Here is a 52,206-nt window from a genome sequence, read left to right as displayed (position 1 = left end):
ATTGCCATGAGCTGGTGGAAATGACACCACCAGTGGAGTTCTGCTCACTGGAAGTGTCCCTTTCTCTGACTTCACTCACTTAATGACTGGCAAATCTCACAAGACCTGTCAAGGCCATGATTTGGGGGATCATTGGTCCTCACAATCATACATTTTGCATCAAGAAAATGAGGTCTGTTCATGCCATTACGTTTTTCATTGTTACAGTTTTTTTTTTTATGAATATAAAAAATAAATTAGCACATTTCACTGATATTCTTATTACCATAATGAAAAAAATTGTGTTTTTGAATATACATTAAAATGAAATATTTAATTTTGTCCTTATTTGGGCAATATGAGCTATTAATAACAGCTATTATTGAGAATTACAGAACAACTCAAAAGTAAAATGGTTGGTTGCATTACCTAGTGTGAACTGAAGGAGTTAAATCTGACGAAATATCAGTAGAAATATCAGGCTTTATTTTCTGTATGCTAAAGCCCCCCGTCCCACCTCCTTCCTGATTTTGGAGTGATATATGGCTGAGATATGTTTTTGTGAGATTCATTATAGAGTATTGACTACACCGTTAATGCATCTACATGGTAAATGACACAATGAAAATGTCCAAAAGCCTCACAATTTCATGTACAGATTTATATGTGCAACATATAAGATCTTGTGGCCTTAGGATGTTAATATGTATTTTTTTTGTACTTTGTTTGTTTTTACACAATTATTTACATATTATTTTACTGAAATATTGACATGAGGACTGTTGTTTTCTTTTCAAAGACATTTTTTGACATTATATTGCTTTGTGTTCGAGCACAGCTGTGTTGAAATATCTATTGATATAGATTTGTTGTTTTGTTGTAAGACTCCGTTGTAATATCTGAGATGGAAGTTTTAAAGTCGAGGTTTCGAGTGTCATATAGCAGTGTTGTCTTATGCATTGGTTTACTCTAATGTGAATCTGCATATACAATGCCTTCAGTACATGTGGGCCACTAACAGATGACAAGGGCAGAGATCTGATGTTATTGTTGCACCAAATGATATTGTATCTGTCAGTTTATTAACTTCTCACTCTATTGTTAACATGATATCTACTGTTTGACAAGAGTCTCGAGCTGATGGACAACTAGGGATCGAATTGGGCATTTCCTTGCATCAGAATGCTTTCTGGTGATAGTATCTGGCAACTACAAAGAGTGTATATCTTTAGAGGGATGTCTGCTGTTTATTGACAAAAGATTGCTGCATTTCTATGTAATGACTGAATATTTTTCTTTGTAATGTTACGTTTATATACTGTAACTGAATTGGTTAAAACTTTTAGTTCTATAGTAACAAACTTTGTGTATTTTAAGGACCTTTTTATGCTAATATAATTTTAAAACACTGGAGAGGAATGTGTGAAATGATCATCTATATACGTATACAGTTGAATATTGCATACACACACACACACACACACACACATTAGTCTGTAGTTACTAATCAAAGCATTTCTCCAAAGTGTTGGGAACAATACTGCAGTTTTCATACTTGGATAAAAAGAAATAAGCAATAGAAGTCATATTGCATATTGCAGACACTTGATTCAACAACTTCATTGAATTCTTTATTTTCAGCTGAGGGTGTTTTCCAAAAAACTTCTGATAGCAAAATCTTTTTCAGACACTTACTGTAAGTAACTCTTAATAGTTTTTGTGAGGATATTAATTTATGCATAAATAAAATACTAAATAAAATGTGTGGTTTTCACTAGGGATGGGTCACGATTTTCAAATATTAGATTAGTTGATTTAATCAAACAAAATCCAACACGATCAACTATCATAACACAAAAAAACACCCCCATGTTTTCCGTGCTGATGCGGTGGTGACGCGTTCATGCAGGCAGAGGGTGGCGCTGCCAGTAACGCACAATAAGTCAACAGAAGTCTCACGCGCACACTGTAGACTTGCATGGCATATAATGGTTACAGTAACTTGGGACAATGTCATATAAGAGTTCTGTGTGGACCACAAACACCCCCGACTGGGTTAGAGGTATGGCTGAATCCTTATTCAGAAAGACACGGAAAACAAATAACGCATTCTACAGAGCCACTAAAGGGACATGGTTAGCCGCTTACTAGCGGTAGCCTGTTACATTACAGTACATAACATTTCACTTACCACATAAACAGAGTAAAGAGAGATGACTGATAGGACGAATGATAATCAGATCAACCCGAGCAGCACTGACAAACATCTTATCTTGTAAAATGTGTGGTAGGTACTGCAGAGTGCTGCTCTGTACATGTGATCGAATCTCAAGAGTGAAAGTAAAAAAACAAGCGTGCATTCAAAAGCGATTTCAATGCCCTGCATATTTATTGTTTATTATATATTAAATGTCCAGCGATATAATTGCGACAGAAGATATTGAAGTAACGTATATTTTTTCTTCCATCTTGTATCTATTCCCTTTAGGGGTTCCATTTTTTTGAAACTGAAATATCTTTGCTTTATGAGCAGTTGATTTATGCTAATCAATGGACTGTTATGTTAATAAGTGTCGTCGTTCGGTTATGTTTATTATATTAATGTTATTATATTAATATTCTAAATTAAACAGTTTATCATACAGATTGAAAGCGTGAATACCGCCTCCCTCTTTGTTTATGGTTGTTTGTGCGTGCATGGGGGTTGAGGTGTGCGATTTTCGAATAATAATCGAATAATACCCAGTGATTTTCGAATATTGTTTTTGCTTGGAATGCCCATCCCTAGTTTTCACATGATAATTTAATTTTAATTCAGGATTGTTTTTAGAAATAGCACTGGAATTAAATTAAAATCTGAAAAGATTAATAATAAATAAATAAAAAAAAATTACAATTATTCAATCACAAGCACCATAAGCTTAAGAACATGAAAATCAGATTAACCTTAACTGTACAAATACAAATATTTTTTTTTTTTTTTGTTTTTTGTTTGTTTGTTTTTTTCAGCAAGGTCTATTTTGGCTTTTTAATTATTGTTAGGGCTGACGAACAAATTGTTACAGCAACATACTCATGTCAAAATGGGCAACTGACTTCCAAAGGGAATCACTCCCACTTACTGTTTGACTGAAACAAACATTAAACTAAACAACATTACATTTGTATGAACTGCATGTTAGGATGTCATCGGTCAATTTCAAATGACAGCGATTTAAAATGTAACAAAATGCCTGCAGCCATCAGGCCACACACCTCACTGTAGTAACAAAACACAGACTGACTCCAATTAAACAAATACAATTTTGTTGTTCCTAAACTATGACAATAAAGTTTGTATTTTATTCTGTTCTATTCTAAAGCACATTTATACTGGCGGCCAGCACTATTACCCTAAGGGGAGGGACAAATTCACAACATTTAACATTTTTCCACAAACATAAAGTCTTAGAGAAATATTTGATCCTAACATTCAAAGTAAATGATCTACTCTCTTTCGCAATAAAATAATTTACAGTACATTGAACAGGAAAATATACGAGGGGAGCAACTCGGCCACATTGTCCCTAAAAAACCTTTCTATATCTATTATTGGTACATTCCCAAACTTAGCAGAACAAAGAATTCCCACTATAGTTCCCCATCTGGGTTTATAGGCCAAGGAACAGACAACACTGCACAAGGACCACCAGTATTTCATTAATTTTGCTGTACAACTAACAAATCATAATAAACAAATTACACCTCCAAACTCTTGTCAGTAAAACATTGTTTATGTGTGTGTGTGTGTGTGTGTGTGTCCTTAAAAACTCAAGTCCAAGTTAAATTTGCAGTCCTTTCATGACCGTCACACTCCTCCCCACCTCTTTTTCAGCCGGCAGGTGAGAAAGTAAGTCTGCAATGGCATTACTCTTGCTTGTTACATGTTGAATATTAAACCAATAAGGATGCATAGATAAGTACCATCAAGCAATTTGTGTATTAGAGTCCTTCATATGCTCGTTCATTGCAGTGGCCGATGATCTGTTTCTTTTTTTTTTTTTTTTTTGCCTTTTTATTTTGATAGGGCAGTGTTTAGACAGGAAGCGAAGTGGGAGAGAGAGAGGGGGGACGGGATCGGGAAAGGTCCAAAAGCTGGGACTCGAACTTGGGATGCCCGAAGCGCAACTGCGCTATATGTCAAGAAGACAGTACCTGAACGTGTCCAGGCCCCAATATATGGCCAAGCACTTGGTCTCAGCTGTGGAGCATTTCACCTCTCTGGGATAGAGTTGTCAGTTATCAGTCGGTACTGAAATTTTCAAAATGTGGCAATACCAGCATTTTCCACAAGCATTTTAAGTGCTTTTGAGCAGATTCCTAAACACCTGTGATTGGCCATTGTGTTCATGTGCTTAACAGATATATCTGTGATTGGCTACAATGATCATGTTCTTCATGTTCATGTTCTTCACCAAGTGTTTACACAGATACACACAGGAGTGTTTGAAAGCCATGTCTATCAGCAGATCCGTCTATGAGCAAATATATTATGGATCTGCTGAAAGATCTGCTAATAGACGTGGCTTTCAAACGCTCCCATGTGTATCTGTTTAAGCGCTCAGTGAAGAGTATGAAGCAATGATCATTATAGCTACAAACGTCAAAAATGTCTGTTGAGCATGTGAACACAATAGCCAATCAGAGGTGTTTAAGAATCCTCTCAACATTGCTCAAAATGCTTGTCGAGGCTAGCTGAGTCATGCTCTTCAACTTATCCCTCATCTGGAGAACATATGAAAGAATGTGTTGAGTTTCTGAGTTCTCCTGACCTCCCATCCAGCTCTCCTTTAATAGGGACAATGGACCTCGTACCTGATGGCCATATAACAATTCAAAAGGTAAAAAACATGTAGAAGACTGTGGGACCTCCCTATAGGCAAATAAGAGGTAAGGAATCCATTGATTCCAGTCGGATTTTACATACAAATTTACATACTTCCGCAACATTTGTTTAAACGCAGGTCTTTGATGGAGAACTACAGCCTTTGACCAAAGATGTACCTGGGTGCCACAGTCCGACCGTGGTCAGCCGGTCTTTTGATGCACCTGTCAGACTGGACCTTAGTGGTCGTCATCCATGTACGACGGCAGCGCTGGATAAACGCCTGGACTGAGGGGTCAGCAGTTTAAGCACACTTGGATAGGAAAAATGGGTATTGATATAATTTACAACACATGAATGGGGCCAGCTTGGTTAATAAACACCAGCAAGGATTTTTTGAGCATATCCCACCCAAGTAAGTTGCTTACTCTAGGCGCAAGGGTTGTGGGAGACCAAACATCAGAGCATCCACTCAAGAACCTGTTTGGCACATATGGTCTGACAGTTCATCTGTGGATGGAATTCTGATGACAGGCTGGCAGACAGACTGGAGAATTCCCTCCAAATGTGGGTAACAAACTGGGGCATCTGTCAGAGACCACATCCTCCAGAAGACCGTTGATCCGGAAGACATCGTCATTGACCACCTGGGCCATCTCCCTAGCCGAGATTAAACATGGGGACAAAGTGGTCCACCTTAGAAAACTGATCCACCATGGCAAGGGTTACAGCATTTCCACTGGATGAAGGGGGAGACCATTAAAAAATCCAGGTCAATAAGTGACCAAAGAAGGGAATGTAACAGACCAATGGGAGGTTGATTAGATGACTTGTTTTGAGTGCACACATTGCACACACCAACAAACTAACAAATTGCCATGGCCTGCCACCAAAAACACCACAAGCCAGCAACCTACTTACCCCAGAACAATACATTAGCTTGAAGGCGTGACCCCACTAAAGAGTTGCTTTTGTGGACCACAGCAGGCATGAATAGCAGAGCCACCAGGAATTCCCCAGGCACCTGGTTAGGGTCAGGTGACAGCCCCAATCACATGCCCTGAAGGCAAATGGCATCTGGTGGAACACCTAAAAGAACAAAGCCCAACAAGCCTACCTGGAATTCAGCCATTTGGTAGACTAAATATATTTCTGATTTCTGTGATCGGACGGCACTCTCCAAAAGCGACTGATGTAACTTATTATCATAAGGGTACTCTCAGGAAAAAACCACTCTGACACCCATTCCTAATGTGTCCATCCCCACCACAAACTGTCATTTTGGATCAAAACCAAACCGTCTGCGTAATCGAAAGAGTAGTGTCGTAAATAACAAAATTTGATATGAGATACTGGAGACAGTGCAGATGCAAGACAAGTAACATGACAAGAAAGTCTCCTAGACAGGATACTGTTGTTTGTCCAGTGACTGTGAGGGTTATGTGAGGAAAGTCAGGGGTGAAAACAATAGGGATAAAGAGGGAGTTAAATAAATAGAAGTTTAGGTCTTCACTGTGAATCCCTGAAGTGACCAGACTCACTTGGCAGGTGATTTGTGAAACTATCACTCTAACTGGTGACCACTGAAGGAATGAGCTGTGAGGGAATGAGAAAGATCTTGAATGGATTAGAACCCTATGACAAGCCCAGTTAGCATTATGATATTCCCCTCCACCCCTGAGTCAATGAGTGGAACATTTGACAGAAGATTACATCTACATTTAGTCATTTTGCAGATGCTTTTATCCAAAGTGACTTACAATTGGGGGATACATAAAGCGATTCTTCTTAAAGAGGGAAACAGACACAGGAAGTGCTTGTAAGCAGCACTGTCAAGATCCACTGATAAGGAATGAAAAAGGAAAGAGGGTGCAAGAACCCACCGAGGGGGATATAGAGGTGCTTCCCACCAGCATTCCCCACATTACTGACAGGCGGTGGCTTTGACTGAGCATACAGAAGGGATGTGAGCTTGACTGCTGCTGTAAAGTAAGAGACTCTTTGTTGCTCAACTTTGCTTTTCTTCAGCTGAGAAGTGCATCCTCTCGACCTACATGGGTTCTGGCTCATCAGCTGGATCAGGCACCTGGGAAGTGACAGGGAAAGGGTGAGAATAGCTAGCTCAATGATGTCCAGGAGGTTGGGGACATACATCCATGACCTTAGTGAGCCAAGCTGCCAGTGCCACTGGATTCCATTCACCCGTCATCTGCTACCAATGGCATAATCCGCCCCCAACCTTCTGTTTTGATAAAGCACTGTCAGTTGTCAAGAAGTCTCCTAACCGAAGACTGAGTAACCAAAGACAATGATCATTTTAGGCATGTGCTTATGTAATCCTCACAGCATGGCGCCTATGGCACCTCAGTTGCAAGCTCATCCGGCTTGGTTTGAGATAACAAAAGGAATTCTTGATCGGTTGTGTGGGTGAGAACACCACCTCATACTGTATAATGAAAGAGCGACAATTATTAGGTTCAACAGCATATACAGGCTGATTATTGATGCATGGCTTGAGAATATCTGGCAGATGGCTACTAGTCCGGGCACTGGCAGAATGGCATCCTGGTTTAAGTCAAACTGACTTAATTGACCAAAGAGCTTGGTGACCCACGCAACCACAGTGAGACAGGCATTGGAGAAACTCTGAGAAACTCCTCATGATGACATAGCATAGTTCCCTAAAGCTCAACAGCATTGTGAAGCATGAAGCAGGGATCCCTGTGCTAAGTCCATAGCTGGCCAGTGTGCAGAACTTTATTTATTTATTTATTTATTTATCCTTTATTTTTCCAGGAAGGTCACATTTAGATAAAATAAATCTCTTCTTCTAGAGAGTCCTGGCCAAGATGACCATACAAAAATTTCGCATTAAATTACACAAACATACACCTCAAAAGATAAAATTATATAAAACCAAAAAAATAAATAAAAAATAAATAATCATAAATCAGTAAATTAATTAAAAAAACAACATGGTTCATTTGCTAAACACTGAACTTATTTTTTTTTTTTAAATATTCAAAGAAGGAATTGTTTCTAATGGAGTTACAGTTTAAAATTAATTCCACAACCACAGAGCATTGTAAGAGAAAGCTGATTTTCCATGCTCTGAATGTACCCCGGGTATTTCTAATTGAATCCCATTTGATTATCTGGTGATATAATTCTTTCTATGTAGGCATAAAAGACTTGGAGATGTAATTTGGAAACATGCCCAACAATGCCTTTACAGTATACACTAACATATGTGATTTCCTTCTTTAATATAAAGAGGACCATCCTACCTTATTATACAGCAAACAATTATGAGTACGTGAGCAAGCATTTGTTATAAGTCGCAATGCAGCATGATGAAAACTATCCAGCCTTTTCAATAAATATGTAGAAGCATGCATGTAAATAACATCTCCATAATCTAGAATGGGTAAAAATGGACTCTGTATAATTTGCTTTCTAGCTCCAAAGGAAAACCTTCTCGTCAAGCCACACTCCTAAATACTTTTAAGCTGTTACTCTTTCTATGTGCAGGCCATCAATAGTAAGAATGGACAGAAAATAATATATTTAGTTTTATTTATATTTAGAACTAATTTCAGTTGTAGTAAGGTATGTTGAAAAGTATAAAAATAGTCCTGAAGAATTTCAGTGGCTTGCGACAAAGAAGATACAGCTGAATAATTAACCATCATCAGCATAAAAATGTAACTCCACAAAGTTTGACATAAATCATGATGGACAGTAGTTAAGTACATTTACTTGAGTATTGTACTTTTATTTATTTTTTTCTGGAAACTTATGACTTTAACTTCTCTACATCTAAAAGACAATTATCGTACTTTTCACTCCACTACATTTCTATCAAGGTCCTCAAAGTAGAAAGTCGAAAGTACTATGTAGCAGCTTTGCAAGTCAGTGAGTGATTTTTTTATTGGCAGAGGCTATTTGCACTAAGTGTAAATAGCAATTAATAGCACTAAGTGCAAATAGTGATGGATGCAATTTACACTAAGTGCAAATAGCAGGATTTTTTAGTGATATGTTATTTACACTAAGTACAAATAGCTATAGATTATGTTTACACTTTGTTAAAATAGCAGGATTTTCTGCTATTTATACTACTTATTGTATAAATAAGTGCAATTACCTGCACCTCAGTATTGTAGTACATTATAAAACAGTATGCAATAACTTATTGAGTGTTTTGTTTTGTTAATGTGCACATTTTAGTTTTAATTCAAATTATTAAATGGATGCCACCTTATTGCTAAATAAAGCCCTCCCTACACCTACCTTTATTTTCAACTTTTTGATGATTTCCTTTATTGTCATTGAAAATAAATGCTTTTCTGATGTGATTTGAAATTTGAAAAGAGAGAAAAAAAGTTCATCAAAAGGCAGATTCGAACCTGGGTCAATTAAATGAGTACAGCACACGTTTTGACTAGTGTTGACTAGCCGAATCACGCCTTTGCCAACAAGGCAGACTATTTGTGTAAATAGACACTCTGTTTATTATTATTATTATTATTATTAATTTTTTTTTTAATATATTTATTTATTTATTTATTTATTTTATTTTTTATCGAAAATGTGATTTTTATATTTACAGCATTTTCACAGTCCACTCGGTTCAAATGTGGATGAATGGCTACACACAGAAGTGTGGACACACTGCCAGAGCTGTGTGAGATCACTACCATGCTGCTTTTGTGGGGGTGGGTAGGGGTGTTAATTAATTTATTTATTTTTTTCATCTTAATGTAAGCGTAAACAAGATTATTTGTTGTTTCCCCCACCTCCACCCGTCAAACACCAGACACAGTCAAAGTGACGAAAATGGCATGTCCTTTTATACTGTAGATGAGGAGGCTGTATTAATTTTTAGGGAGTTTTACGGTGGCCAAGAAGTGCAAAACAGATTACAATTCTGAAAACACAATAACAAATTACAAACACAAATGCAAACTTAAAAACAAAAACAAAATAACAATTCAGAAAACATTATAACAAGTCAGAAAACACAATGACAAATTCAAAAACAAAATAACAAGTCAGAAAACGCAACGACAAATCAGACAAACCAGAAGAGGTAGGTATAGTTTGAGACAGTGCCATTGGTTTGGGATTACTCACCGCTGACAGGACGAGACATCTGTCAATCAACGTATATAGAAAGAACCAGCTTAAGAACTGCATAGTCATGGTGGAAAGTTCAAAGATGGTCTTAAAGTAGCTCAGTTTAAATGTTTTGTATGAATTGCGCTTACTATGGAATAAAACATACAGAGTGTCTATTTACACTTTGTGCAAATAACCTGCCTTATTGGCAGTAACGCCGCTCTCCAACGTGTGTCAACACTTTAATAGCAGCTGAACTTAATCAGCTCTATAGTGGCACAGGCAGTTAAGTGTTTGGCCTTGGCTTTTTGATGCAATTGACCTGAGTTCGATCCCCCCTTTTGCCAAACTTTTTTTTTCTCCCTTTTCAAATCTTGTATCACATCGTAAAGGCATTTATTTTCAATAAAAAATAAGGAAATAATCAAAAAGGTGAAAATAAAGTGTAGGGTTAGGGTAGGTGAAGGGAGGGCTTTATTATACCAATAAGGTGACATCCATTTAATAATTTGAATTAAAATTATAATTTACACTTAATACGTTATTATTGCATACTGTTTTGTAATGTACTTCAATACTGAAGTGCAGATAATTGCCACTATTTGCAACCAGTAGTAAACATAGCAGAAAATCCTGCTATTAACATAGTGTAAATAGGTATTTGCACTTAGTGTAAATAGCATATTACTAAAAAATACTGCTATTTTCATTTAGTGTAAATAGAATCGATTGCTAATACGAGATTTGAAAAGGGAGTTTGTAATTTATTTTGTTTTCAGAATTGTAATCTGTTTTGCACTTCTTGGCCACTGTAGAGTTTATTTGTTTATCAAATTTGAGTGCCAGGTCTCATTATATAAATGGCAAATGGAAGGAGATACTTGTAAGTAAGGCCAATCAAAGAATGTAATTCCTGCTGAGGCTAAGGAAATTTGGCATGTCATCACAGATTCTCCATAACTTCTACAGATACACTGTGGAGAGTGTGTTAACTTGCTGCATTGCTGTGTGGTTTGGCAACAGCACAACACATGAGAGAAAGGCTTTACAGAGGGTGATTAATCTGGCCCAAAAAATCACAGGGACTGACCACCCAAACTACAGGACATATACAAAAAAAGGATCTGCAAATGGGCTTGCAACATCATCAAGGACACCACCCATCCCATCCACAATTTCTTCACCCTCATGAAGTCTGGCAAGCGGTACTGGAACACTGCGGCCAGAAAATCCAAACTCCAGAACAGTTTATACCCCCAGGCCATTAGTCTAAATTTAAAACCCACTGCCACTTCCACCTGTATCATCAGGATAAATTCAGCATGTTTAATGGCACTCTGCACTTTACCTGCTGGACCTTCATACACTCATAACGCATCTGACTGACGATTTAAACACTAGTCTTTACACTTAAACTTTATCACCCCTTGACACTTTACAATTTGTCACTTTATTGCTACTTGCAATACACATTTTTACTGTGATTAATTTTTTTATTGACAGTTGTTTTTTCTAATTAGCATACGGGTTCTCTTTTTCTTTCTCTTTCATCACTTTCTTTTTTAAGCTATTATTATTTATATGTTTACTGACTTAAGTGTATATTCCATATTTTTAACGTACTTTGTATTGCCCGTATAAGTTATATTTGTTTCCATTCTACCCTGTCATTCTCGAGAGGAGTGAACAAAGTAAGAATTTCATTGTACTCTTGTACATATGACAAAGTTCTTGAATCTTGAATAGAGGGAGAACAAAACAAGGCCTAAGATGTAACCCTGCGGCACGCGGCACAGTGGAGGTGAAGTTTTCAAATGGTAAATTTAAAGCTGATCCCTTAATGCCAACATACTGCTCAAGACATTTCAATAAAATTGAGCGATCAGTAGTGTCAAAGGCTGCACTTAGATACAAAAGAACAATAGATTTTTGAGTTGACAGCTAGTAACAGATCATTTAATAATTTCAAAAGATTCTGCAATGTACTGAGATCTAAACCAAGACTCAAACTTTTCAAACAATTTTTATTGTTCTTTAAAAAGGAGGAGAGCTGAGTTCGGGGGAGGCAAGAAGAAGAAACAGACAGGCAAAGGTCAATACCGGGAAATTTGTGCATCATCCAAATCCAAATGGAGATGAGAGAAGAGGTGAAATGACATGGAGGTCAGGACCAAGCGAGCAGCTGTTCACCTGGGCAGATCGAGATCATAGTCAGTGATAGGCAATGATTGAAAATCAGGGATGTTAGTTTCACTGGTTCCAGAGAACCAAAACACAAATTGCCTTATTATAGCACCACCTAGTGTTGGACAGATGTGTGTCTGGATATTTTTGGGACCATCCTGTCAAGTTTGATGTCTCTGTGATTTACAGTGTATAATATACATTCACTTTTAGGGAACAAGAAGAAGAAATTCAGTACAAATGTAAGGTTTCCAGCACCTTTTCAAGAACCATTTTCAAAGAACCACTTAAAATTGTCTATTTTCATTAGGTACACGTTTTTATTTTTGTTTTTACAGATTAACTAATATCTGATAATGACGCCAATATTTATTATGCAAGCTATAATTGTAAAACTGGGTGAAAAAAAATAAATAAATCAAAGGCATAGAAAAAGTCACTGGAACATGCATCAGAATAAAATGAGGGAAGTGACCGGCCTCAGAGGGGAGGAGGTAATTGTAATGACAATGACAATTGACACAGAAATTAAACCTCTCTTCACACCTCCGTGTTTGCCTATCTTTATGCTGCACTATTTTTTATGGCTGTATCAGAACCAGTGTACCGCTTTGGTGTCCTTTCAGCACCAAGGGCATCATTCACCTCAAAGAGGCCCAACAGCAAATCATAATATGCCAATAAATATCCCTGTCAGAGCTCAACCAGTAGGCGGTGAGCATTAGATCACGCATATCATGCTGGTTGCCAATGGCATGGCAAAGGCAATATATCTAAAGCAGAGCCTCTTAAATGGCTGCTGCATTGCTGCTGGGAATCTGGGGTAAACATTCATAAAGCAGTAAAAAAAAAAAAAAAAAAAAGTTTGGCTTGATTTTATTTATTTTTTTTTTCTCTCTCTCTAGTAGTTTGAGCAACATGTTTAGAGGGTTTAGGATAGGTTATCCATACAAAAAATGAGATCCAATGTGTGGTTAATAACAACAAAGTTAGGATTAGGAAACAACAGCCACAGAAACAAAGACAAAAACTGAAGTTTTTAGCCAAACAAAAGAAAGTCGTCTGTAATGTTGTCTTTGTCATGTGACCTACAGCAACATTCGTGTCATTTCCCTGCCATTCACAACTGCTAGTTGTCCATCAGATGCACACTTAAGAATCTATGCAGAAGAAGTAGGTTGTCTGGGTATGTTTCACTTACTGTTTCATGAATGCTGCCAGTTAGGATAAATACTTGATTTACAGTTGATTATTTACACAATATAATAAATCTAATAACTGGTTGTGCCACCCTTTGCAGCAACAACTGCAATCAAGCATTTGGGATCACTGGCAATGAGTCTTTCACATCGCTGTGGAGGAATTTTGGCCCACTCTTCTTTGCAGAATTGTTTTAATTCACCCACACTGGAGGGTATTTTGAGCATGAATGGACTGTTAAAGGTCATGCCACAGCATCTCAATCGGATATAAGTCAGGACTTTCACTTCCCCTCCAAAAAACCAAAATTTTTTTTCTCTAGACACACACAGATGTACACTCTCTTGTGTTTTTGATAATATTCCTCCTGAATAATAAAACAATTCTTCATCATCATGATGTCACAAACTGACGGCCGGACATTCTCCTTCAGGATTTTCTGATAGAGTGCAGAATTCATGATTCCATCAAATATGGCAAGTTGTCCAGGTTCAGAAGCTGCAAAACAGCCTCATCACACTACCACCACCATGTTTGACTGTTGGTCACTTTTTATGAAATGCTGTGTTGGTTTTACACCAGATGTAACAGGACACACACACCTTCCAAAAAATTCAGCTTTTGTCACATCAGTCCATAGAATATTTGCCCAAAAGTCTTGGGGATAATCAAGATATTTTTTGGCAAATGTGAAACGAGCCTTCGTGTTCTTTTTGGTCAGCAGTGGATTTTGCCTTGGAACTCTCCCATGGATGCTGTTTTTTGCCAGTCTCTCTCTTATTGTTTAATCATGAACACTGACCTAAATTGAGGCAATGAGGCCTGCGGTTCTTTAGATGTTGTTCTGGGTTCTGACCTCCTGGATGAGTTGTTGTGCTCTTGGAGTAATTTTTGTAGCCCATCACTCCTGGGAAGGTTCACCACTGTTCCAAGTTTACTCCATTTGTGGATAATAGCTCTGACTGTGGTTTTCTGGAGTCCCAAAGCCTTAGAAATGGCTTTATAACCCTTTCCGGACTGATATATGTCAACTATTTTGTTTCTCATCTGTTCTTGAATTTCTTTAGATCGTGGCATGATGTGTTGCTCTTTAAGCATGCTTCACTTTGTCAGACAGTTTCTATTTAAGTGATTTCTTAATTCAACAGGTCTGGCAGTAATCAGGCCTGGGTTTAGCTACTGACATTTAACTCAGCTTTATAAAATAATGTGGTTAGTCAAGGTTCTTTCATGATTTAACAGGAGGGGCAATTCATTTTTCACGTAGGGACAGGTAGGTTTGGACAGCTTTTTCTCTTAATAAATGTAATCATCGTTTAAAAACTGCATTTGTATTTACTTCCATTATGTTTGTGTAATATTAAACTTTATTTGATAATCTGAATCTTTTAAGTGTGACAAAAATGCTAAAATAAAAAAACAGGAAGGGGGCAGAAACCTTTTCACTGCACTGTAGTCTGTCTCAGTTTGTTCTGTGTCTTCCTGTCATTCCAGACAGACTGGATAATGATGAGATCAGATCTCTGTGTGGAGACTGAATTAATACAATTAATGGCAAAATGAATGTTTGGAAATGTAAACTGATATTTCCTACTGACACACTAAAGCATAAGATAGAAATAACTGACTTAAAACCATGGCTCAAGACTTTTGCACAGTACTATATTAATAGCTGACAAATTAGCAAAAAAAAAAAAAAATAAATAAATAAAACCGTGTTGAATCATAATGACAAAATATAGATTGCCCTTGGAAAAAAGAAAGATAAATAATAATTAAAAGTGACTGCTAAATATTGGCAAAAGATTTGGGATGCATACATTAAAGGCAGAGGATATTAGAAGATTCATTGAGAAAATTAATTATGGCTATAGTATTTAGAAGTAAAAATAGAAGGTTATGGTTAGTGTGCACAAGACACAATAACACAACACATTTCTAATGAATGCGTTAATGCAAATTAATGTGATGCATGCAAAGGAAATGTAGAACATACTAATAAATTAGGAAATTTAGGGAAGAAAAGATTTTCATGCATATATTAACAAAACAGTAAGGGAAGTGGCTAATAAATAATCAGTTTGAAGTTGTTAGGGCATCAAAGGTTTTTTTTATTATTATTATTAATTTATTATTAATTTATTTGCATTATACTGGCGTTATTATGAGAATTTAAGAAGAATCCATTAAACCAATAAGTTTAAACACTCTAACACAATAGGTGGCGGTATGCACCTGGCACGCTGGTCTTTAACCCGCGATGAAAACAGAAGAAGAACGCGTCGCGCTGCTAGCGGTTGCGCAGAGTCGCTGCGAGTTTGTGCGAGGTCTGCTGTCAGTCACCGGGAGTGCGCCATGTCCAAAGAGGTAAAAACCCTCAAAAATATTGTGGTTTTGCCATATAGATTGCGTTATAACTGTTATGTATTTTGTGATAGCTATGAAGTCAAATGTAAAAGAGTGAAATAATTTAATTATAGAAATTATTTTTGGGTAAAAGCGCCAGTTTCCTCGCGGCTTCGTCTAATTTCTTTGTTCGCAGCCGAGGATCGTGTAGATACATGATTTAAAACGCAATTCCTTTTTTTATTTATTGTTTCAACCCTTCATTTTGCTTTCATTTGTGCTTTCCTAAATCAGTGTTTCTTTGCGTAAATGTGTTTTTCCATTGGATTTTTTAAAAAAATATATACATTTTATTGGTTGTGACGCTGTAGGCCGCAGTATTGCAGATGCGCTCCTGCATCACAGATCGATTTTATCGACACAACATGGGAAGTGCTTGATAGCATTGGCAGTTTTGATATTGATAAATTCACGAGGTAGTTCAGTTTGCATCCTTTGCTTTAAAGAAACTTGTTTTTCAGTGCTCCTTTGGTTTGTGTTTTTGCAATGGGGTGCAGGGAAAACCGCCTAACGTTAGAGAACTCATTTTAAAAAAGCTGTTTCTGTTTGAATAGGTAGGCTGTTTGTGTAATGTTGTCATTTAATGTATTTTATTTTAATTCCCACAGCAACAGACCCCCCGTGAGCCTGAGCAGCTCCGAAAGCTCTTTATCGGGGGCCTCAGTTTCGAGACAACAGATGAGAGTCTAAGGGCCCACTTCGAGCAATGGGGAACTCTTACAGACTGTGTGGTGAGTACATCTGCGTGCATTCACATGCTAATGAATGAGAGCGGGCTCTGAAACTACTCCTGTCTGCTCGCAGGTGATGAGGGACCCCAACACAAAGAGGTCGAGGGGTTTTGGGTTTGTGACCTATAGTTCGGTAAATGAGGTGGATGCGGCGATGGATGCTCGTCCCCACAAAGTGGATGGAAGAGCTGTTGAACCCAAGAGGGCAGTGTCTAGAGAAGTAGGTGTTCATTCTGAGAAACCTTACAGTCTGTGAAACCTTACATTTTGAAAATCAAATTCAATACATTTATTTGTTATTCTGATATTTGTGGAATATATATATATATATATATATATATATATATATATATATATATATACACATACATACAGTACAGACCAAAAGTTTACATTACTATTTTTAATGTTTTTGAAAGAAGTTTCATCAAAACATCAATACATCAAAAATAATATCAAAAATAATTTTAAAAATGCAATTTATTCCTATGATTGCAAAGCAGAATTTTCAGCATCATTAAATTTATTATACTTTACATTATCATTTATTTCTGTGATGCAAAGCTGAATTTTAGGATCATTATCACATGATCCTTTAGAAATCATTCTAATATGATGATTCACTATCAAAGTTGGAAACAGTTCTGCTGCTTAATATTTTTTTCAGAACGTAATACTTTTTTAGGATACTTTGATGAATAAAAAGTAAAAAAAAAAAAAAAGAAGCTATGTTTTTAAAATATAAATATTTTGTAATAAAAATATACACTACTGGTCAGTAATTTGGGGTCAGTAATTTTTTAAAGTAAAATCAATAACTTTTATTCAGCAAGGATGTGTTAAATTGATAAAAAGTTATAGTAAAGAAAATATATTATTAGAATTTTTTTTTTATTTTGAATAAATGCAGTTCTTTTTAACCTTTTATTCATCAAATATATTAGACAGCAGAACTGTTTCCAACACTCATAATAAATCAGAATATTAGAATGATTTCTAAATGATCATGTGATAGACTGGATGTTACATGTGACACTGAAGGCTGGAGTAATGCTGAAAATTCAGCTTTGCATCACAGGAATAAATTATTTTTTTTAAAGTATATTCAAATAGAAAACTATTATTTTAAGTTGTAATAATATTTCACAATATTACTGTTTTTTCTGTATTTTTGATCAAATAAATGCAGGCTTGATGAGCAGAAGATTCTTCTTTTAAAAACATTAAAAATAGTAATGTTTCCAAACTTTTGACCTGTACTGTATGTATGTATGTATATATGTATATATATATATATATATATATATATATATATATATATATATATATATATATAATATATTTATAAGTAGATATATATAATATATTGCAATAATTGATCATATGCTGCTTTCAGGACTCAAGCAAACCAGGTGCTCACTCCACTGTTAAAAAAATGTTTGTGGGCGGAATCAAAGAAGACACAGATGAGGAACATCTGCGCGAGTATTTTGGCCAGTTCGGTAAAATTGACGAGGTGAACATCATGACTGAGAAGAACAGTGATAAGAGGAGGGGCTTCGCCTTCATAACATTTGATGACCATGATGCTGTTGACAGGATTGTCAGTAAGTGACTGCCACTCATTTGTGTCCACTATCTATAGCAGTTTTAGCCCCCAATTACAAGTTGGCACTTGTATCACAATGCATCTTTTCTAACATATTTGTATCGGTAAAAAAAAAAATTTATGTAAGGAATAATTGGCTCCGGGCCGTTGAATTATTAGAAAAATAATGCACACCCAAGGTGGTGATGCGGCCACAACGCACAAGTGGATTCGTCCGTTTTTTTTACTTAAATCGCTTTTGTGATGTGTATTTACTTTCAGAAAATTGTCTGTCATGTTGTTTTTGTTAGTCCTGTAATTTCCGTTATTACAGCTTTACTATATGCGAAGTGATATGGAACTGTAATGTGGTCAGGAGAGCTGCCTGGAACTACGTTCGCCTTGCGTTTCCCAGAAAATAATTGCACACCTCAGAACGTTCGACAACCAATCAGATTCAAGCACACACAACACACATACAAAAATAAAAAGTAATTATTAGGCCTGAGAATCGAACCCACAACCTTAGGGGTAGGAGTCAAACTCTCTAACCACTAGGCCACGACTTCACATCTTCCCTTTTAAGTGCATTCGCTTATCACTGCTGCAACTTGAATATGACGCATCACAACAGAGGCGTTAGAAGTTAGTTAGAATTGCTGTCTGACTGAACCAAAGAAATAAAAGCAAATATCTGTACCATATTAAATCATATATATATATATATATATATGTGTGTATTATTTTTTTTCCCCCCAGTGCATCATATTGCAATTAATCGCATTTTGTTGAATCGAATCGAAATCAGATCGCACTGCATCGTAATGGGGTGAATCACATCACATAGCTGCTTCATATATATCTTTAATGTATCATATCGTTTGCTGTGCATCGAGATGTGTATCGCATTGGCCTCAGTTATGGAGATGCACATCCCTAATATATATGTATGTGTGTGTGTCTCCTTTAACACAGTCTTCATTTGTTCCATTTAACCCACAGTACAGAAATACCACACAGTGAATGGACACAACTGTGAAGTCAGGAAAGCTCTCTCCAGAGAGGAAATGAACAGGGTGTCCGTGAATCAACGAGGTAAGAATTAGAGCCCGACCGATATTGATTTTTTGGGGGCCGATACCGATATTAGGGAGTACTAAAGGACAGATACCGATATATCGGCCAATATTCTTTAAGTGTAGCTGATATTATAGTACAGTATAGTCAAACGTTTGGACCCACTTCCCATTCGTGTCCAAACTTTTGACTGGTATTGTGTATAGAATACAGTACATAGTGTACATATACAGATAGAATGTGTGTGTATGTGTGTGTGTATATATATATATATATATATATATATATATATATATATATATATATATATATATATATATATATATATATATATATATATATATATATATATATATATATATATATAATGATAACTCAAATGTGGTGATCAAACACTTATAATGATGTGACAAACACAGGCCTGTGTAGTGGAGGCAGGGTATTTAACAATTTAACAAACTTTATTATTCAAAATGAGTGACATCAGTGCACTTAACCGTAAACTTCACTTATTATAAATAACTTTAAACACAAATAGAATATATATTTATATATTTATACAAATATATATATATATATATATATATATATATATTACTTGAATTAAGAAATTAAACAAGGTAACTGTGTAGGACAAGCAAGCTACTGCCAAACCAACAGGGGCAGGTTTATGCAGGAAGAACAGATTTTTCAAATGTAGACATCTAAAATAAATAAATAATACTATTTTTTTTTTTTTTTTTGTTCACAAACTATGTGTTGTGTATTTTCTGGTAATCAAATGAATATGCAGAATATCATAGGGCCCTACTAATGTATCAAATGAATATGATAAGCTCATTGTGAGAGTGAAAGATGGGGACTTTGTTGATTATTTACTTGGCATTGAGTCTCTGCAACTAGGTGACAACGTAGCGTTAAATCACCATTCAACAGACTCAAGCCACCGCTGCACTGTCGTCTGTTGGACTGCAGAAAGATACTAACTTTTCAATCTGCTACGTTACTGAATGTACTGACAAACTATGCTTGTCATAAATAGAACGAGGCATCAGTTTACTGCATCCAGTGTAGACAACATCACTATTATAATAGGTTTTATTCTATACAGGACGCGATTGGCGTGGAGCGACAAAATACAATAGAATTCTATTGTATTTTGTCACGCCGTGCGATGACAAAGCATGAGTTCTGGGCCGTGGCAAGGCCAGTATGAACACCTGCACTGACTGAGTGGCCGCAACACAGGCTTTAATGCACTGCAGACGCGTGCCGTGATGCGCAGATCAGCTCTAGTCTCTAGCATCACTGAATCTGCTGTTAAAAATGAGCCATCCATCCATCATATCATCATGCAAAACTATGAATTAGAATCAATGTAATGCCATCTCTACACTACAGTGACCTGGCTTGCCAGTAGCAAACAATGGAGCGCGCTCTGCTGGTCAAGCAAATTACACCATTCAGAAGCATTTAATCTGCGTTATATGTTCTGTAAGAAAAAAAAAATTCATAACGGCCACATATTTGCTGATATCGCATATATCGGCGACAGGTTCATATCGGCCAATAATATCGGCTAAACGATATATCGGTCGGGCTCCAGTAACACTTACACACTGGAAAAGGAATGTAATAACACAGACCTCAGGGAGAATAAAATGTGCCACAGCAACATTTTTATTTTAGCTGTCTTGATTTGTTGCATAGCTCTTTGATTTATCCAAAAGACCTGAACTAAATTAACTTTTTCATTAAACTCATCTTATAGGCGGACGAGGAGGAGGAGGAGGTGGTGGTGGTGGTGGTGGAAACTTTGGCAGAGGTGGAGGATATGGAGGTACAGTTTTGCATATGTTCTTATTTCTGTTTTATAGTTTGTAGTGCTCTATCGCAGAGATTCTCAAAGTCTGTACCTTACTAAACACAAAATTTACGAATTATGCAGATATCCTCAAATGTGCGTAATTGTATCAAACCCAAAGTGGTTAGATTAATCCTACTTCATTTCACTTTGTACTGTGCATGTTTCATCATGGAATAATTGGAAATGATTATTTGGGATGTAAGGAAAAATTCGATAACACACAGATCCACCTTTTTGAGAACTACTGGTCCACAGTGTTTCTTGTGAGTTATTAATTTTGAAATTTCTTTCCTTTTGTAGGTGGATATGGAGGAGGAAGAGGTGGTTACGGTGGAGGCGATGGATATAATGGCTACGGAGGGAATGGTATATAAAGATTTTAAGAATATGATTCTCATTGCATTTGACTGTTAAACAGTGTTTCCATGATAATGTTTATCTCTAATCTCTTTATCAGGTGGTTATGGTGGAGGTGGACCTAATTATGGTGGCAACCGTGGTTATGGAGGAGGCAGCGGAGGTGGTGGCGGCGGCTATGGAAACCAGGGTGGAGGCTATGGTGGTGGCGGCGGTGGCTATGATAACTACAACAATGGTGGTGGAGGCAACTTCGGAGGAGGTCAGTTATCTTGTGAACCATTTTGTCATTTTTGTTCTCCTAGGTTTGCTTTTTTTTTTTTTTTTTTTTTTTTTTTTTTTTTTTTTGTTCAGTTATAAGATGTGCGAGTAAAGTTCTTCTGCTGCGCTGCCTCTGTAGCAGATAAGATTTTAAAGAATCGCTGTATTTTTGCAGGCAACTTTGGAGGTGGCGGAGGCTACAACGACTTTGGCAACTACAACAATCAATCTCCCTCTAACTACGGCCCAATGAAGGGAGGAAACTACGGAAGTGGTGGAAGGAGCGGTGGTGGTGGTGGTGGCCCATATGGCGGTGAGTGAACATTGCAGTGTTATTGAATAAGTACATTTGAATTCAAACCATTTCCATTCCACGCTGAAATGTTCTGAGATGTCAGATGTCTCAATCACGGTTCTTTTATAGGTGGTTATGGAGGAGGCTCTGGTGGGGGTTATGGAGGAGGCTCTGGTGGGAGAAGGTTTTAGATTCAAGGGTAAGAATTGCCCCACGTATGGAAGAGGCCTATGATGTTAGCCATTAGTTTGTTTTTAGCTCATCCATGTCCAAACATCTCATAAGATGCGTAACCTATGCAAATGTTAGCCCGTAATCACTCTTCAACTGGTCGGTAAATAAGTAAAACTATTGAGTTTTCAGTGCAGGGGATCCAGCAGCAAACCTTCAAATCTAATAAAGCTAAGATCCAGTATCACAAGACGAATGTTGATTTTGAGTTGCTCTCCAAACCTGGCTGCAGCACATGCAAACTCATCCCCATTGTCCTAACCATGCAGTCTTAGCTGACCTGAAGGTTTGCTTCTGTGCTACTACTACTCATTCCCCTCCAGTTCAGCTCTTGATAAAGACAAAGCAAGGTTGCAAAGTGTAACTGAATTTATGTTCCGTATTGTCCAACAGGCCACAGTACTTAGAGGAGAGCCAGAGAGAGATGACAGGGAAAGGAGAGAAGCAAGCAGGTTTACACCTAGATCTGCCCAGCCAAGCAGTGTGGTGGCGATATTAACGTCTGCCATACGAAGAGAACTTGTTCAATAGGGGAGGAAAATCATGTGGGAATGGGGGTGGGGGGGTCTGAAGGTGTTTAAAAAAAAAAAGGAACGTTTCAAAAGTACTCTTGTCCTGGAAGACATTTACTAGTTTGTAGTTTTCCCTTTTTTGTCTGTGAAGTGCAAAGCATTCCAATGAGATTTTATGCAGGGTTTAATTGTTGTGTTGGCTTTTCTCTTGAACCAGTAGGGTGTCTGTCTTTTTTCTTTTACATTTCTTTTCCTTTTTTTTTAATGTGAACAGTCACCAATCAAGATTAAATAAACCGCTCCAGTTTTTTTATTTAATTGTATTCGTCAGTGTTTTGATTTGGGAAATTGTGAATAATCGCCCAGATGCATGAATGATTGATTGTGTTTTACGCAACAGACCCGCAGCATGCTCTGATGCTGTTGGGTATTTGTCTTTTGTGATGTAGATTTAAAGCTTTACCCTAAAGTCACTTTGACCTTTGGTTAAAGCATTCATAAGCCTGGGTTACTGGATAATTAAAGTAACGCTGGTTTGTTTCAACTTTCATGTGAAATACCTGTAAAGAAATCAGAGATCTATGAATTGAACTTCAGCAAAACTTTAATTAGTTTGTTCATTTATATTTATAATTGGGCCTAGCACACATCCTGGTTCATGTTTTGGACGAACGATGTTTCTTTGAGTTCAGTTGGGGAATGAAATCCATAAGAGGATATTTAGCAACTCTGAAATGCCTCCTGAAGGCAATCTTGCGAATAAGCGGTCAGACTATCTGATGAAGTGCCAGCAAAGATTCTAGCCATCGGGAGGAGCCAGCTTAAAGGCTAGCCAAAGAGAAGAGACTTTTCAGAAGCGGTCCATCGAAGAGAGGCTAGCCATTGGGATGAGCCAGCTGAGAGGCTAGCTTATTGGAATCGCCAGCAGTCTTATTGAGAACAGATGATTGCTGTTGTAAGACTAGCGAGAAACAGCTACCAAAGTAAGGTATTTAACATACCAGACTGGTAGGTAAGAGGAGAATTTTAGTTTGTTTTTTTATGTGAATTATTTGTGCTCATCAAAATTAGGTAACAGTGTAAAGATTTTGTTGCTTGGTTGTTTTCGTGTTTGTGGTGAAAACGAGTGCCGAACTATCACAGTGAGCAAGTTTTCCACTGTGTTTTAAGTAAGGTTCGGTATCTAATTTTATGTTGTAAAAGTAGTCTTTTGTGTCAGTGGTGCATGAGACACTTATGACTATACACTTTCTGTGCTTGGCTACATGTCTTTGTTTCTCTCCTTATTTTGGTTTTAAGTCGATTCATTCTTTTTCCAGGGATATAAACTTGTGGATTTTATACCTGCGACACGGTTACCGGCAGTTCAAATGGCTGGAGATCTCGAAGGTGAGTGCATGTCGTTAGATTTATTTATATTTTTAAATACTGTATCCTTTTTCAAGTTCCCCAATTATTATTTTCTTTACATCTAGGGTAGCTAAAGACTGACGCCTACCCCAAAACAGCAACTGCACAAACATTTTAACATTGTATTCTTTTGCTGTTTTATCCTCGTTGGCAGATGGCCAGAATATTTGAATTGGTAAGCTGTTTTAAATCAACAGGAAATGTCTGTTTTAAATGAAGTTGTCTTCTGTATGGTCAGGCAATTTTGTATTGTTAACCTTTTTTTAAACCCTTTGCACAATTTTTTTTTCTCTTTGTTTCCACCATAGGTTGTGAGAGCACCGAGTCAAACACCAAACAATAGCTGCTGGACAGCATTTTTTTAGTGTTTTAATAAAATTTTAAAACATTTAAGTATGGGATCGAATGCTTTATTTACCAAAGCAGTGATTTTACACCTATTTATATTTCATGATTTCTTCTATCAGCTGGGGTTAAAAGCATTCATAACAGCCAGGCTATAGAAAATGAATCAGCAGGTTCAACAGATCAAGTAATAAAGGGTCTGTTGCATCATGCCAACATAGTTGAGTTGTCTGAGAAATGTGAGCAATAAAATATATTTTGAATGTAGTTGCATGAATATTTGGATTCAAAGCTCATTATCACTAATCACTGGCATAACTTACTCTGAAGCATTTGACAAGTACCACATGAGTGAGGTTTTTTTCAAAAGCCAATCTTGGCCAAATATTTTAGTTGTGTGTGTGTGTGTGTGTATATATATATATATATATATATATATATATATATATATATATATATATATATATATATATATATATATATATATATATATATATATATATATATATATATATATATATATATATATTATATATAAGACATAAATATTCAAGTAATTAATTTTACTTGCCATGTTACACAATAATGTACATGTATCATTAGCACTATTTTACAGTCTCGTTCTGCATGAAATAATTGCCGTAACTGGGTAATAACTAGTTACAGCACCTGAAACTGCCCCTCAACCTAACTTTAGCCCATGAAGTTACCTTATATTACTCATTACTTTGTTGGATAAGTGCCCTGTAAGTGCATGAACTCTAAAATAAAGTGCAACCCATTTATCATTTGTAGTTTTTGCTGCATACAAATATGCAGTGTTCTAGATTAAACAGGTGACACGTTTTACTCTCCTTCTAACAAGCATAAAGTTTAAAAAGATCAAATGCTTCTTTTTGCGGCGTGACTTTCTGTAATCTTAAAATTATGGATTAGCCTTCTTTTATTAAAGGGGGATAATGATGATAACAGGATAGTAAAAGCCTTGAAAAAAGACTGCTTTTTTAATTTATTTTTTATGAATGTTTTAATCAAAACATTCGTATTTGTTTATACGTGACAGAATTTAAAAGGGTTTCTGCAGGTGTTAAAAAGGTCTTTAAAAGTCTTCACCCTTCCACAAATTAAGGCCTTAAAAAAGGTATTAAATCAGAGCAGAAAGTCATGGCATTAAATTTGCATGAGTTGCAAAAAAATGAATATATTAGTATATTTGTTTTCCAATACAAATATTTGTTTTGTTAAAGGTGCCATATAATGCAAAAATCACTTTTATAAGGTGTTTGAACACAGTTGTGTGGCCACAGTGTGTGAAAACAACCAGCCTATAATGGTAAAAATCCACCCACTCATTGTTTTATAATCCCAATAAATCATAAACAGTCTCTCCACACTAGCAGTTCCAGATTTCTCACTACTATGAGGTTATACTCAGGGAAAGTCCTTCCCATTTGTGATGCTCTCTGCCCTATTAGCATATACACAGCCCTGAGTGAGAAGCAGTGGTCCGCCATTACTGTTTTCTTACTGTAGCTGCTGGAGGTACAATGTCGGTGAGCGTGATTTCACCAAGTACAACATGTTCCTGGATCAACATCCTTGTTTACTATTGTCATTTTGCATTATTGGCACACTATTTTCCTAATTAATATTGTTCAGTTGCTTTGACACAGTCTGTATTGTTAAAAGCGCTGTATAAATAAAGGTGACTTGACTTGATCCTGGAATAATATTCCAATCAACCAATCAGAACTGAGATATAACTTTTCAGGAAATATATGTTTTAGGGTTAGGTGCTTCTACACCCTTGTTAATCAGATATATTTTCTACATTGATTTTGGGAATACATTTTGGGTAGGGTTAGGTTTAGGGGTAGGGATTGGGTTAAGTCTATATTTTTGGACAATAATGTTGATCTACGATTATAAAAAGATGTTGATCCAGGAGCATGTCTCACTTGGCAAAATCACGGCGACCGTACAATGTCAGCGCCAAAGAGCCAATAAAAGTGTCATGTGTTGGGATGCACCAACGAACGTAGGAGTCTCCATAGACCACTGAGGACACGGTGGTTTATTTTCATTTTTCTAAAAGTCTTATACGTTTGTGCTAACATTTTACGCCGAACTGCCTCAAAAACGAGGGTCAGTTTAGTGCTGGAGTTGTGCAAAGATTGCTTCTGGAAGAGGGATCGATATCAGCGCTTTGTGTGCAAACGTCCAGACTCCAGACAAAGAAAACTTCACGCCTCATATTTTGTTTTCCAAAAGAGCTTCTGTAAGGCTAATGTTGCTAAAGCTACCATTGTCTCTGCCTGTTTTCACTAATGCTGCCTTCACGTTCTACCAGAATGATCATAAATAGGAATGTGGTAGTTAAAATTTGCATTTGGAAGCAATGTGAGGTCAGTAACACGGTCACCACCAGTTAAATGGTAACACCAATATGCCTGCGAGCATGAGCTCTTGAAGCTCCGCACTCTTCTGAAAAGGGAGGCGGGAACACCAGCTAATTTTTTTTAAAGGGGACAAACACAAAAAACTGTTTTGACTCAACCCTAAAATGGCAATTTCAACAAAGCTATAACAAATTATCTGTGGGGTATTTTGAGATAAAATTTTACATACAAGCTCTGGGGACATCAGAGAACAATTTTAAAATATTGTATCAATGCATTCTCTGGCATCTTTAATAACATTAGAATAGAGAGTGCTAGAGTTAAAGGGTCAAATAGTGGTAGAGCATTGCGTTAACAAGCGCAAGGTTGGGGGTTCGATTCCCCGGGAACACATGATAGGTAAAAGTTGATAGCCTGAATGCAATGTAAGTCGCTTTGGATAAAAGCGTCTGCTAAATGCATAAACTTAAACTTAAACTTAAACTTAAGAGATTTTTTCAGCCGATTCTTGAAGATGGCTAAGGACTCAGCTGCTCGGATTGAGTTGGGCAGGTCATTGTACCAGGAGACAGGGCCAGCCCAAGCCTTTATGGGGTCCTAAGCAGAATTTTATTTGGGGGCTTCTTGGTGCTGCCAATACAAATGCTTATTGTCAATGCTTTATTATTCGCACACTATAAATCTAACACACCCATTATCAGTTTTATTTGTTGTAGCTGTGTTGCTAACATCATACCAATGTTTTTACCCTTCCATGATTTTTAATCGCAACAGTAGCAAACCCACAGGAGTGGTCAGGTGTTAATTTGCACTTTAACATTCAAAGTCAGTATGAAGTGGCATACTTAATGTGGTGTACTGAAACGTAGCTAAATAAACCAGCAGACAATGCATTTACAGAACACAATGTTATTTTAACAACAGAAGTTATTATACACAGCAGCAAGCCATCTAACAACAACTCTTAATCTATGACTAGCTAACTGAGGCATTGTGATATTGTAATATAATAGCAAATACCCTAAAGGTAGACTAAGGTAAACAATGTTAAGCTGTTGTCAGTACCAACTTTATGAAACACAAATGTTTTATTACAAACATATATACCCAGGAAAGTTATGTTTACACAGAAGACAAAAACTTTCATCTAAAACTAGCTATTAAAATGTTATATTATATCAGGGTTGCCAATATTGGTTACCTGGCATGCATTTTTACTTTTACTGTACTAAAGTATGAATAAATAAGTTAATTATTAATGGAATAATAATTGAATAATAATGCAATTTAAAGATTTAAAGTAATTTATCTTTAACTGGTAGAAGCTGCTAAATATATTCAGCCAACACAGACTTGTCACTGCTGTATTGTTACTCTGAATTTACTCAGCATTACTTAATGCACAGCTCTATTTATCATTATCAAAAGTGTCAGTCATAGCAATGACTCGCGGAACAATTAGCTGATTCACTAACTAATTTTTTACACTCACGTTTGTCATTCCTGAAACAGTATACAGAATCAGAAAGAGCTTTATTGCCACGAGGAATTTGTTTTCGTGACAGAAGCTCCGCAGTACAACCGAATGATGGCGACAGAACAAAAAACACATAATAAAAGAATAAAAAATAGGCTACAAATAAGTAGGTAAGGAATAACAATATACAAACTGACAATTGTATGTGCAGGTATATTACAATAGGCAGTTTTGTATGTACAGGTATATTATGTGCAAAAATTGAAGTGTACACTGAGTATGTGTGTTAGATAAAATAAGTGTATGTGTAAATAAATATAAATAGTGTTGTGTGTTCCACAGTTATTATCAAGTGTTCTTTAGATGGATTGCCTGGGGGAAGAAACTGTTCCTGTGTCTGGCCGTTCTGGTGCTCAGTGCTCTGTAGCGTCGACCAGATGACAACAGTTCAAAGAGGGAATGTGCTGGATGTTAGGGGTCCAGAGTGATTTTGCCAGCCCTTTTGCTCACTCTGGATAAGTACAGTTCTTAAATAGAAGGGAGGGTTGTACCGATGATTCGCTCAGCAGTCCGGACTACCCTCTGTAGTCTTCTGAGGTCAGATTTGGTAGCTGAGCTGAACCAGACAGTTACTGAAGTGCAGAGGACAGATTCAATGATGGCGGAGTAGAACTGTTTCAGCAGCTCCTGTGGCAGGTTAAACTTCCTCAGCTGGCGAAGGAAGTACAACCTCTGCTGGGTCTTTTTCACAATAGAGTCAATGTCAATGTCCCACTTCAGGTCCTGAGAGATAGTGGTGCCCAGAAACCTGAATGACTCCACTGCAGTCACTGTGCTGTTCATGATGGTGAGTGGGGGGAGAGCAGGGGGTTTCTCCTAAAGTCCATGATCATCTCCACTGTTTTGAGCGTGTTCAGCTCCAGGTTGTTGAGACTGAACCAGACAGCCAGCCCTTTAACCTCCTGTCTGTAAGCAGACTTGTCACCGTCCTGAATGAGGCCGATGAGTGTGGTGTCGTCTGCAAACTTCAGGAGCTTGACAGAGGGGTCCTTAGATGTGCAATCGTTGGTGTACAGGGAGAAGAAAAGTGGGGAGAGAACGCAGCCCTGGGGAGCTCCAGTGCTGATTGTACGGGGGCTGTATGTGTATTTTCCCAGCCTCACTAGCTGCTGCCTGTCTGTCAGGAAGCTGGCGATCCACCGACAGACGGAGGTGGGCACGGAGAGCTGAGTTAGTTTGGGCAGGAAGAGGTTTGGAATGATAGTGTTAAAGGCCGAGCTGAAGTCCACAAACAGGATCCTCACATAAGTCCCTGGTCTGTCTAGATGTTGGAGAACATAATGCAGTCCAATGTTTACTGCATCGTCCACAGACATGTTTCCTCTGTAGGCAAACTGAAGAGGATCCAGCAAGGGTCCAGTAATGTCCTTCAGGTGGGCCAGCACCAGTTTTTCAAATGACTTCATGACCACAGATGTTAGGGCCACTGTAGTCATTTAGTCCTGTAATTTTGGAGTTCTTTGGGATGGGGATGATGGTGGAGTGTTTGAAGCATGAAGGGACTTCGCACAGCTCCAGTGATCTTTTGAAGATCTGTGTGAAGATGGGGGCCAGATGATCAGCACAGAATTTCAGACAGGATTTGTGGTGTAACAATCTGGGCCTGGTGCTTTTTCCTTTTCTGTTTCCAGAAGACCTGGCGCACCTCATCCTCGCTGATCTGAATTGCAGGTGTGGAGGAGAGGGGGGTTGACAAACAAAACTTTTCTTCCAGTTTTAAATGGATTATGAGAAAACGTATTTCTTGTTATAATGGGAAGATCTGCAAGTGCGTGAAAACAATTAGTTTAGATTCTGACTAACCTACAGTAAACACCTGATTCTGACCTGATTTGTGCATGACGTATGTCGCTAAGGAAATAATAAGATGATACATATAGATTATTTAATATTGCGCTTTTGTATAATTGCCATTGACCATTGACACTATATATATATATATATATATATATATATATATATATATATATATATATATATATATATATATATATATATATATATATATCAAGCTGTCATTTCCGAATGGCAACCTCCCGCTCTCTCTCGTGTAGTGCATAGACTCCCCCCAGTTAAAATGCCCAACTTTACAGCAGAAAAAAAAAGAAAAAAAAAAAAAACGTTTACAGCCTGGTTCAAAAAATTAGTTTGGTCTATATAGCTAATTTTGTCCTTCATGACAACTGTGAGGGGGGTGATTTTTTTTAATAACCCTTCCGTTTAAATTATATTAAGCCTTAAAGTTCTGCATAATTAAGGGAGTGATCACTTGAGTGACAGGAGGATTGCTGCTGCTGACACTGCCGTTGAGCTTGGTGGGCGTGGCTTCAGCAACCAGCTCCCGCCTTTTTGCCCATTTCCGATTATCCGGAAGTGATGCACGGTGATGCGCTGCCAAGATGGCGACGGCCCGCTTGGCCCACTTTGCGCATCAAAAACGTTCTTCAGGAATCTACGGGTGATGTCACGGACACTACATTCATATTTTTATACAGTCTATGGTCATTTCATGTACTCCTGGGTGCCCCCTGGTGGCCATGGGTGCCCTACGCAGCCGCTTAGTTTGCTTATATTTACATTTAGTCATTTTGCAGATGCTTTTATCCAAAGCGACTTACAATTGGGGGATACATAAAGCGATTCTTCTTAAAGATGCATGCAGACACAGGAAGTGCTTGTAATACCAAGTTTTAGACATTGTTCAAATAAGTACAAGCTAGAAAGAGAAGGAATAAATAAAGAGAAAGACAATTTATTTATTTATTTTTTACAATGAAGTCAAGTAGCTTCGAAAGAGATTTGTTTCCAGCTGTCACTTGAAAATTGTCAGGGATTCAGCATTCTGGATAGGGGTGGGAAGATCATTCCACCAGCCAGGAATGGTGAATGAAGATGTTCTAGAAAAGTGATTTTGAGCCTCTCTGTGGTGGTACCACAAGGCATCGCTCACTAGTGGATCTCAGACTTCTAGATGGGATGTAGATTTGTAGTAGTGAGTGGAAGTAGGCAGGTGCTAAGCCTGTGGCTATTCTATATGCAAGCATCAATGTCTTGAACTTGATGCGAGCTGCTACCGGTAGCCAGTGCAAGACGATAAAGAGAGGTGTGATATGGGCTCTTTTGGGTTGTTGAAGACCAGAAGAGGTTGTAGAGGTTTAATTGTGCTTGATGGAAGTCCAGCCAGATGAGCATTGCAGTAGTCCAGCCTAGAAATGACAAGGGCTTGGACAAGAAGTTGTGCAGCATGCACCGTTAGAAAGGGTTAATGTTGTCAAGTCAAGTCAAGTCACCTGGACTATTTATATAGCACTTTTAACAACAGATTGTGTCAAAGCAACTGTACAGCATTAATTAGGAAAATAGTGTGTCAATAATGCAAAATGACAATAGTAAACAAGGCAGTTCATCATTGAATTCAGTGATGTCATCATCCAACTCAGTTCAGTTTAAATAGTATCTGTGCAATAAAGTTAACGATATTGCTGGAAATGAAGTGTCCCCAACTAAGCAAGCCAGAGGCAAAAGCGGCAAGGAACCAAAACTCCATCGGTGACAGCATGGAGAAAAAACCTTGGGAGAAATCAGGCTCAGTCAGGGGGGCCAGTTCTCCTCTGGCCAGACGAAACCAGCAGTTCAATTCCAGGCTGCAGCAAAGTCACATTGTGCAGAGGACTTAACTGGTTCCTTTGGTCTTGTCCCGGTGGCCATCTGAGACAAGGTCTTTACAGGGGATCTGGAGCTCATCTAGTTGTCCTGGTCTCCACTGACTTTCAGGGCTGTAGAGGTCCTCTCTAGGTGCTGATCCACCATCTGGTCTGGATAAGTACTGGATCCAATTGACTGCAATGACCATCTGATCTGGATACAGACTGATCTGGGGGCTACGGTGACCTCGGAATAAGAGAAAAACAGACTAATATTAGCATAGATGCCATTCTTCTAACCATGTAGCAAGTTCCAGTTGACCTAATTAATGGCAGCCTAAAAATCCTTAAACAGATTTGAATATTAGAACTGAGTTAGTGTGTTATGTGTAAGCCAAGTCAAAGAGATGGGTCTTTAATCTAGATTTAATCTGACAGAGTGTGTCTGCCTCCCGAACAATATTAAATACTTAGGTACAGTTTGGGCACTAAATAGGAAAAGGATCTGCCATCCGCAGTTGATTTTGATGTTCTAGGTATTATCAAATTGCCAGACTTTTGAGAATGCAGCAGATGTGGAGGACTATAATGTAACAAGAGCTCGTTCAAATACTGAGGTGCTAAACCATTCAGGGCTTTTTAAATAATAAGCAAGATTTTAAAATCTATATGATGTTTAATAAGTAGCCAGTGCAGTGCTGACAGAACCAGGCTAATATGGTCATACTTCCTGGTTCTAGTAAGAACTCTAGCTGCTGCATTTTGGACCAGCTGGAGTTTGTTTATTAAGTGCAGAACAACCACCCAATAGAGCATTACAATACTCTAACCTGAGGTCATAAACGCATGGATTAACATTTCTGGATTTGACATTGAGAGCATAGGTCATAATTTAGATATATTTTTGAGATGGCAAAATGCAGTTTTACAAATGCTAGAAACGTGGCTTTTTTAAGGAGAGATTGCTATCAAATAGTACATTTAGGTTCCTAACTGATGACGATGAATTGACAGAGCAGTCATCAAGTCTTAGACAACGTTCTAGGTTATTACATGCAGAGTTTTTAGGTCCTATAATTAACACCTTTCGTTTTTTTTTCAGAATTTAGCAGTAAGAAATTACTCGTCAACGAGTTTTTTATATCGACTATGTATTCCACTAGTTTTTCAAATTGGTATGTTTTGCCGGGCCTCGAAGAAATATAGAGCTGAGTATCATCAGTATAACTGAAAGCTAACACCTTGTTTCCTGATGATATCTCCCAAGGGTAACAGGTAAAGTGTGAAGAGTAACAGCCCTAGTACTGAGCCTTGAGATACTCCATACTGCACTTGTGATCGATATGATACCTCTTCATTCACTGCTACGAACTGATGGCAGTCATATAAGTATGATTTGAACCATGCTATTGCACTTTTTTTTATTAATGCCAACAAAGTTTTCTAGTCTATTCAAAAGAATGTTGTGGTCGATAGTGTCGAACACAGCGCTAAGATCCAAAAGCACTAATAGTGAAATACAACCATAATCAGATGATAAGAGCAGGTCATTTGTACCTCTAATTAGGAAAAAATGTGCTATTAACTGTGCCTAAAATGCATAATTGCAGAAAAAATATATATACGTTTGCATTGAAAATTAATGGAGCAACAGATTTTATGTGAAAATAAATCATTCAAGTTGTTTATTTTGTTTAAAAATCTTATGAGGTGGCAAGAGGGGCATTTTACCCCACACAAGGAGTAAAAGGCACACATTATTGATACAAATACTTCAGCTAAAATAATGTTTTTTTGTTGTTGTTTATATATATATATAATGTCTAAGTTAATACTTGTTCAAAACAATCAGTTTAGCAAAGTTTGTAATTTTTTTCTGCTTATTATTATTTGAAAATAAAATAATTAATTTTTGTTCAATAAATATACTGTCATTAAAGTATGTTAATATAAAATATATATTTTAAAATACAGAAACAAAATAAAGATTCTGAAAGCACTGAGGAGATCCAATAATAATTTAATATATATTTACAGTAGTAACAACAAATTATATTTTATTATATGATATAATTAATATAATGTTTTTAAATATGATGGTTTCATTCTAAATATGGTGATTATTTCTTATATATATATGGACACCCAACATTATATATTTGCCATCTGAATCTAACCATGTCATATGTCAACAAATGGGAAAATTAGACCTCTATTAATTATAATGATAATTACTGTGCCTTTTAGCCCCAACAGCAGGGGCGCTTTTTACCTCAAATACCCTACTTTTACATATTCTTTCGTTATTTAAAAACTGTTGCTTTACTTATCTTAAACAAAACTGAAAATTGTTAAAAAGACCTTTGTCTCAAAATATATGCATTCATTTTAGCGATTCTAATTTGCTACTTAAATCTACAACATTTTAAAAACATAAAATATTACATCAATGAAGCACAGAATCAACTTTGCGCTGCTGCGTGATGGCATCAAGAATCAGACAAATATACACGTGGATCTTGAAAACCAAATGTTAATGAAAGTGCAACGGCAAGTTTTTGTGCCATCTAGTGGTTTAGGTGAAAATAATATCAAAGGCGCCTTTTACCCCAGGCCCTTAAGCCCTATTGTACCCCACTGTTAAACTAAACATTCATTATTTAGTTTTGATATAACCATAACTTTTTATTTGTATTTCTTTGCCAATAAATAAATAAAAAAAAAAAAAAACGAAAAAAAAAAAATAGATCTTTGCTTGATGTTCATTTAACATGTGTTAGGACTGTAAATGAGTCGATTACCTGTAGACATAATAGTCCAATAACAGTCTCTTCACTCTTCTCTGCATAAAACCAACAGATAATTACCACGTTAGGATTAGAGTAATAATTAATAATTAGAATTACTATTTAAAAGAGACACTTTTGAAACTCTTGTTATTACCTCGATTATTACCGCCAATTCTTTAAACCAAGATAATGAATGTGTTGTGTCCAGCTTAATGAGGGAAATGGTTATTTTATGTGTAAATGCACAGAAGATGCATGGGAAAGCATCGCTTGCACCAAACAGCCGGTCCATCTGTTTTCTGTTTGAAGTGGACAGAATCAGCAGGACACAGTGAGAGACAGGAAAAGACCCTGTCACCCCAGGCAGTGGTGCAACCATATTAAAAGAAAAGGATGGAGTGAGGGATGTGCCCAGGACAATGAGAAAAGGCTGAAAGAATCTGGGTAAAGGACCAAGAAGGTAAAGACAGATTTATATGTGACTTCAGAGAAAGAACAGAATTTGGGCAGACAGAGATGATGTATTGTTATTAATATGGGCATATATGATTTGGCATATTTATGCTGTTATGCTGTTGCTATGGATATAAACCGACTGAATATTTATAATAATTATATTGATTGTATTCCGGCCCGTAGCCAGCTATGAGGTCACCGAGGTCCGGACCTTGGTAAAATATTTTATGTTCAAATTCAAAAATAAAATTTGTTCTCTGAATGACTAATTTGCTAGTTAAACTCGTCATATGAATGCCTGCATTGCATGTATAATTCAGTTTAGACCGTTTGCAATCATGTTTAGCGTCTGTGGTATGAAAATGATCGCTGCGAGACGCTGGCGGAGTGAACGAATCTCGAGAGAGTTGTGAGCGCAGCCTCCGTGTTGCCAGCTCCAGCTATTATAAGCGTATTTGGACTTGTCTTTTTCACTTAATTTGACACTTTAGAAAGTTCATAAAATAAGACGTTGCAGTTTAGGGTGAGCAAAAGTTTTTTTTTTTGTTTGTTTGTTTTTTAGTTATTTAGTTTATTTATTTTTATTTTTTGGTTTTTGTATGATTTAGTAGCAATATCTGGCAACACTGCTTCGCCGACACTTAAACTGACAGAAATAATAATAATAAAAAAGCCCACAGACAGGTTGTTGCTGACAGGACACAACATTCAGTAAGGGAAACGCAAAAAATATGATTTTATTTGTCGTTATCAACGCTGTCAAAAACAGTGACATTTAAAACTAGTACACAGATATGTAGAACAAGTAGGGTACAGAATGAAATGACATAAAACACTAGCCAAGAAGAAGTCTATGCTATGTAATTCAGTATAGTAGTTAAATATTCACAAGAGGACTAGACAATGTTATCAGCTTTTGCAATGGTCATTAATATAAACTATAACAGTAATATATGTTGTTGCATGAATAATAAACGGCTGATAAAATTATCCACCCCTAACTATATTCAAGTATTAACAAATTTTGATGCAATAAATAGGGTATATTAAGTTAAAGTTAACTTACAGTTTCCAGGAAGCAACACTGAGCTAGTCACATATTGTTAACGCTTCTAAACACATTAGCAATTTCACTAGAAGTAATAGCGTCTCCCAAAATATTAAAATCATTCCGCATTGCTTCCATGCGGTGGCGCCAGAGATCAATAAAAAGCTAATCGAAAATAGAAAGTAATTAAGACATACATGCAAACGATAAGCACTGTTTATTTACGGTATTACAAATCTAGAATTTATTTATTTATTTATTTTAATTCTACACAGTTATTTGGTTGCGTGTGATAGAGTAGGCCTAGACCTGTATTTAATTTAGCCTACAGTTTTGTCATATGACTTAAATCATGAAAAAGCCCATTTGACACACAATGACATTTCCAAAAGGAAAGCAGATATGATCTTGTAAATATTCTCACTAGCTTGTAACATACAAATGTCAAGAGCAGAAGCTAAACTATTTCTGAAGATGTCAGTAATAAATTATATTAATTACTTCACCTGCTAGTTTTAATAATAAGCAAAATAATAAGTTCACAGTTATCATTGGAAATTTGTTTGTGTTTGTGTGTGTGTGTGTACCTGTGGTAGTAGTAACATCCACAACCTGAGGGTGACAGAAATTAAGTCAGTATGTAATCACACATCTGTGACGTTAGTCATTTAACACACCTCTTCAAAAGGCCCATCACCACAAACCATGTTCACTCAGCACTGCTCAGGAATAAATCAGAAAATACAGGCTGCGGCGAGCAGTAGCTCCTCTTCCTGCAGGCCACTGTTGTAACTTATAAAATACAGGTAACAGAATCTGTTACCTGAGCTAACATCTGTTCTCTGATTAAGTTGCTACAGGGCTCATTTAAAATGTTAACACATGCAGCAGAAATCTCAAATGTAGTATAAAATGTGAACAGTGAGATTGGGTAAAAAAACAAACAAACAAAAAAAAACCTTTTGTTATATATTTATTTTCTCTTTAACTTTCATTTCCTTTATTATTTTGCATGAAAATTGTGAAATTGCAATTGATTTGAAATTATTATATTAATTTAATTTATGTCACTTTGATCAATAGTGTGCAAAATGAATTAATGTAAATGTAGATTTTTACTAGTGCTGTCAAACAAATTTCTACAAAACACATCCAAAATAAAAGTTTATATTTACAATATATATATAAATATAAATACAAAAATTATAACGTATATATAAATACAAACACATACAGTATATATTTTGTAAATATCTACGTTTATATATTAATATTCTTATATTTGATATTATATATAAATATATTTAATAGAAACAAATATTTTTAATAAATGTAATATTTTTCTTAAATCTATACATGCATGTGTTTGTATGTATATATACATTATAAATAGACACAGTATACACATATATTATGTAAACAAAATCTTTTATTTTGGATGTGATTAATCATTTGACAGCACTAATATTTAAATGTCTGTGCATATGGTAAGGTCTTTATTACAAGCCATTACTCATTGGCATCCTTCTGTCTTGAAAGACAATGGAGTATCTGCGCCTGGGTCAGTCTGTTGTGGATTTGCAGTGCCTGCTGTGGCTAAACAGTCCAATACGAGAGTGGCAGACTCTGTTGCAGTTTCTACAAATGAAGCCTGAGACTGCTTCTGTGGGCACTGACTATGCTCTCTGCTGTCTGCGCTGCCTTTTTTCGTCCCACTGGTCCTCTCTCTTTCCCTTGCTCAGCTTTGTGCTGGTCCTTACGGCGAGCTGCCAGCCGACACGGTCTGCAGTAGCAGCTTCCAAGTCTGCAGGATTCAGGCTCCCAGCTTTCAGGTCACGCTTGCAGATGTCTTTGTAGATTGCCATATATGATGTCCATAGGAATCCGGTCATCATGCATCATGCAGACATGGCTGAGCCAGCGTAGACGTGTGCTTGTGGAAGGAGTGCGTGCATGCTGAATGTTTTTGCCTGGGCCAGTACTTCAGTGTTTGGGACACGGTCCTGCCAGGTGATGCCCAGGGTCCTCCTCAGGCAGTGCAGATGGAAAGGGTTAAGTCTGCTTTCTTGCAAGGTGTACATAGACCACGTGTCACTGCCGTAGAGAAGAGTGCAGAGGACACTGGCCTGGTACACTTTCATCTTGGTGTTGGTGGTGAGCATGCTATTGTTCCACACTCTCTTGGTCAGGCGGGCCATCGCTATTGATGCCTTGCCGATTCTGGAGTTCAGCTTGTTGTCCAAAGAGAGGTTGCTCGAGATGGTGGCGCCAAGATATGTAAAGTCCTCCACTACCTCGAGGGTGTGATCTCCGATGAAGATGCAGGGAGCGCTGCTGACATCCTGGCCCATGACGTTTGTTTTCTTTAGGCTGATGGTCAGCCCAAACTCATCAGAAGCGCAAACAAAGCTACTGATGAGATGCTGTAGTGCTTTCTCGGTATGGGCAGTCAGGGCGACATCATCAGCAAATAGCAGCTCTCTAATTAGGACCCTGCGCACCTTGGTCTTTGCATGCAGACATGCAAGGTTAAAAAGGTTGCCATCGCTTCTAGTGTAAATGAAGACACCATCTTCTGACTGACTGAAGGCATGGTGCAGCAGCAGGGAGAAGAATATGCTGAAGAATGTCGGGGCGAGGATACGGCCTTGCTTCACGCTGCTTCGGATCAGGAAAAGTTTGGAACGGTACCTTTCATTTCATCGTGAAAGGACGTGACCATCTTCAGAAGCTCTGGGGGACATCCAATCCTGTGCAGTAGGGTGAAGAAGCCTTTCCTGCTGACCAAGTCAAAGGCCTTGGTCAGGTTGATAAAGGCAATTTAGATTGGCTGTCTCTGCTCCCAGCACTTCTCCTGTTGCTGTCTCAGTAAGAAGATCATGTTGATCACTTAGAGTCTGTTCAGCACCACGCGGGCGAAGACCTTCCCCACCATGCTCAGCAAGGAGATGCCGTGGTAGTTGTTACAGTCACTGCGGTCTCCTTTGTTCTTGTAGAGCATGAGGATGTTGTCATCTCGCATGTCCTGAGGAACTGTTCCTTCCTCCCAACACTGAAGTAAGAGTTCATGAAGGTGGTCGAGGAGGACACTCTTCTTGTCAGCCTTGATGACCTCTAGGGGAATGCTGTCACTGCCTGGAGCTTTGCTACATGTCATTGGCCCTGCTGAGCTTGTCTACAGTGGGCAGAGCATCAAGTTCCTCCATCTCGGGCAAGGGGGTGGTGCTCCCCATTGTAGTATCAGTGACGACGTTCTCCCCCGAGTATAGCTGCTGATAGTGCTTTGCCCATCTCTCTATCTGCTTACCACGGTCTGTGATGACGTCGCCAGCAAACACAGCAGAGTGTAGGAGCATAGATGCTCAGGATGTTGACTGGACCTGAAGAGGTAGAGAGACGGAGAGAGAGGATTCTGGGTGTACCTCCAGAAGGCAGCTCAATTGAGGACAGCATGGAGTTCCTCACTGCAAATCCAATACCATTTATTCGAGGCTCCTCAGGCACCTTTCCCTGCCAGAAGAACGTGTAGTCCTGTTCTCTGAGACTGCCATTGGAAGGGAGTCTGGTCTCCTGTAGAGCAGCAATGTCAATGTCCAGTCGTTTCTTCTCACGGTTGATGATGGCTGTCTTCCTGGCATCGTCAACTTCTTGTAGTTTGTCAGAGTGGCCAGGGCACATGGTTTTGACATTCCAGCTTGCCAGTTTCAAACATCCTGTTTGTTTTCTTTTTTCCTTCTTATTTTGCCTGGTGCAGGTATTGCAGTCTGCTTTTCAGTCGTTTCCCTAAGCTCCGAGAACCCGTTGAAGCAGACAGACTGTGGCAGGTCAGCACCTTTCTAACTGGGGGCTGCCCAGCTTAAGGCGGGCGTTAGCTGACCAGTGGGATTCAATGATTCCTCCCACCATCAGAGACAACCCATAACGCCCGAGCTTACATCAATCCGTTCTGGGGTTATAACTCGTAACTGCCGTCTCCCGTCCAGGAGTTGCTGGAACAGTGCATGAATACAGGCATCTGTCCGCATTTGGGACTCCACTCCTGATTTGGGGGTTTACTCCCCTACACTCGGCTGTTGGATCAGTCCAGGATCTCCTCTGCCCTTTAGCTTTTGGCTGCCAGAAGCAGCTCATCCACCTAGTGGTGCAATGTGAACACCACCCCCTCATGTGGTTTAGTCCGTCAGCTGAGGTGGTTTGCTGGGGTTTGGCACATGGAGCCAGCACATGAGAGATTTAGGAGATGGATGAATACCAGTGTTGCCCATCCACCCTACCAGGTAGGGTGCAGCTGCTGGAGAGCAAAGGTACTACCTCTATCCAGACCCCTACACCCCAACAAGCCATTACTATTTGGTTGCTTATATATGCTCTTTAACAGCATCTGATATTTTGGTTTTTGTAGCTTGGGATTTTTTTTTTCACTTCACCAATTGTATTGTTTTAGGCATAAATCAAATTTATAAGCCATTGTTTGCAGTGACCCATTTTCTTTGTACTACAGAACACTTACTGTAAACTGTATATATAACCACAAGAGCTTTGCATATTCTGACAGATTTATGACAGCATACTCACACAGACCCTTTTATGACACCATAGATAGTTGCTTGCATTTATGTGTCAGGGTTCTGCAAGAAATGGGACCCAGATGCAAATGAGCAGGCAAGGGGTTTTATTAACAAGACAGTAGACTAGAGACAGCAATGACAGTGAGGCGTGAAACAGACCAAACACTGGGGCAGGGCAAACAACAGGCAGGAGTGATGACCGTCCACAGTCCACAGATGACAGTCCACTTTGGCAATGGACTTGAGCACAAGAGCTGCAGCACCAGAGAAAAGACTAGGCAGGAACACAGGAAGCCCATCGCCTGATGTAGATCTCAGATGTAGCACCAGTCTTGCTGCCAGGTGGTGGCTCACAGAACCAAAGGCTAGGTACTTGAGTTATGGCAAGTTCACACTATAGGATTTTTGGCTGGATTTTGCTGTCGCAGACATATTTCAACAATCTCCTACAATACCCCCAGATCGTGACCAAATCGGTGCTCATTGCGGCCACCGAAGCTCGTTAAATATGAGCAGGTCAGCAACATGATCCGAACCTGTCTCGAGCTATCACAGACTCTATGACATTTTCAAACCGGTTTGATATTACCACGTGATCTCGTAATGTGAGCGACACAATGACAAGTGGAACTAATCCAGCAAATCACAGTGCAGATGGTATAAACACTCTTATCACACACCTTTATGAACACAAATGAAAAGCCACAAATTAAACAAATCAACTAACTAGAAATCAATTTAACAAGTGCATAGATTGTGTATAAAAAATGCAGTCATTTGGCTAGTCTTTCAATCATGTAGTGTGAGCTTGCCATTAGAGAGCCGCTGCCAGGCAGTAGGGTCATTGGCCAGGAAACTCTGGATACAGGACAGGACCAGACAAAACATGAAGACGAGACTCAAGACAACACAACAAGACAGACAAAATGCAAAAACAAATAAGAGAACAAAACAGAAAAGAGCAATTGCCAAAGAGACCAAAACTAGCCAAAGAATAATTGAAAAGTAAAAACAAAAGAGCTAAGGTTCAATAAGGAAACTGGAACTGCAAAAACAGAATGAAAATGAAATTCTAAATCGAATAAGAAACTAAACTAGACTAGAATGCACAAAATCAAAAACTACAGCAAACAAAATAGAAACAAGGATACAATATTACTGGATACAAGATTAAAAATCACTAGAACAAGATCAACAGATAATTTCCAGACAAAGAACAGGAAAACACCTCAATGAACCAGCAGAGACACACGTTAAAGGAACACAATATAGAGGAGCAGAGCACATGAGGATCAGGTGAACATATTAATCAAGCAAACAAGGACTAAACAAGGGGGTGTGACCAGGGGAAACAAGGAGGTGGGACAAGAGGAGCACATGACAAGCACAAACAGAGACAGAGCCATGTGCTCAGACACAAAACAAACAAAGAAACATTGAACGGAGACAAGACAGACACAACTCTCAGGGCAGGATCCTGACAATATGTTTTCATTTATATTAATGTAAATGTTCTGATATACTGCACTTTTCTTTTGTACATTCATCATTTTTGAATTCTTGTGTTGTATTGGTATATTTACGTTAGAAGACAATTTAGCAAACTAGATGACAATGAATAAACAAATATTATATCTGAGAATTGTTATACTGAAAATGAATGAGGGAAAACAAAATAATTACAGATATAATCAGTATATTTGGCAACACATTTGGCTAGGCCACAACTGCCCACTTGACATCTCCTGATTCTGACAATCATTTGTTAATGAGCGAGTAGTTCATGATATGCTCAATTTCCTCAACAGCCAGTAGCCATATTAGTAGCATACTGGTACTTTTTTCATGGAAGGAGTCTAAACAAATATAAAGAAGAGGAGGCACTAAATTGATTGCATGTTTTACATTAAATTATTCAGTGAATTCACTATAAATGAATCTGCTGAAATTATTCTCTGTAACCACCTCTGGTAACGGTATCTAGAAATCCTAGAAATGTAACAAAAGTGCCAGTAAGTAAAACAGAATTACCCCATTTTATCTATAAATTCATATTGAGGCCAGTTTTCCCCAGCTGCAGACAGAAATAAACCAGCAGGTAAACCTACACTCAACATGTGAAGATTACTTTCCAGCGTTAAAGTATCTCTAAGCCAGAAAAAAGAGTTATACAAACTTCCATATCTACCACTGCACATGTATCATATGTTGTACAATATTTGATTATGCTGTGTACGAATAACTATGACCTTTGTTGGGTTTCTAATTTATCCTAATTGTTTGAAGTTACTGTAATCCACTGTGTGTGTGATTACTTTTTTAATATTATTAAAGGGGTATTTTTAAAAAATACCAATGTAAATCTTGTTGTAAATGTAATGCATCATCATTATATATTTCTAATTTAATATTAATTGCATTATAATTATTCATATCCATTGGCCTTATGTCAGTGTAATGTAACTGAATTAGTTATTATAAATGAGATGACTCTTCTTGTTTTTGTCTTTGTTCTTAATGAGTGAAGTCAGTTTGGCTTCACGTTTAACCTAATGATTAAAACAAAAGTTCACTATCAACCATAAGGTGACGCTAATGAGCTACTTGTTCTTCTACTCACTCTATATACCTCATGTTGTTTTTTTCATCATCATAAAGGTCATGTTGCACCTGTAGGTTTTTATTTTTTATTTTTTTGGCCTTATTGCCTAATGCATCTCTCTTATCTGCATAAAAGAGAATATAAAGACCAAGAACAAAACAGTAACAGATTGATGTCTGTTATTCAACCTTTCAGCATCAGGACAAACAACTTTATTAGATTAAAATAGTCTTGATGGATTTTTAACTTTCCTTTTTCCTTTTGAATTCTCCTTTTCTGTCTTTAAGGTTTGAAAGAGGATCCCCACCTCTTACCACAAATATAAATGATGTATAATCTTAAAATTGCTGATATTATTTGACAATTGATCATCCCAGTAAAAATCCATGAGCATTTTATTTTCATAAAAAAAAGATCTTTGAACATACAGCAATAACACTGCTTTTAATAAAATAAATACATGCCAGTCCTTTTGAAAGTCAAAATGACCCAATAAAGCAGGGTTTTTTTTTTTTTTTTAGAATATTATATAATTCCTATTTTTAAAGGATATTAAATAATTCTGTAAAATAAATATGATTAAAAATAAAAAAGAACATGAAGTCTTTACATGTTTATATGTCTATTTTCATACAGAAAAGGAACAACTAGCCATGAATAATGTCTTGCACTGTTGCACAAACAAATTACAGCTGAACATTAGATTATTCCTCACATTTGAACATTTTGTCTATTTCTCAGGCTGACACACTGATTGCGGCTGCTGTCGCTTTTAAACAATTTTTGGACAGATTTATTGGCATGTGTGAATCATTTAGTGGCAGCTGCAAATTCCATTAAGGGGCTTGATTACTTGTCTTTTGCCTTATGTAGATGTAATTTTAGTCAAGAAAATGGTGCAAACAATATAAAACTGACAATAAATAAATAAATAAATAAATAAAATAAAAATCTTTTACAGAACACTGAATTGTGAATCCCTGTGCCTTTACGTCCCCATTGTAACGCTTGAGTGGATCTAGATTAGGCAGATTAGGCAACAGACTATTGATTCCTGACAATTCCCTTGCTTCTCTTCTAACACAGCATAATAATCAGAATTTGTGTGTGCTTATTTACATTGAAAATGTGGCATTTAAAATAATTAGGCAAGTTTATTTATTTGCCAAATCAGATTGAGAGGCAATTCAACTCAATAACGGACGTTATGAAGTGGCAACATGGGACTTTAGAGTGTCACATTGATTTTAAAGGGAGCACATGACAGATGCTTTAAAACAGCTGGAAACATGTATTGTAAACTTAAGCACTAATAAGAATTTATATCCTCTAAACACATTAAAGGAGTAGTTCACTTTCAGAATGAAAATTCTGTCATCATTTACTTACCCCTCACTTGTTCCAAACCAGAGTTTCTTTCTTCTGTTGAACACTAAAGAATATATTTTTAAAAATGTTGGGATCTGAACAGCTGACGAGCACCACTGATTCCATAGTACCCGGCAGAAGAAAGAAACTCATACAGGTTTGGAACAAGTGTGGGGTGAGTAAATGATGACAGCATTTTCATTCTGAAAGTGAACTACTCCTTTAAACTATTCTGTTACACAGTGGGTTTCAGTCCTGACGCTCTAGTAAGCATCTTGTGCATCTTCTGTGTACTGCAGCTGTAGCCTATATGCAATGTCTGTCTTCCAAATAATAGTGCAAGGTATTATAAACTTAAGAGCCAAAAGGGGTATGCAAACGAATCAACTCAGCAGTGCATTCATACGCAAAAGCATACACCAAGTAAAGTAAGCTTACAGGGATGTCAGGCTGTGGTGGCTTGCAGCTTGGTCTGATGAATGAGCTCTTACTGCAAGCCTTGTATTACAACCGGAGTTCACATAGAGGGGGAGGCCATTCATCAGAGAGAAAAGGAGAAGAGGAATGGGGTGGAGGATATGAGAGTTTGTTTGGATTGACATGCTAACAGTGTTTAAACAGCTCTGGAGGGAGTTTTCTGACCTGTCTTTCGGCATTGCACCAGATACTACTGGAACCTGAGATATCTGACACCTGTGATACTAGACATCTGCTGCATCTGTAATACAGAGAAAGGGAGCCTTTTGGGGTTCCATGTGTTTGATTTATGAGTTTAGTGTGTAATGCAACAAATTTAATAATTTTTATTTCCCCCTTTCATTACCAGTACATTTTTAAATGTTATAGAAAACAGTTATATAGGAATTGGCCACTGAATGAATAATCTATGATGAAAATGAAAAATGTATAGCATACAAATGTATCTGCTCATGCATGTCATATTGTGGTTGGTATACAGCTAGACTTGTGGGTGATTTATTTTGTGCACATAATGTTGCAGGCCATTGGACTAATGTTCAGGCACAATGCTGTAAAATAAGTACTAAACAATGTCATCAACATCGTGCTTTCATTTAACCCCCTTTCTGCTATTCCTTTTTGAAAGAAGCATATGCTGCACCATGTGGACCTGTTGAAATTATTAAACCTGCATTGATAGACCGGTTTGTTTCTTAATGAGGCCAAAGATTAATAATTATAGCATCATTCAGTTTGCAACTTTTTTTTTTTTAACAAAGCAGCTCTTTTAAATTTATAAAAATGGCCCAGTTCAAAAGTTTACATAACAGTTCCTGGCTATTATTGACAGGGCTTTTATGAAAACCATAAAATCCTCTTTCAGGCATATTACCTGTTTAATTTCACAATCTATTGGGCATTACAATCAGTTTTTGCTGCATATGGCTTAAGCATTGCCTGATCCTAAAACTTAAGTACAATATTTTTACAATGTAATTTACAATAATGTTTACAATTATGCATTTTCAATATTTATACACTGTGACTCAGTTTATATGAACATTTTTAAAAATTCATTACATTTATGAATGCTGACAGACTTTTAGATATTTGAAATACATGTGCAAAAAAGCAAAAACAAAAATCTTGTAAATGAGTCATTATGGCAAACAAAAACAGTCGTAACATCATTACTGTGACCTTCTGTGCCTTGTTTTTAACAGGACAGGGACCGACCATTTGTAACTTGAGTGTCCAAGACTTAATTATACTTCCGGTTATTTTAGCTTTACAAAAGCAGTCCTTTACTCTGCTTGATATTGCAAACTGGTATTTGTCATTATATTATTCTAATTTATTGTCCTAATAATAAACCCACTGTCTTGTAAAGCAAATAGTTTGACCGTTTACTGCACCTTGTTTTTCTTATAGTTATGAACCAGAAGTCTTGCACATTCACTGAAAATAACTTACTTCCATGTTGCAAAATAAGGTGGTAACTTTTTCATCCGTGTCTACACCATGTGTGGTCCACCCTAGAGCTGTCTTTCACATTTTTAGGCTCACTTAATTGCATTAGACCAAAGTGAAATACACAAGTCAAAAATACCTATTCATGTATTTATGATACATAATATCACCAAATGTGCAGAGATTTATACACAGTTTCACAAATAATTAACAAATACTGTAAAGCTTCTTTGACACAATCTGTATTGTTAAAAGTGCAATTCATCTCTCATTACTCAAGAGAGCACTCAAAGCTGTCACCCTCCGACCTCAGGCAGGTTCAGATGGAGGTCAGGCACAGAGAAGTGTGACAGTGTGTGTGTGTGTGTGTGTGTGTGTGTGTGTGTGTGTGTGTGTGTGTGTGTGCGCGCACGTTCTCTCTCCCTCGGCTGGTGCTGCCATGGCAACAGAAGCAGTCAAAACCGAGACCGGGAAGTTGCGTTGAATATAACACTCCTAAAAGTCCTTCAGTTTTGCTCTTCACCCCTCCCCTGTTCCTCTCCCATTGTCTTCCTCTATTACTCAGACAGCCAGGGAAACTAAAAACACACGTTAACTTAATGTGAAATCCTTAAAATAATTTTCATGAGGAAATGTTGATAATAAGAGAGAGAGTGAGAGAGAGAGAGAGAAAGAGAGAGAGAGAGAGAGAGAATAACTGTCAAAACTGTACCTTTCTCCACTTTCAAACAATAAGGTGATGAGATTTCTGAAATGAAAATAGTGCAATTCGCTGTTAATATATCATCAGAATTCTCAAGATATCTTCAGTTAAGCCTGGCAGGCAGCATAAACAAATCATTGCTTCATATCATTTATAACATATCATTTTACAATAGCTTACAATAACTATAAACTATTAGTAATGAACAAAAATTACTAAATTCAGAAGATCAGTATTTTATGAATAGTGAAATACGAAGATATGAGTTTGAAATAAATATACATGACAGAAAATACTGAATGTATTTTAACTAATATTGTCAACATTATATAATATTTGTTAATGTCATTAAAGATATTACAGTATTATTAAAGGTGTGAACATTTGTGCAGAGCACATTAAAGGTACATTAACCATGAAGAGCACACACTTAAAATTGAAGTCTGCATGTTGTAATTTAAGTCATAAAGAAAGGGATAGTTTACCCAAAAATGAGTGACATTAACTCATTCTTGACATTTACAGCACTTTGCCTATGTCTACTAATACACTACTTTCTTTTTCTGTTGGTCTCTGGAATTGCCAGTCTGCTGTAAACAAAGCAGATTTTATTACTTCTGTTGCTAGTCATTCAAGACTAAACCTCATGGCTCTGACAGAGACCTGGATCAAACCAGAGGACAATGCTACACCTGCAGCCCTCTCCAATAATTTCTCTTTTTCCCACACTCCCCGTCTGACTGGAAGAGGTGGAGGTACTGGTCCGCTCATCTCTAATGATTGAAAATTTAATCATTTACCATCTTTGGGTATCAACAGCTCCATTGAATCACATTCAGTCACTATTACCCACCCTCTTAAAATCCATTTTGTAGTTGTTTATCGACCCCCAGGACCACTCGGTAATTTCGTGGAAGAATTAGATGTGCTGCTCTCAAACTTTCCTGAGGATGGTACTCCACTAGTTATACTTGGAGACTTCAGCATCCACCAATTTAAACCCCAGGCTACAGACTTCCACACTCTGCTTGCCTCTTTTGATCTCAAGCGAGTGTTAAAGGGATAGTTCACCCAAAAATGAAAATTGGATGTTTATCTGCTTACCCCCAGGACATGTAAGTGACTTTGTTTCTTCAATAGAACACAAACAAAGATTTCTAAAACCGTTGCAGTCTTTCAGTCATATAATTTAAGTGGATGGGAATCACGACTTTGAGAGTCAAAAAAAACATACACAAACAAAACCAAATTAAACCCTGTGGCTTGTGACGATACATTGATGAGTAAAGACACAAAATGATCGGTCTGTGCAAGAAACTGAACAGTATTTATATCGTTTTTTACCTCTGATTCATGCAATGTCCGAACTGTTCGAACTGTCCTGAGCGCGTTCTCAACAGCCAGCATGTGACGCATCTTCTACTTGCTTTATGGCGAATCACAGACTTATAAGTGCATTTCCACCACCAAGCTCTTCCAGGCTAGCTTGTTCCACCTCTTCTGCTCCTTGGCTATCTGATGTTCTCCATAAGCATTGTTCTAAGCTTAGAGCTACAGAAAGAGTATTACGCAAATCACAAAATCCTACTGACCTTAATGTATATCGATCACTCCTCTCTTCCTTCTCTGCTAATGTCTCCACTGCTAAAAGACATACTATCACAACAAAATTAACAATTCGCCTAACTCTCGCATGCACTTTAAAACATTTTCCTCCCTCCTTTGTCCTTCTCCCCCTCCTTCATCAACTCTTACAGCTGACGACTTTGCCACGTTCTTCATTAATAAAATTACAAACCTCCGTGCACAATTTGCCACACCACAAATTGTCAAACACATCTTACCAGCAAACATACACTTGTTTTCATCCTTATCTTTATTCTCTGAGGCAGAAGTCTCTAAACTTATCCTTTCCTGTCATCCTTATACTTGTCCGCTTAATCCTATTCCATCTAATCTCCTTCAAGCCATTTCTCCTGCCGTAAAAACTAAACCAACTCAAATCATACTGCCATCCCTTCACACTGGTGTTTTTCCCTCAACATTTAACAGGCTCGTATAGCCCCACTTCCTAAGAAACCCATTCTTAAACCAACTCTTTTAGAGAACTACAGACCAGTTTCCCTTCTACCTTTCATTGCAAAAACACTTGAACAAATTGTGTTCAACCAAGTCTCTGCCTTTCTCACACAGAACAACCTCCTGGACACCAACCAATCTGGCTTCATAACTAACATTCGACTGAGACTGCCTTGTTCTCAGTTATTGAAGCCCTAAGACTGGCAAGAGCGGCTTCCAAATCTTCTATACTTATCTTGCTGGATCTGTCCGCTGCTTTTGATATGGTGAACCAACACATTCTCCTGTCAACCCTTTTGGAAAATGGCACCTCAGGAACCGCACGCCAGTGGTTTGAGTCTTACCTATCAGATAGGTCCTTCAAGGTATATTGGAGAGGTGAGGTGTCCAAGTCACAACATCTAGCTACTGGGGTGCCTCAGGGCTCAGTTTAAACACGCCCCCACTTGTCTACATCACTGTGTGGGAAGATTTGCATAACACTGCCCAAATGTTCAAGCAAAGAAAGAAGGCGTAACTTTTATTCTCGCTGTAGTATTAATGTTGTGTGTTTCGTTGTGAAAGCGAAACTACTTTGTTTAGCCTTCCAAAAAAGGGATAATATCCGCTTTGTCATGCCTAGAGCTGATCCATACTGATCGCTGAGGATATATATCAAGTTCACGCTGTGGATCGCCAGATCTGCTTTTACCGTGGACAAAGCAGAGTCCAGCCCGGGGTCATCACATGTGGTTGCCGCAAGCCCGCCGGCCGCTCCTTCGTCGAATCCGCCGGCCGCGCCGTTCTTAAGTCCACCTTCCGTTCCTCACTCAAGCCCACAGTGTCTGAAGCATTTTATGGAGGACTGTTTCCTGACCCTGCAGAGTAGCTTACAATGGGTCTGTGCTAAAAGGCTGTTCTACAAACTGGGGCAGTTCCAACTTTGCAAGGACTGGCACTTCTGACTCACAGCCTGTAAGTAATTTTTTTTATATTTAAAGAATTTGCCACTGATGATTCAAAAGTGAGTTTTGAGCAGTGTAGAGTAGCGCTTGTTGTTTGTCGTTTCTCAGATCACAAATGCAGACATGGTTTTATATTAATGCACTGCGATAAAACAAAGTATAAGTCATTATGATCAGTAATTATGTCCCCACTGGATGCAACAAATACCTCGTTTGTAATGAGTTTTATTGGATTTGTCTGGTCGTGACAGGAGACGACATCACAGTATGGAAAGGGCCGTAATATTTCTATCACACGCTTGAGGTATTCAGCCTATCACAACGCACTGGATAGCTGGCCAATCAGTGTACACCTCGCTTTTCAGAACGATGAGCTTTGTAAAAACTGATGTGTTTCAGAAAGGTGGGACATATAGGAGCAACAATAATGTACATTATGTGGAAAATAATGTGTTTTTTGAACTTTAAACCGCATAAACACATTTCATTACACCAAATACACAACATAATGTTCTTTTTAGCAATGTCATATGACCCCTTTAATGAGCCAAAAAGAATACACGTCACACCTCTGTTCATCAATTTGCACTGGCTACCAATAGTTGCTCACATAAAATTCAAGGCATTAATATTTGCCTACAAAACCACCACTGGCTCTGCACCCCTAAGTTCATTACTTCAGACTCATGTGCCCTCTAGCTTGTGTTCTGCAAGTGAACGACGCATTATTGTGCATCTCAAAGAGGCACAAAATCACTTTCACTGACTTTTTCAGTAAATGTTTCCTCCTGATGAAATGATCTGCCCAACTCAATCCGAGCAGCTGAGTCCTTAGCCATCTTCAAGAAATGACTTAAAGCACGTCTTTTCCATCTTTATTTGACTCTCTAACTCTAGCACATTCTATTCTATTTTAATTCTACTTTATCTATTTATCTTCTTTTATATATAAAAAACTAACACTAGCTTTATATATTTTTATATTTTATCTACTTGTTTTTATTTTTATTTTACTATAAATACCTTTCTACGTGTACTGCGTTAGGCTAACCGAGACTTGTCATTTGCACTTACTTATTGTTGCTCTTTTGTTAGTTTTGATTGCTTCTATTGCCCTCATTTGTAAGTCACTTTGGATAACAACATCTGCTAAATGACTAAATGTAAACGTAAATGTAAGAAGAAAGTGGAGGCATTTATATAAGATGCAGGGAAATGTGAATAATCACAGGATTACAGAGAATAAGGTGAATGCAAATTTATTTCAAATAATAGAGCATCCTGGATCACACACTTATTGGACTGCGCAGAATAACAGCAAATCACAAATATTACAGTCAAAATTGAAAGCAAATAAAAACTAAAAGAAATAATATAATTTAAAGGTAACTATAAAAAAATCTGTTGGCTAAAAACAAGAGGTTACACATTAGAGAATTCCTTAATGCCACGTGTGGAATCAAAATAATCAGTATTGCCCTCATTTGTAAGTCACTTTGGATAACAACATCTGCTAAATGACTAAATGTAAACGTAAATGTAAAATCTTGTATAATACCATACCAAACCTGTATGACTTTCCTTCTACTGTGAAACACAACAGAATATAATTAGATAAAATGCCCAGTTGAGTCCAGTGAATTAGAGGCAATAACATTAATTTGTGCAATATAATTTTATACACTATTAATTGTGTTACTTTGTGACATTTG

The 52,206-nt window shown here is 37.5% G+C and overlaps 1 protein-coding gene across 1 annotated transcript; it reads left to right on the top strand.

The window, feature by feature from the left end:
* The first annotated feature begins 15,560 nt into the window (after nt 1-15,560).
* Nucleotides 15,561-22,991, top strand: hnrnpa1a (heterogeneous nuclear ribonucleoprotein A1a). Its single transcript, XM_042733562.1, has 10 exons — nt 15,561-15,715; nt 16,363-16,485; nt 16,559-16,705; nt 17,882-18,092; nt 19,076-19,168; nt 20,922-20,990; nt 21,318-21,383; nt 21,475-21,636; nt 21,811-21,948; nt 22,060-22,991. The coding sequence occupies exons 1-10, from the start codon at nt 15,578-15,580 to the stop codon at nt 22,119-22,121; spliced, it is 1,209 nt and encodes a 402-aa protein (XP_042589496.1). The 5' UTR covers nt 15,561-15,577; the 3' UTR covers nt 22,122-22,991.
* The last annotated feature ends 29,215 nt before the right edge of the window (nt 22,992-52,206 follow it).

This window comes from Cyprinus carpio, chromosome B11 (assembly GCF_018340385.1).
Source record: "Cyprinus carpio isolate SPL01 chromosome B11, ASM1834038v1, whole genome shotgun sequence".
NCBI lineage: Eukaryota > Metazoa > Chordata > Actinopteri > Cypriniformes > Cyprinidae > Cyprinus > Cyprinus carpio.
Note: the sequence above shows the minus strand (reverse complement) of the source record. Positions and strands in the feature narration are given on the sequence as shown.

Excerpts from the sequence above, each read along its gene's own strand:
- hnrnpa1a (XM_042733562.1), top strand. The coding sequence starts at position 15,578 with ATGCACCTGGCACGCTGGTCTTTAACCCGCGATGAAAACAGAAGAAGA. Across the intron at positions 16,486-16,558 it reads GAACTCTTACAGACTGTGTG|GTGATGAGGGACCCCAACAC; the intron begins GTGAGTACATCT and ends GTCTGCTCGCAG. Across the intron at positions 19,169-20,921 it reads GGTGTCCGTGAATCAACGAG|GCGGACGAGGAGGAGGAGGA; the intron begins GTAAGAATTAGA and ends CTCATCTTATAG.